General features: G+C 51.3%; 1 protein-coding gene across 4 annotated transcripts; it reads right to left on the bottom strand.

Moving 5' to 3' along the window:
- Positions 1–14,713: 14,713 nt before the first annotated feature.
- On the bottom strand, positions 14,714–49,793 carry LOC139241448 (histone H3-like centromeric protein A). 4 transcript variants are annotated; one of them, XM_070870008.1, is made up of 6 exons: positions 49,684–49,793; positions 42,607–42,629; positions 42,217–42,526; positions 35,724–35,842; positions 29,939–30,016; positions 14,714–15,903 (listed from the first exon to the last, which is right to left on the bottom strand). In XM_070870008.1, the coding sequence occupies exons 3-6, from the start codon at positions 42,512–42,514 to the stop codon at positions 15,769–15,771; spliced, it is 630 nt and encodes a 209-aa protein (XP_070726109.1). In that variant the 5' UTR covers positions 42,515–42,526; positions 42,607–42,629; positions 49,684–49,793; the 3' UTR covers positions 14,714–15,768. The 4 variants fall into 4 exon arrangements, with proteins under 4 accessions (XP_070726109.1, XP_070726107.1, XP_070726106.1 ...); XM_070870006.1 differs by lacking the exon at positions 42,607–42,629 and having other exon boundaries at positions 49,662–49,793; XM_070870005.1 differs by lacking the exon at positions 42,607–42,629.
- Positions 49,794–70,568: the final 20,775 nt, after the last annotated feature.

Raw genomic sequence — 70,568 nt, 5'->3', positions numbered from 1 at the left:
AACCTCGCCGCTCCCGACCTCATCTCCTCGCCACTCCCGACCTCCGAACCTCGCCGCTCCCGACCTCATCTCCTCGCCACTCTCGACCTCATCTCCTCGCCACTCCCGACCTCCGAACCTCGCCACTCCCGACCTCATCTCCTCGCCACTCCCGACCTCATCTCCTCGCCGCTCCCGACCTCCGAACCTCGCCGCTCCCGACCTCATCTCCTCGCCGATACCGACCTCATCTCCTCGCCACTCTCGACCTCATCTCCTCGCCGCTCCCGACCTCATCTCCTCGCCACTCCCGACCTCCAAACCTCGCCACTCTCGACCTCATCTCCTCGCCACTCCCGACCTCATCTCCTCGCCGCTCCCGACCTCATCTCCTCGCCACTCCCGACCTCATCTCCTCGCCGCTCCCGACCTCATCTCCTCGCCACTCCCGACCTCATCTCCTCGCCGCTCCCGACCTCATCTCCTCGCCACTCCCGACCTCCAAACCTCGCCGCTCCCGACCTCATCTCCTCGCCACTCCCGACCTCATCTCCTCGCCACTCCCGACCTCATCTCCTCGCCACTCTCGACCTCATCTCCTCGCCACTCCCGACCTCCGAACCTCGCCGCTCCCGACCTCATCTCCTCGCCACTCCCGACCTCATCTCCTCGCCGCTCCCGACCTCATCTCCTCGCCACTCCCGACCTCATCTCCTCGCCACTCCCGACCTCCAAACCTCACCGCTCCCGACCTCATCTCCTCGCCACTCCCGACCTCATCTCCTCGCCACTCCCGACCTCATCTCCTCGCTGATCCCGACCTCTTCTCCTCGCCGGTCCCGACCTCATCTCCTCACCGGTCCCGACCTCCGAACCTCACCGGTCCCGACCTCATCTCCTCACCGGTCCCGACCTCCGAACCTCGCTCCTCACCGCTCCCGACCTCCGAACCTCGCTCCTCACCGCTCCCGACCTCCGCTCCTCTCCTTGTTGATTCTGCTGCTGCGGTGGCTAGATTTTTTTGATTTTCCCACTGTTCCAGTTTGGAGCACCAGGTTGCACCTGTGAGCAAATCAAAAGAAAGCCCGACCGTGGGACAGTCAGAGGGTAGGACAGACTGGAGGTAGAAGATCAGGGGGTCCTATGGCCTACTCCTGCTCCTATTTCTTATTTTCTTCTGACAGCACCTCTCTGCTGGCAAATCCTAGCGCCAAGAAGGACAAGGGCTGCAACTTCGTGGGAACACCATCGCCTCCAAGTCTACACCAACATTACTTGGACGCATACCAGCGTTCCTTCATCGTCGCTGGGTCAACATTCTGGAACATCAACACAAGGACTGCACTGGTTCAAGAAGGCCCACCACCGCCTTCTGTGGGCAACTAGAGATGGGTCTTACCACCATGACCCACATAACAGAGATCAATTCTTTTACATTAAGACGTACTGTGTGCAGTTCTGGTTGCCATATTATAGAAAGGATATAGAGGCACTGGAGAGGGTACAAGAAAGATTTACAAGGATGGTACCTGAACTGTGAGGTTATACCTATCAGCATAGGATGAACAGACTGGGTCTCTTTTCTCTTTAAAAGAGAAGGCTGAGGGGTGACCTAATAGAGGTCTTCAAAATGATGAAAGGTTTTGATAAAGTGGATACAGCAAGTGTTTCCACTTGTGGGGAAGAGCATAACTAGAGGCCATCAATATAAGACAGTCACCAATAAATCCAATCGGGAATTCAGAAGAAACTTCTTTACCCAGAGAGTGGTGAGAATGTGGAACTCACTACCGCAGGCAGTGGTTCTAAATTCCCTATTGTATTTCTTGATGACTATCTTATTTTGACTGCCTCTAGTTTTGCTCTTCCCATCAAGTTGAGGCGAATGGTACAGATGCGTTTAAGGGTAGGATGGATAATCACACGAGGGAGAAGTGACTGGAGGGCCGTGCTGATCCTGTTGGATGAGGAAGGATGGGAGGAGGCTGGAGTGGAGCACCATGCCGACTTGGACTGGTTGGGCCGAATGGCCTGTTTCCCTGCCGAGTATTCTTCGCAAGCCGGATGTTCCTGCTCTTTTTTGAGTAGCGCCGTGGAATCTTTTTAACGCCCACGACAACGGGTATCGGGTTAACTTCCGGCAATGAATAGTCAGACCCGCCTGATCTTCATGCCTTGGCCATCGAAGGAGAAGGAACATAGTCATCCTTCCCTCGGCGCAGGTGGGTGGGTACAGTTCAGTCACCGGCACCCCTTTGCACCTCACCCAAGTGGCTGTCCTTGATGCCTGGATTGCATTTTCTGATGAAAGCAAGCCTATATTGACCTTGGGGGGGTCGCAGGGTAGATTCACCAGAAAGATACCGGGGCTAAGAGAGTTCAATTATGAGGACAGGTTGCACAGGCTGCTTGGATTCCCTCAAGTACAGAAGATTAAGGGATGATTCCAGTGAGGCATTTAAGACAATTAAAATTAGTTGATAGGGTAGAGAGAGAGAGAGAGAGACTATTTCCTCTGGTGGGGGGAGTTCAGAACCTTAAAATTAGAGCCAGGCTGTTTGGGGGTGCTGTCTTCTTCATACAAAGGGGAGTGGCAATCTGGAACTCTCTCTCCGCAAAAATATGTTGAGGCTGGGGGCTATTGAACATTTCACAACGAAGACTAACAGATTTTTGTTGGGTAAGGCTGTTAAAGGATACAGAACCAAGGCAGGCAGATGGAGTGAAGATACAGGTCAGCTATTTACCATCTATATTAATGACCGAGATGAAGGGACCGAGTGTAATGTATCCAAGTTTGCTGACGATACAAAGCTAGGCGGGACAGTCAGCGGTGAGGAAAACACAAAACGTCTGCAAAGAGATATAGCTCGAGTAAGTGAATGGGCAGTAAGGGGTGTGTATAATGTAGGGAAACGTGAGGTTATTCACTTTGGTAGGAAGGTAGAATATTTTTTAAATGGCGAGAAACTTTTAAATGTTGGTGTTCAGAGAGATTTGGGTGTCCTTGTGCAAGAAACACAGAAAGGGAGCATGCAGGTACAGCAAGCAATAAGGCAAATTGTTGTCCTTTATTGCAAGGGGGTTGGAGTATAAGAGTAAGGAAGTCTTGCTACAATTGTACGGGGCCTTGGTGAGACCACACCTGGAGTACTGTGCACAGTTTGGGTCTCCTTATCGAAGGAAGGATACACTTGCCTTGGAGGCGGTACAATGCATCTACAGACCGGGTAGCCTAACATCAGTGGTAGGGAAAATGCTGGAGTCTATTATGAAGGACGTGTTAACGAGGCACTTGAATAATATCAACAGGATTAGACAAAGTCAACATGGATTTATGAAAGGAAAATCATGTTTGACAAACCTACTGGAGTTTTTTGAGGATGTAACTGATAGAATAGATGAGGGAGAACCAGTGGATGTAGTGTATTTGGATTTTGAGAAGGCCTTTGATAAAGACCCACATAAGAGGTTAGTGTGCAAAATTAAAGCTAATAGGATTGGGGGTAATGTATTGGCATGGATTGAAAATTGGTTAACTGACAGGAAAGAGAGAGTAGGAATAAACTGATCTTTTTCGGGGTGGCGGGCAGTGACTAGTGGGGTACCACAGGGATCAATGCTTGGGTCCCAGCTATTCACAATATATATAAATGATTTGGATGAGGGAACCAAATGTAATATTTCCAAGTTTGCTGACGACACAAAACTAGGTGGGATTGTGAGTTGTGAGGAGGATGCAAAGATGCTGCAAGGTGATTTAGATAGGTTGAGTGAGTGGGCAAACACATGGCAGATGCAGAATAATGTGGATAAATGTGAAGTTATCCACTTTGGTGGTAGGAAAAACATAAGGAGAAAGTATTATTTAAATGGTGATGGCTTGAGAAGTGCCGATGTACTGAGGGAACTGGGTGCCCTTGTACACCAGTCATTGAAAGCAAACATGCAGGTGCAGCAAGCAGTTAGGAAGGCAAATGGTATGTTGGCCTTCATTGCAAGAGGATTTGAGTACAGGAGCAAGGATGTCTTACTACAGTTATACAGGGCCTTGGTGAGACTGCACCTGGAGTATTGTGTGCAGTTTTGGTCTCCTTACCTAAGAAAGGATATACTTGCTATAGAGGGAGTGCAGCGAAGGTTCACCAGACTGATTCCTGGGATGGCAGGACTGTCGTATGAGGAGAGATTGGGTCGACTAGGTCTGTATTCACTAGAGTTTAGAAGAATGAGAGGAGATCTCATTGAAACGTATAAAATTCTGACGGGGTTGGATAGACTGGATGCGGGGAGGATGTTACCCCTTGGCTGGGAAGTGTAGGACAAGGGGTCACAGTCTCAGGATATGGGGTAGGAAATTTAGGACCGAGATGAGGAGAAATTTCTTCACTCATAGAGGGTGGTGAACCTGTGGAATTCTCTACCACAGAAGGCATTGGGTACCAAGTCACTGAATATATTTAAGAAGAAGATAGATAGATTTCTAGACACAAAAGACATCAAGGGATATGGGGAGAAAGCGGGAATATGGGGCCCAAGTTCCACAGGATAAAAAACGGGTGCCCCTCCGAGCTGGGCGCCCATTTTTCGCGCCTAAAACAGCGCCAGAAAAAAAAACGCGCGATTCTGGAGCGCCCTGCAGCTCCTTGTCTGTTTGGCGCGGCGCCCAGGGGAGGGGAGCCTACACTCGCGCCGAGTTTGTAAGTGGGAGGGGGCGGGTACTATTTAAATTAGTTTTTTTCCTGCCAGCAACGCTGCGCGTGCGCGTTGGAGCGTTCGCGCATGCTCAGTGTGAAGGAAACATTGGCACTCGGCCATTTTTGTAGTTCTTTGTAGCTGTTTAATTTTTGAACATTTTTTAATAAAACCACATTGCCATCAGCACTAAGGCTTCCCTTCTCACTGTCTCCTTCCCCTCCCTCCCCTCCGCGTCAACAAGCCGCTGTCTCCTTCCCCTCCCTCCCCTCCCCTCCGCGTCAACAAACCGCTGTCTCCTTCCCCTCCCTCCCCTCCCCTCCGCGTCAACAAACCGCTGTCTCCTTCCCCTCCCCTCCCCTCCGCGGCAACAAGCCGCTGTCTCCTTCCCCTCCCTCCCCTCCCCTCCGCGTCAACAAGCCGCTGTCTCCTTCCCCTCCCTCCCCTGCGCGGCAACAAGCCGCTGTCTCCTTCCCCTCCCTCCCCTGCGCGGCAACAAACGGCGGTTTCCTTCGAACGATGGCTGAAGCACTTTCACACAGGTAGGAAGATGGTTTATTTAATCTTTTCTTTGCTTATAAATGTTTATTCAGGTTGGATTTATTTGTATAATATTTGTAGAAGTATAAATAAGGATTGATTGTAGAATTTAATGAGTTCCCTCCCCCCCCCCACACCTCGTTCCCGACGCCTAATTTGTAACCTGCGCCTGATTTTTTAATGTGTAGAACAGGTTTTTTCAGTTCTACAAAAATCTTCACTTGCTCCATTCTACTTTAGTTTGGAGTACGTTTTCACTGTGGAAACTTTGAAATCAGGCGTCAGTGGCCGGACGCCCCCTTTTGAAGAAAAAATTCTGTTCTAAAGTAGAACTGTTCTACCTCACTAGAACTGCAGAAAAAAAAATGTGGAGAATTGCGATTCCTAAGATAGTCCGTTCTCCACCAGTTGCTCCGAAAAATCAGGCGCAAATCATGTGGAAACTTGGGCCCATGGTGTTGAGAGGATCAGCCATGATCGTATTGAATGGTGGTGTGGGCTCGAAGGGCTGAATGGCCTACTACTGCTCCTATTTTCTATGTTTCTATGTAGACAGATTCCTGGGATGAGCGGGCTGTCTTATGATGAGAGTTTGTGTAGAATGGGCCGATACTCTCTGGAGTTTAGAAGAATGAGAGGTGATGTCATTGAAACATATAAGAATCTGAGGGGGATTGACAGGGTAGATGCTGAGAGGTTGTTTCCCCTGGCTGGAGCATCTAGGACTAGGGGGCACAGTCTCAGGAGAAGGGGTAGGTCATTTAAGACAGAGATGAGGAGGAATCTCTTCACTCAGAGGGTTGTTAATCTTTGGAATTCTCTGCCCCAGAGGGCTGTGGATGTTGAGTCTCTGAAATTATTCAAGGCTGAGATAGATTTGTGGAGTCTGGGGGAATCGAGGGATATGGAAATCAGGCAGGATAGTGGAGTTGAGGTCGATGATCAGCCATGATCTTATTGAATGGCGGAGCAGGCTCGAGGGGCTGAATGGCCGACTCCTGTTGCTAAAGGAGGAAATCCCTGGAACCAAAGACCAATTTGTAATTCTTGGTCTGTCTACACAGCGGAGGGCCCGTGCTCACTGTGTTTGAGTGTAATGTAGAAACGCTCCCTCACCCTTAGAGGAGGATGGGCAGCAAGGGGCCTGCTCCTCACTCAGGTTGTGGAGCCTGGTTTCCATCAGTGCAGGCCGTGTATCCACAGACGATGACAGGAAGGGGGGGGCAGTGTGTACAGGTGCACGTTCTGGCAGTTCCCCCCCTTGTTTAAAAGGAGACAGTAGTGTAGCGGTTACAATACTGGTAATCCAGAGATAGCGAGTTCGAATCCCACCATTGAGATTGAGAATTATAAATCAGGTTTTTTTTAATCTGTATATATAAATCTGCCGTCAGTAAAAGTGACCATGAAGCTGTCAGATTGTCGGAAAAACCCATCTGGTTCACTAATGTCATTCGGGGAAGGAATTCTGCCGTCCTTACCTGGTCTGGGCCTACATGTGACTCCAGACCCACAGCAATGTGGTTGACTCTTAACTGCCTTCGGAAATGGCCCAGCAAGCCACTCAGGGCCACTAGGGATGGACAATAATTGCGAGCTATGCCCACATCCCAAGAATAAATTCAGAAAAAGTGTTATAGAGAACCTGTCCCACCACTGAAGCAGTTAGGTTTAGTCCACTTGTAAGGGAGTGAATGAGTTGTATAAAGCCACCAGCATGCTCATCTGTCTAGCCTTGTATTCTTTGTAACATCGCCCGTCTCCGCCCCTTGCCTCAGCTCATCCGCTGCTGAAACCCTCATCCATGCCTTTGCTGCCTCTAGACTTGTCTATTCCAACGCACTCCTGGCTGGCCTCCCACACTCTACCCTCCGTAAACCAGAGATGATCCAAAACTCGGCAGCCCGTGTCCTAACTCGCACCAAGTCCCGCTCACCCATCACCCCCTGTGCTCGCCGACCTACATTGGCTCCCAGTTAAACAACGCCTCGATTTCAAAATTCTCATCCTTGTTTACAAATCCCTCCATGGCCCTCGCCCCTCCCTATCTCTGTAATCTCCTCCAGCCCCACAACCCCCCCGAGATGTCTGCACTCCTCTAATTCTGCCCTCCTGACCATCCCTGATGAGAATCGCTCCACCATCGGTGGCCGTGCCTTCAGCTGCCTGGAACTCCCTCCCTAAACCTCTCCGCCTCACTTTCCTCCTTCAACCCGCTCCTTAAAACCTCCCTCTGTGACCGAGCTTTTGGTCACCTGCTGTAATTTCTACTTATGTCAAATTTTTATCGCGTAACACGCCTGTGAAGCACCCTGGGACGTTTCACCACGTTACAGGCGCTATATAAATATAAGTTATTGTTAACAATGATAGCTCTCAGTATTATCAGCCCTTCTCCTAACTAACTCTAAACAGCGTAGGTGGTCACGGCGGAGGGGAGTTAAGGAATACCAAACTCGAACATGTCTCCCTTCCGCCCATTCCCCCGAGAATTGCCTTCTCGAGCCATGCGTTTCTTGATTCCCGTGTTTTTATGTTAAGCGATTAGGGCCAGTGCAGTCTGATCCAGGAGGGAGTTGGCTCTTCGGATGGCTGTCCCCACACAGGGACTCATTTTCAGCAAATAGCTTTAAAGAGCGCACTCAAAGACCGGCGAGATGCCTCGCTCCGACAGGTTAGGGGGCCGTGTTGTCGGTCGGGGATGGCGCAGAGAGACAGCACTTTGGCAAACTCCCCCCGGGCCACAGCTGCCTACTTGTGGTGTCTGGTTGCCATGGAGGGAAGCTGTCGCCTATCGAACCGGTACCTAGATCGCAGCAGCAGCCTGAATTAGCCCACAGGATAGGGACGGTGCTTTACCGGTGGGAATTACGAGCAACCCAAAGCAGCAATAACAAACTCGATCTGCTCGCCCCCCCATTTCTCCCTCGCCCCCCCCCCCACCCTCCTTCTCTCTCGCCCCTCCCCCCCCTTCTCCCCTCCAAACCCATTCTAAACTGTGCAAAGCCACGGCTACTTTAGCTGCAAGGGCTCTCAACTGCACGGAAAGAACGAACTTGCATTCATACAACAACAACTTGTATTTATATAGCGCCTTTAACGTATGAAATGTCCCAAGGTGCTTCGCAGGAGTATTATGAGATAACAATTTGACACTGAGCTGCACAAGTAGAAATTACGGCAGGTTGGTCACAGAGGGGGGTTTTAAGGAGCGGGTTGAAGGAGGAAAGTGAGGTGGAGAGGCGGAGAGGTTTAGGGAGGGAGTTCCAGAGCTTGGGGCCCAGGCAGCTGAAGGAACGTCCACCGATGGTGGAGCGATTATAATCAGGGATGGTCAGGAGGGCAGAGTTAGAGGAGCGCAGACATCTCGGGGGGGGGGGGGGGTTGTGGGGCTGGAGGAGATTACAGAGATAGGGAGGGGCGAGGGCCATGGAGGGATTTGTAAACAAGGGGGAGAATTTTGAAATCGAGGCGTTGTTTAACCGGGAGCCAATGTAGGTCGGCGAGCACAGGGGGTGATGGGTGAGCGGGACTTGGTGCGAGTTAGGACACGGGCTGCCGAGTTTTGGATCACCTCTGGTTTACGGAGGGTAGAATGTGGGAGGCCAGCCAGGAGTGCGTTGGAATAGACAAGTCTAGAGGCAACAAAGGCGTGGATGAGGGTTTCAGCAGCGGATGAGCTCAGGCAAGGACAGCACTCTACAGGACCTCAGGCCATCCCAAAGTGCTTTACAACCAATGAAGTACTTTGGAGTTGTGGTCAGTCTTGTAACCTCGGCAACGTAGTAGCCAATTAGCAAGGTCCCACAAACGATAATGACCGGATAATTTTTTTTTTCTGTTAAAAAAAAACAAGTGACGTTGGTTGAGGGATAAATATTGGCCAGGACACCGGGGAGAACACCCCTGATCTTCTTCAAAATAGTGCCCGTGGGATCTTTTACATCCACCTGAGAGAGCAGACTATTCCATGAGGGTGTCGGCTCCACAAATCACTGTAGCTGCTGAGGGACTAATTTTCAGCAAACAGCTTTAACGAGTGCACTCGAGATAGTGAAGTTACCTCACTGACAGATTAGGGGCATGGTGTCAGTCAGGGCCTGCATAGAAAAACAACACATCGGCACACTCAGAGTTGGCAAACTTGGTTTAACATTTCATCCAAATGACAGCATCTCCAATAGTACACTGCACTGCAATGTCAGCTTATATATACATATATTTTTTTAACAGCCACCTTACCCAATTTTCCTTTCCATTGGCTTCAAAGCTCGGGGAAGATGTACAATGGGTGGCTGATTTCACTGCCCATCCAAAGTCAAAATGAACCCTACTTCCCTACATGAGCTCGGGGTTGTTTGTCTGCTACCTTTAACCATTGCAACCACCCACCCAGTGTTGGGCCCTGGCTTGGGTGTAACGGTTCTGTGAGGATGAGCAGGGAGTTTCCCTGGTATCCCGGCCAATACACGTCCCTTAACCAACATCACCGGAGAACAAATGAGACATCCCCCAACACACACAAGACAGGCCAATGGAGTAGAATGGACCTGTACTCTCTGGGGGTTTAGAAGAACAAGAAGTGATCCAATCGAAACCAGACTGATTCCTGGGATGGGGGGGGGATTGTCCTATGAGGAGAGATTGAGTAGACTCAGTCATAAGCGGTCCCTGGTGTTGAGGGTGACTTGCTTCCACGCCAAAAAGGGATGAGTTCACAGATGTTTCAAAGAAGGACTTAATATTCCAGGCCTGAACTCCAATTGAAGGGTGGAAGATGCCTGTGTCTGGATTGTTTTAACGTGTGGTGACCGTCACACATCAGCCACCACACGGGCTTGACAGAGCTCGGCCTTTATCCAGTGGCAAGGGTTAACCAGGACGGCTGGAGACCTGCTCTGCTGCACGGACCCAGTGCGCTCACATATCGCAGTGTGGGCTGGACCCGTGCTGCCCCTGGGCCCTCTGGTCGCCAGGACTGGGTGGATGCACTGCTACTGGTCGACAAACCCAAAGTTCAATCTCTGGGAGTACTAAATTAACTGAACTCATCCAGGGCACCAAGAAAAATGCTGCAATTGCCTTCAGCGCCTCTGCTCTAGAGGAGATGGGGAACTCAGCCAGGGTTCCTCCTGGAAATTTCATGGAATTATTAGCTGGTATTGTTAGATATGCTGACCTCAACTGCCAATATTGTATTTAATTTCAGGCAACACAGTAGACTAGGCTTACATTCGCTAGAGTTTAGAAGAATGAGAGGTGATCTCATTGAAACATACAAACTTCTTCAGTGGGATTAACAAGGTCGATGCTGAGAGGCTGTTTCTCCTGGCTGGGGACTCTAGAACCAGGGGATATGGTCTCAGATTAAGGGGTCGGCCATTTAGGACTGAGATGAGGAGAAATTTCTTCACTCGGAGGGTTGTGAATCTCTGGAATTCTCTGCCCCAGAGGGCTGTGGATGCTGAGTCTCTGAATATATTCAAGGCTGAGAGAGAGAGATTTTTGGACTCGAGGGGAATCAAGGGATATGGGGATCGGGCGGGAAAGTGGAGTTGAGGTGGGTGATCAGCCATGATCTTATTGAATGGCGGAGCAGGCTCGAGGGGCCGTAAGGGCCACTCCTGCTCCTGTTTCTTATGTTATTATATTTTGAAGATGCTCTGTTGAACACAAGAACATAAGAATTAGGAGCAGGAGTGGGCCATTCGGCCCCTCGAGCCTGCTCCACCATTCAATAAGATCATGGCTGATCTTCTACCTCAACTCCACTTTCCTACTCTATCCCCATATCCCTTGATTCCCTCAATATTAAAAAAATCTATCGATCTCTGCCTTGAATATAGTCAAAGACTGAGCCTCCACAGCTGTCTGGGGCAGAGAATTCCAAAGATTCACCACCCTCAGTGAAGAAATTTCTCATCTCAGTCCTAAATGGCCTACCCCTTATTCTGAGACTGTGACCCCTGGTTCTAGACTCCCCAGCCAGAGGAAACATCCTCCCTGCATCTACCCTGTCAAGCCCTGTAAGAATTTTGTATGTTTCAACGAGATGCCCTCTCATTCTTCTAAACTCTGGAGGATATGGGACTAGTCTACTCCATCTCTCCTCATAGGGCAATCCACCCATCCCAGGAATCAGTCTGGTGAACCTTCGTTGCACTCCCTCAATGGCAAGTATATCCTTCCTTAGGACACAATACTCCAGGTGCGGTCTCACCAGGGCCGATATAATTGCAGTAAGAAATCTTGACTTGAGGAAGAGATTAGACTGGAACACAGTAGAATGATCCACATCCACCCGGAATAGACTTCCTAAAATGTGTATTTTAAAAGAAATTCATGCCCTCCCCTCCCCCCCAATTAAGTGGCTGAACCATGTGGTGGTCAGTTCCGTACATCCCTGGTTCAAACAAATCTCAAAACAGGTTTTACAAAATTGCCCCAATACTCGAACCTGAGCTGACAATCGGTGGTTTTAAATTCTTTTATTTCATTGCGTTACGCCTAGTAAGAAAATACAAGAACATTTTTTTTTGCATTTCACTCATTAACAAAGTATCACAATTTTTAATTAAACTCTATTTACAAACACAAGTCCTTGGGACGTATGCCAAAGCCGGACTGTACACTGCTGCCCCTCCGAGGCAAAGGGCTGAAGTAAGCAGGCCTTCGCTCAGCTTCACACAGCTACTGTTGCTGCAGTCCCTGACCTTTGTACAGGCACGGATAGTAACATAATGGCCTGGTCACCACCTAAACTGCACCCCCACCCTACCTGCCCTTGTCCAATGTCCCCCCCCACCCCACCTCCCACCGCCACACAGCATTTCCCAGACGATAGAGAGGGGAATCCTGCCCATTAATACAAATTGGAACCCGATAAAATAGGTCCGTTGTGTATTAGTTGCATTAATAACGATTTTTGAGTGATACGGGAGTCAAGGGTTAGGGGGAGCGGGCAGGGAAGTGGAGCTCAGTCCATGATCAGATCAGCCATGATCTTATTGAATGGCGGAGCAGGCTTGAGGGGCTAAATGGCCGACTCCTGCTCCTATTTCGTGTTGCGTATCTGCGGGTAGTGTTATAGAGCATATCAGGATTTGTGACGAGTTCTGCAAGATGGAATCAGATATATACTGGAACTGGGGACATTTGCAAGGCAATGGCAAGGCGAAAGTGCAAATGGAGTAATTGTCATTGGATGGCTCTTTCAAAGAGCCAGCAGAGGCATGATGGGCCCAATAGCCTGCGCCTGTGTTGTGCACTTCTGCTATTCTTAGGAAACCAGTTTTCCTGGATACAAAAGGTATCACCAATGTCCACGTTTCTCCAAACCTTGATGGTGGGAAGTAGAGAAAGGAAGCCAGGGTTGATCTTCCAGAGTTGTAATGATCTGGAACGCACTGCCTGAAAGGGCGGGGGAAGCAGATTCAACAGTAACTTTCAAAGGGGAATTGGATAGATAGTTGAAAGGGGAAACATTTTCCGGAGCTGTTGGGAAAGTGGGCGAGCGGGGACGGGGAGTGAGACCAATTGGACACAGCTCTTTAAAAGAGATAGCACAGGCACGATGGGCCGAATGGCCTCCTTCTGTGCAGTGAGGTTCTGTTCTATGTGTGCACACCTGTGATTTCCCCACACGCCAAATTTAAAAAGGGGGTTAAAATCACGAGGAAAGCGACCGGAGCTCACAGCAAAAATTAAAATCAATAAAAAGTAGTTTCCCGAGCACACAAAAACAAACGGAAATGCAATATTTGGAGTTAATCGAATGTCGATTAACCCTTTTGCTTGCTGGCGACTCTGCCAAGAGGACTCTGGGGCTGGGCACGAGCTGAATGTTAGTCTGATGAGCTGCGTTGCAAGACTACGAACGTAGTTTCGAAATGACCTTCTTACAAGACGGAGCAATCTCTCTCTCTCTCTCTCTCTCTCTCTTTCTCTCTTTCTCCCCCCCCACCCCCCCCCCATCCCATCCCGCCCTGCCCCCGCCCCCCCCCCCCCCACTACCCCCTCACCCTCCCAGCTTAAAACAGGCCACAAGGATCTTGATGCCAAAAACCCTTCGGAATCTTTGAGCTTCACATAATTATAGGACCGCATATACAATTGATACACAGAAGTGGGTTGGCCTGTGCCTACAGGCTCCTATTTGACAAGGCGTTGACTGCGGAGTATGGAAATCTTTAATAATGATTCTGTTTAAAACGATGTACATTAAAACAAAAACTGAACAGGTGATTATCCATGGGTCTCTACCCACGTACCGAGAGCGACAGAGACAGCACACAGCTCCTCACACCCGGGGGAAATTGGGCAGAGCCCATCAACTGAACCCCCTCCGCACCCCCCCCAAAGTGGGAGAGAGGGAAATTAAATACATCCCCCCTGCCCCCCCCACCTCATTTTTGGTGATTCTACCTGGCTGGCCAATGAACGATCTCATTGGCTTCTTTGCCGGTGCCGATATCCACCGAGCCAATCAGAAGAGTTGCCTGGACGAGGCGATCGGGCCAAATTTTAAGCAATCCAACTTCTGATTGGCTGAAAACAAAAGACAAGACTTCACAGCAGTTTTTCCAGCCAATCGAAGAAAGATTTATAAGGAGGTGGTTTAGTCAAGGCAACTGGGGGGGGGGGGAGGAGTAAATTATAGTTAAAAAGATTCACAATATACATTAAAATATACTTTAAAAGTGTTAAATCAATTAAAAACACAATTAGAAAATGTAAAAGACAGAAGAGGGATTGGCAGAGGATGGTAAAATTTTAAAACGCTTAATTTGGGATTCTTCATCTTTATTTTCGTGACTGTTTAGCGGTAAACCTATCTGAGCAGCAGTGTTGGTACAAAATGGGAAGAGGGAGGGATTGCTCTGACAGAGACTCCTTCAAAACAAAAGCCACAATAGGATTAATAGGGAAGTGGAGGATCAGCCATGATCTTATTCAATGGCGGAGCAGGCTCGAGGGGCCGAATGGCCGACTCCTGCTCCTATTTCTTCTATTTCATCGACATGACTTGGTTTTCACGTGTAGTATTCTTGATTCCCCGAGGGATGTGGTCCCGAGGGTGCTGGGGACAGCCCCGTGGGTCCTCTGGCTGAGCTCAGTACCTTGCCTGCACTTTCCAGCACGGGCGGATAAACAGTGATCCGGGGGTGGGGGTGCAGTGCAGGTCCTCATCCCTCTCTAAGGGCCGCACTAACCGCTGCTGTCTCAGCCCAGTGATATCAGCTGGGGGGGGCACACCTAGGCTGTGCCACGTCACCGGGTTTGGTGTGTGTGTGGGGGGGGGGGGGGGAGTTGGGGGGAGCCTCAGTTTATCACTCGAGCGACAAACCTTCAAGTCGCTGAGGTAGCCGGTGGAAAGAGATGTGACCGAACCGTCGAAGCCCTGGGCTTAGGGGAGAGGGAACACTTCCCTTCCCCACCCCCCACCCACCCCCTTCCCCTCCCCCCACCCCCTTCCCCTCCCCCCACCCGCAGATCACCGTTCTGGCCGTGTCCAGCAACGCTCGGCGGAAGGAGGGCGAAAGCGCAGCAAACGGCGGCTTGGGGGAACAGCTCGAAGGTTGAGTGGCTGAGGGGGCGAAGCAATGGGCTGTGTGCGGAGAATGCCCCCACCCCCACCCCCTCCCCCCCCAGTATTGACCGTTGCTCCCGCGGGGCACACAGACAAGGCACCAAACTAGTGCCGGGGGTGGGACCCACAGCTGTTGGAGGCCACTTTTCCCATTAGCATAAAAAGTTTTTTTTTAATAAAAAGGATAAAATCTACAAGGCGAGGTAACGGCTGTTAAAAGAACCTCGTGCAAAGGCCCATGGACGATGCTTCCTCAATGCAGGATGGCGGGGCTGGATTCAGGACGGCAGTCACTGGGCGGGTCCCCTCGACGTTGGATTGTTGCTGGCTGTACCCATCCTGATCCAGTGACACAGCAGTGTCAATTCACTGCGCGTTGATCCTAATCTCCGATGTCAATCGCCCAGCCCGCTCCCACTTTACAATCCAGTCGATGCGATGGGAGCAGTTTTGATGACGATGATGATGAAAACCACGTGGGTTGCTGACTCCGGGCTGGGGCCGATCAGCCCCAATCGCGCAGAGCCCGATAAATTGTGGATCAACAAACGGCGGGTCCATCCCACAAGCAGGCCTCAGGCCAGTGTCCGGGGGTGGGGCCAGGAAATCACGGTGGGTCTATATTACAGATAATACGGTACAGTGGATGCCACGCTCAAAGGCAACATGGCCGCCGAGCATCGGAACTGCGCCGTGTCGCGTTGAAAGTATAAAAGTACAAAAAGCTTAAAATTCACAAGAGAGAACGACGGCATGTCTACTCAAGTATAAAATGGCTGCGCTAGAATAATGCATTGGTGTCTAGAGTTGCAAGACAGGACGAGGGCACTGAGCAGGAAGACGTTCCGGACCACAGCGCTCGTGCCCCTCACACTGGTCTATTTTCCTGCCGATCAAACAGCACCGATGTTCAGGGGGAGGGCGAACAGATCCACGCGGAGTGGGGGGACTGGCTTCCCGCTCCGTTATCCCAGTCCATCCTGTATGCCCCGGATCTTCCGAGCCAGCTGCACGTCCTTGGGGAACAGGGTGACTCTCTTGGCGTGCAGAGTACAGAGGTAGGCATCCTCCAACAGCAGCACCAGGAACGCCTCCGCCGCCTGGGGAACAACACAACCCAGGCGTTACAATGGGATCGTCCAAAGGGAACAAAAAGGAGGAGAGGGAAATAGAGGTTTCTGGAGGGGGGGGGGGGAAGGGGAGAGCGAGAGAGCGAGAGGGCGAGGAAGGAGAGAGAGATAGAGCGCGCGAGGAAGGAGAGAGAGAGAGAGAGAGCGCGCGAGGAAGGAGAGAGAGAGAGAGCGCGCGAGGAAGGAGAGAGAGAGAGAGAGAGCGCGCGAGGAAGGGGAGAGAGAGAGAGAGCGCGCGAGGAAGGGGAGAGAGTGAGAGAGCGCGAGGAAGGGGAGAGAGAGAGAGAGCGCGCGAGGAAGGGGAGAGAGAGAGAGCGCGAGGAAGGGGAGAGAGAGAGAGCGCGAGGAAGGGGAGAGAGAGAGAGCGCGAGGAAGGGGAGAGAGAGAGAGCGCGAGGAAGGGGGGAGAGAGAGAGCGCGAGGAAGGGGGGAGAGAGAGAGCGCGAGGAAGGGGAGAGAGAGAGAGCGAGGAAGGGGAGAGAGAGAGAGCGAGGAAGGGGAGAGAGAGAGAGCGAGGAAGGGGAGAGAGAGAGAGCGAGGAAGGGGAGAGAGAGAGAGAGCGAGGAAGGGGAGAGAGAGAGAGAGCGAGGAAGGGGAGAGAGAGAGCGAGGAAGGGGAGAGAGAGAGCGAGGAAGGGGAGAGAGAGAGCGAGGAAGGGGAGAGAGAGAGCGAGGAAGGGGAGAGAGAGAGCGAGGAAGGGGAGAGAGAGAGCGAGGAAGGGGAGAGAGAGAGCGAGGAAGGGGAGAGAGAGAGCGAGGAAGGGGAGAGAGAGAGAGCGAGGAAGGGGAGAGAGAGAGCGAGGAAAGGGAGAGAGAGAGAGCGAGGAAGGGGAGAGAGAGAGAGAGAGCGAGGAAGGGGAGAGAGAGAGAGAGAGCGAGGAAGGGGAGAGAGAGAGAGAGAGCGAGGAAGGGGAGAGAGAGAGAGAGAGAGCGAGGAAGGGGAGAGAGAGAGAGAGAGAGCGAGGAAGGGGAGAGAGAGAGAGCGAGGAAGGGGAGAGAGAGAGAGCGAGGAAGGGGAGAGAGAGAGCGAGGAAGGGGAGAGAGAGAGCGAGGAAGGGGAGAGAGAGAGCGAGGAAGGGGAGAGAGAGAGCGAGGAAGGGGAGAGAGAGAGCGAGGAAGGAGAGAGAGAGAGAGAGAGAGGAAGGAGAGAGAGAGAGAGAGAGAGAGAGCGACGAAGGAGAGAGAGAGAGAGACAGCGAGGAAGGAGAGAGAGAGAGAGCGCGCGCGCGAGGAAGGGGAGAGAGCGCGCGGGAGAAAGGGGAGGGAGAGAGCGCGCGGGAGGAAGGGGAGAGCGAGAGCGCGGGGAAGGAGAGAGCGAGAGCGAGGGGAAGGAGAGAGCGAGAGCGAGGGGAAGGAGAGAGCGAGAGCGAGGGGAAGGAGAGAGCGAGAGCGAGGGGAAGGAGAGAGCGAGAGCGAGGGGAAGGAGAGAGCGAGAGCGAGGGGAAGGAGAGAGCGAGAGCGAGGGGAAGGAGAGAGCGAGAGCGAGGGGAAGGAGAGAGCGAGTGCGAGGGGAAGGAGAGAGCGAGAGCGAGGGGGAAGGAGAGAGCGAGAGCGAGGGGGAAGGAGAGAGCGAGAGCGAGGGGGAAGGAGAGAGCGAGAGCGAGGGGGAAGGAGAGAGCGAGAGCGAGGGGGAAGGAGAGAGCGAGAGCGAGGGGGAAGGAGAGAGCGAGAGCGAGGGGGAAGGAGAGAGCGAGAGCGAGGGGGAAGGAGAGAGCGAGAGCGAGGGGGAAGGAGAGAGCGAGAGCGAGGGGGAAGGAGAGAGCGAGAGCGAGGGGGAAGGAGAGAGCGAGAGCGAGGGGGAAGGAGAGAGCGAGAGCGAGGGGGAAGGAGAGAGCGAGAGCGAGGGGGAAGGAGAGAGCGAGAGCGAGGGGGAAGGAGAGAGCGAGAGCGAGGGGGAAGGAGAGAGCGAGAGCGAGGGGGAAGGAGAGAGCGAGAGCGAGGGGGAAGGAGAGAGCGAGAGCGAGGGGGAAGGAGAGAGCGAGAGCGAGGGGGAAGGAGAGAGCGAGAGCGAGGGGGAAGGAGAGAGCGAGAGCGAGGGGGAAGGAGAGAGCGAGAGCGAGGGGGAAGGAGAGAGCGAGAGCGAGGGGGAAGGAGAGAGCGAGAGCGAGGGGGAAGGAGAGAGCGAGAGCGAGGGGGAAGGAGAGAGCGAGAGGGAAGGAGAGAGCGAGAGCGAGGGGGAAGGAGAGAGCGAGAGCGAGGGGGAAGGAGAGAGCGAGAGCGAGGGGGAAGGAGAGAGCGAGAGCGAGGGGGAAGGAGAGAGCGAGAGCGAGGGGGAAGGAGAGAGCGAGAGCGAGGGGGAAGGAGAGAGCGAGAGCGAGGGGGAAGGAGAGAGCGAGAGCGAGGGGGAAGGAGAGAGCGAGAGCGAGGGGGAAGGAGAGAGCGAGAGCGAGGGGGAAGGAGAGAGCGAGAGCGAGGGGGAAGGAGAGAGCGAGAGCGAGGGGGAAGGAGAGAGCGAGAGCGAGGGGGAAGGAGAGAGCGAGAGCGAGGGGGAAGGAGAGAGCGAGAGCGAGGGGGAAGGAGAGAGCGAGAGCGAGGGGGAAGGAGAGAGCGAGAGCGAGGGGGAAGGAGAGAGCGAGAGCGAGGGGGAAGGAGAGAGCGAGAGCGAGGGGGAAGGAGAGAGCGAGAGCGAGGGGGAAGGAGAGAGCGAGAGCGAGGGGGAAGGAGAGAGCGAGAGCGAGGGGGAAGGAGAGAGCGAGGGGAAGGAGAGAGCGAGAGCGAGGGGAAGGAGAGAGAGCGAGAGCGAGGAAGGAGAGAGCGAGGAAGGAGAGAGCGAGGAAGGAGAGAGCGAGGAAGGAGAGAGCGAGGAAGGAGAGAGCGAGGAAGGAGAGAGCGAGGAAGGAGAGAGCGAGGAAGGAGAGAGCGAGGAAGGAGAGAGCGAGGAAGGAGAGAGCGAGGAAGGAGAGAGCGAGGAAGGAGAGAGCGAGGAAGGAGAGAGCGAGGAAGGAGAGAGCGAGGAAGGAGAGAGCGAGGAAGGAGAGAGCGAGGAAGGAGAGAGCGAGGAAGGAGAGAGCGAGGAAGGAGAGAGCGAGGAAGGAGAGAGCGAGGAAGGAGAGAGCGAGGAAGGAGAGAGCGAGGAAGGAGAGAGCGAGGAAGGAGAGAGCGAGGAAGGAGAGAGAGAGAGAGACAGCGAGGAAGTAGAGAGAGAGAGAGAGAGAGAGAGCGCGAGAGAGCGCGAGGCAGAAGAGAGAGAGCGAGAGAGCGAGAGAGCGCGAGGCAGAAGAGAGAGAGAGCGAGAGAGCGCGAGGCAGAAGAGAGAGCGAGAGAGCGCGAGGAAGGAGAGCGAGAGAGCGCGAGGAAGGAGAGCGAGAGAGCGCGAGGAAAGAGAGCGAGAGAGCGCGAGGAAAGAGAGCGAGAGAGATATCGCGAGGAAGGAGAGCGAGAGAGATATCGCGAGGAAGGAGAGCGAGAGAGATATCGCGAGGAAGGAGAGCGAGAGAGATATCGCGAGGAAGGAGAGCGAGAGAGCGCGAGGAAGGAGAGCGAGAGAGATATCGCGAGGAAGGAGAGCGAGAGAGATATCGCGAGGAAGGAGAGCGAGAGAGATATCGCGAGGAAGGAGAAAAAGCGAGAGCGATATCGCGAGGAAGGAGAAAAAGCGAGAGCGCGAGGAAGGAGAGAGAGAGAGAGAGAGGAAGTTGAGAGAGAGAGAGCGAGAGCGCGAGGAAGGAGAGGGAGAGACCGAGAGCGGGCGAGGGAGGCGAGGGAGAGAGAGGGCGGGCGAGGGCGAGAGCGGGCGAGGGCGAGAGCGGGCGAGGGGGAGCAAGGCGAGGGGGAGCAAGGCGAGGGGGAGCAAGGAGAGGGGGAGCAAGGAGAGGGGGAGCAAGGAGAGGGGGAGCAAGGAGAGGGGGAGCAAGGAGAGGGGGAGCAAGGAGAGGGGGAGCTAGGGGAGGGGGAGTTAGGAGAGGGGGAGTTAGGAGAGGGGGAGTTAGGAGAGGGGGAGTTAGGAGAGGGGGAGTTAGGAGAGGGGGAGTTAGGAGAGGGGGAGTTAGGAGAGGGGGAGTTAGGAGAGGGGGAGTTAGGAGAGGGGGAGTTAGGAGAGGGGGCGAGGAAGGAGAGAGGGCGAGGAAGGAGAGGGGGCGAGGAAGGAGAGGGGGCGAGGAAGGAGAGGGGGCGAGGAAGGAGAGGGGGCGAGGAAGGAGAGGGGGCGAGGAAGGAGAGGGGGCGAGGAAGGAGAGGGGGCGAGGAAGGAGAGGGGGCGAGGAAGGAGAGGGGGCGAGGAAGGAGAGGGGGCGAGGAAGGAGAGGGGGCGAGGAAGGAGAGGGGGCGAGGAAGGAGAGGGGGCGAGGAAGGAGAGGGGGCGAGGAAGGAGAGGGGGCGAGGAAGGAGAGGGGGCGAGGAAGGAGAGGGGGCGAGGAAGGAGAGGGGGCGAGGAAGGAGAGGGGGCGAGGAAGGAGAGGGGGCGCGGAAGGAGAGGGGGCGCGGAAGGAGAGGGGGCGAGGAAGGAGAGGGGGCGCGGAAGGAGAGGGGGCGCGGAAGGAGAGGGGGCGAGGAAGGAGAGGGGGCGAGGAAGGAGAGGGGGCGAGGAAGGAGAGGGGGCGAGGAAGGAGAGGGGGCGAGGAAGGAGAGGGGGCGAGGAAGGAGAGGGGGCGAGGAAGGAGAGGGGGCGAGGAAGGAGAGGGGGCGAGGAAGGAGAGGGGGCGAGGAAGGAGAGGGGGCGAGGAAGGAGAGGGGGCGAGGAAGGAGAGGGGGCGAGGAAGGAGAGGGGGCGAGGAAGGAGAGGGGGCGAGGAAGGAGAGGGGGCGAGGAAGGAGAGGGGGCGAGGAAGGAGAGGGGGCGAGGAAGGAGAGGGCGAGGAAGGAGAGGGCGAGGAAGGAGAGGGCGAGGAAGGAGAGGGCGAGGAAGGAGAGGGCGAGAGGGCGAGGAAGGAGAGGGCGAGAGGGCGAGGAAGGAGAGGGCGAGAGGGCGAGGAAGGAGAGGGGGCGAGGAAGGAGAGGGGGCGAGGAAGGAGAGAGCGAGAGGGCGAGGAAGGAGAGAGCGAGAGGGCGAGGAAGGAGAGAGCGAGAGGGCGAGGAAGGAGAGGGGGCGAGGAAGGAGAGGGGGCGAGGAAGGAGAGAGCGAGAGGGCGAGGAAGGAGAGAGCGAGAGGGCGAGGAAGGAGAGAGCGAGAGGGCGAGGAAGGAGAGAGCGAGAGGGCGAGGAAGGAGAGAGCGAGAGGGCGAGGAAGGAGAGTGCGAGAGGGCGAGGAAGGAGAGAGCGAGAGGGCGAGGAAGGAGAGAGCGAGAGGGCGAGGAAGGAGAGAGCGAGAGGGCGAGAAGGAGAGAGCGAGAGGGCGAGGAAGGAGAGAGCGATGAGGGCGAGGAAGGAGAGAGCGAGAGGGCGAGGAAGGAGAGAGCGAGAGGGCGAGGAAGGAGAGAGCGAGAGGGCGAGGAAGGAGAGAGCGAGAGGGCGAGGAAGGAGAGAGCGAGAGGGCGAGGAAGGAGAGAGCGAGAGGGCGAGGAAGGAGAGAGCGAGAGGGCGAGAGGGCGAGGAAGGAGAGAGCGAGAGGGCGAGGAAGGAGAGAGCGAGAGGGCGAGGAAGGAGAGAGCGAGAGGGCGAGGAAGGAGAGAGCGAGAGGGCGAGGAAGGAGAGAGCGAGAGGGCGAGGAAGGAGAGAGCGAGAGGGCGAGGAAGGAGAGAGCGAGAGGGCGAGGAAGGAGAGAGCGAGAGGGCAAGGAAGGAGAGAGCGAGAGAACGCGAGGAAGGAGAGAGAGAGAGCGCGAGGAAGGAGAGAGCGAGGAAGGAGAGAGGAAGGAGAGAGAGAGAGAGAGACAGCGAGGAAGGAGAGAGAGATAGAGAGAGAAATACAGCGAGGAAGGAGAGAGAGAGAGAGAGAGAAAGACAGCGAGGAAGGAGAGAGCGAGGAATGAGAGCGAGAGAGAGATCGCGAGGAAGGAGAAAAAGCGAGAGCGTGAGGAAAGAGAGAGAGAGCGCGCGAGGAAGGAGAGAGAGAGAGAGCGAGGAAGAGAGAGAGAGAGAGAGAGCGAGGAAGGAGAGAGAGAGAGAGAGCGCGAGGAAGGGGAGGGAGGGAGGGCGCGAGGAAGGGGAGGGAGGGAGGGCGCGAGGAAGGGGAGGGAGGGAGGGCGCGAGGAAGGGGAGGGAGGGAGGGCGCGAGGAAGGGGAGGGAGGGAGGGCGCGAGGAAGGGGAGGGAGGGAGGGCGCGAGGAAGGGGAGGGAGGGAGGGCGCGAGGAAGGGGAGGGAGGGAGGGCGCGAGGAAGGGGAGGGAGGGAGGGCGCGAGGAAGGGGAGGGAGGGAGGGCGCGAGGAAGGGGAGGGAGGGAGGGCGCGAGGAAGGGGAGGGAGGGAGGGCGCGAGGAAGGGGAGGGAGGGAGGGCGCGAGGAAGGGGAGGGAGGGAGGGCGCGAGGAAGGGGAGGGAGGGAGGGCGCGAGGAAGGGGAGGGAGGGAGGGCGCGAGGAAGGGGAGGGAGGGAGGGCGCGAGGAAGGGGAGGGAGGGAGGGCGCGAGGAAGGGGAGGGAGGGAGGGCGCGAGGAAGGGGAGGGAGGGAGGGCGCGAGGAAGGGGAGGGAGGGAGGGCGCGAGGAAGGGGAGGGAGGGAGGGCGCGAGGAAGGAGAGGGAGGGAGGGCGCGAGGAAGGAGAGGGAGGGAGGGCGCGAGGAAGGAGAGGGAGGGAGGGCGCGAGGAAGGAGAGGGAGGGAGGGCGCGAGGAAGGAGAGGGAGGGAGGGCGCGAGGAAGAAGAGGGAGGGAGGGCGCGAGGAAGAAGAGGGAGGGAGGGCGCGAGGAAGAGAGGGAGGGAGGGCGGAGAGGGAGAGAGGGAGGGAGGGCGGAGAGGGAGAGAGGGAGGGAGGGCGGAGAGGGAGAGAGGGAGGGAGGGCGGAGAGGGAGGGAGGCGGGCGAGGAAGGAGAGGGAGGGAGCGGGCGAGGAAGGAGAGGGAGGGAGCGGGCGAGGAAGGAGAGGGAGGGAGCGGGCGAGGAAGGAGAGGGAGGGAGCGGGCGAGGAAGGAGAGGGAGGGAGGCGGCGAGGAAGGAGAGGGAGGAAGGCGCGAGGAAGGAGAGGGAGGGAGGAAGGAGAGGGCGGGAGGAAGGAGAGGGCGGGAGGAAGGAGAGGGCGGGAGGAAGGAGAGGGCGGGAGGAAGGAGAGGGCGGGAGGAAGGAGAGGGCGGGAGGAAGGAGAGGGCGGGAGGAAGGAGAGGGCGGGAGGAAGGAGAGGGCGGGAGGAAGGAGAGGGCGGGAGGAAGGAGAGGGCGGGAGGAAGGAGAGGGCGGGAGGAAGGAGAGGGCGGGAGGAAGGAGAGGGCGGGAGGAAGGAGAGGGCGGGAGGAAGGAGAGGGCGGGAGGAAGGAGAGGGCGGGAGGAAGGAGAGGGCGGGAGGAAGGAGAGGGCGGGAGGAAGGAGAGGGCGGGAGGAAGGAGAGGGCGGGAGGAAGGAGAGGGCGGGAGGAAGGAGAGGGCGGGAGGAAGGAGAGGGCGGGAGGAAGGAGAGGGCGGGAGGAAGGAGAGGGCGGGAGGAAGGAGAGGGCGGGAGGAAGGAGAGGGCGGGAGGAAGGAGAGGGCGGGAGGAAGGAGAGGGCGGGAGGAAGGAGAGGGCGGGAGGAAGGAGAGGGCGGGAGGAAGGAGAGGGCGGGAGGAAGGAGAGGGCGGGAGGAAGGAGAGGGCGGGAGGAAGGAGAGGGCGGGAGGAAGGAGAGGGCGGGAGGAAGGAGAGGGCGGGAGGAAGGAGAGGGCGGGAGGAAGGAGAGGGCGGGAGGAAGGAGAGGGCGGGAGGAAGGAGAGGGCGGGAGGAAGGAGAGGGCGGGAGGAAGGAGAGGGCGGGAGGAAGGAGAGGGCGGGAGGAAGGAGAGGGCGGGAGGAAGGAGAGGGCGGGAGGAAGGAGAGGGCGGGAGGAAGGAGAGGGCGGGAGGAAGGAGAGGGCGGGAGGAAGGAGAGGGCGGGAGGAAGGAGAGGGCGGGAGGAAGGAGAGGGCGGGAGGAAGGAGAGGGCGGGAGGAAGGAGAGGGCGGGAGGAAGGAGAGGGCGGGAGGAAGGAGAGGGCGGGAGGAAGGAGAGGGCGGGAGGAAGGAGAGGGCGGGAGGAAGGAGAGGGCGGGAGGAAGGAGAGGGCGGGAGGAAGGAGAGGGCGGGAGGAAGGAGAGGGCGGGAGGAAGGAGAGGGCGGGAGGAAGGAGAGGGCGGGAGGAAGGAGAGGGCGGGAGGAAGGAGAGGGCGGGAGGAAGGAGCGGGCGGGAGGAAGGAGCGGGCGGGAGGAAGGAGCGGGCGGGAGGAAGGAGCGGGCGGGAGGAAGGAGCGGGCGGGAGGAAGGAGCGGGCGGGAGGAAGGAGCGGGCGGGAGGAAGGAGCGGGCGGGAGGAAGGAGCGGGCGGGAGGAAGGAGCGGGCGGGAGGAAGGAGCGGGCGGGAGGAAGGAGAGGGCGGGAGGAAGGAGAGGGCGGGAGGAAGGAGAGGGCGGGAGGAAGGAGAGGGCGCGAGGAAGGAGAGGGCGCGAGGAAGGAGAGGGCGCGAGGAAGGAGAGGGCGCGAGGAAGGAGAGGGCGCGAGGAAGGAGAGGGCGCGAGGAAGGAGAGGGCGCGAGGAAGGAGAGGGCGCGAGGAAGGAGAGGGCGCGAGGAAGGAGAGGGCGCGAGGAAGGAGAGGGCGCGAGGGGGCGAGGAAGGAGAGGGAGAGAGGGGGCGAGGAAGGAGAGGGAGAGAGGGGGCGAGGAAGGAGAGGGAGAGAGGGGGCGAGGAAGGAGAGGGAGAGAGGGGGCGAGGAAGGAGAGGGAGAGAGGGGGCGAGGAAGGAGAGGGGAGAGCGGGCGAGGAAGGAGAGGGGGAGAGCGGGCGAGGAAGGAGAGGGGGAGAGCGCGAGGAAGGAGAGGGGGAGAGCGCGAGGAAGGAGAGGGGGAGAGCGCGAGGAAGGAGAGGGGGAGAGCGCGAGGAAGGAGAGGGGGAGAGCGCGAGGAAGGAGAGGGGAGAGCGCGAGGAAGGAGAGGGGGAGAGCGCGAGGAAGGAGAGGGGAGAGCGCGAGGAAGGAGAGGGGGAGAGCGCGAGGAAGGAGAGGGGGAGAGCGCGAGGAAGGAGAGGGGGAGAGCGCGAGGAAGGAGAGGGGGAGAGCGCGAGGAAGGAGAGGGGGAGAGCGCGAGGAAGGAGAGGGGGAGAGCGCGAGGAAGGAGAGGGGGAGAGCGCGAGGAAGGAGAGGGGGAGAGCGCGAGGAAGGAGAGGGGGAGAGCGCGAGGAAGGAGAGGGGGAGAGCGCGAGGAAGGAGAGGGGGAGAGCGCGAGGAAGGAGAGGGGGAGAGCGCGAGGAAGGAGAGGGGGAGAGCGCGAGGAAGGAGAGGGGGAGAGCGCGAGGAAGGAGAGGGGGAGAGCGCGAGGAAGGAGAGGGGGAGAGCGCGAGGAAGGAGAGGGGGAGAGCGCGAGGAAGGAGAGGGGGAGAGCGCGAGGAAGGAGAGGGGGAGAGCGCGAGGAAGGAGAGGGGGAGAGCGCGAGGAAGGAGAGGGGGAGAGCGCGAGGAAGGAGAGGGGGAGAGCGCGAGGAAGGAGAGGGGGAGAACGCGAGGAAGGAGAGGGGGAGAGCGCGAGGGAGGAGAGGGGGAGAGCGCGAGGAAGGAGAGGGGGAGAGCGAGGAAGGAGAGGGGGAGAGCGAGGAAGGAGAGGGGGAGAGCGAGGAAGGAGAGGGGGAGAGCGAGGAAGGAGAGGGGGAGAGCGAGGAAGGAGAGGGGGAGAGCGAGGAAGGAGAGGGGGAGAGCGAGGAAGGAGAGGGGGAGAGAGAGAGTGCGAATAAGGAGAGAGAGAGCGAGGAAGGAGAGAGGGGGAGAGCGAGCAACAAAGAAAAGAAAAACAAAGACTTTCATTTTTCTAGCGCCTTTCACAACATCGGGACTTCCCAAAGCACATTGCAGCTACTGATGTACTTTTTGGAGTGTAGTCACTGTTGCAATGTGGGAAATGCAGCAGCCAACTTGCGCACAGCAAGCTCCCACAAATTGCAATGTGATAATGACCAGAAAATCTGTTTTTGTTATGTAGATTGAGTGATAAATATTGGCCAGGAAATTAGGGATAACTCCCCTGCTACTTCTTCAAAATAGTGCCATGGGATCTTTTACATGCACCTGGGAGAGCAGACGGGGCCTCGGTCTAACATCTCTTCCGAACGACAGCACCCTCTCAGCACTGCACTGGGATTGTCGGCCTGGATACTGAGTTACTGAGCACATAACGAAGGGCTGTACGAGGGGTGAAGTCATGCAATGAAACCTCCAGGTTATCGGCCCAACCAGAGTTGGCAGCCCCTCCTCCCTGCCGCTGTAATCCCGAGGGACAGGATCAGCATTTTTAAGGCACTAAAAGTTGATTAATTTTATGATGAATACATGCGCATGTTGTAGGAGTGACGGCAGATTGCTGTCGAAAAGTGGAGTTAAGGTCAATGATCAGCCATTCAATGATTTCATGGTGGTGCAGGCTCAAGGGTCCGAATAGCCTACTCCTGTTCCTATGACAGAACAGGCTCGAGGGGCTCGATGGCCGACTCCTGCTCCCAATTTTTGTGCTCAGCAGAGTCCTTTACTGGGCACTCTCAGTATTGCAGTCATAACACTCCACTTTCAGGTTCAACCAGTTTAAAAGACTGCCTGCCCTCCCCCCCAATCATAATGGGACGGCAACAGATGCAGCCACTACCTACCTCACCCGTCAATCCAGTTACCATGGAGATGAGCAGAACCAACAGTGGGGGGGGCGGGGGGTGGTTTGAACTACAGCAATTTCCTTCCACAATTATCCATGAGTGTTACGTGAAGCTGCTGTCCTCAAATCCGTTGAGATCTGCCGCCACAAATGCAGGGGTGGTAGGGGGACGGGACTTCCGGCTGCCGGCGTAACCAGCCATTCACCCCTTCCGTAAAAAGGCATACGGAATGCTTGCCTTTATTAGCCAAAACATCGAATACAAGAGCAGGGTATAAACCACTAGTGAGGCTGCAGCTGGAGTGCTGCAGTACAGGAAAGAAGGAGGTGGGTGGGATGGCTTGACCCATCCACCTCCACGGAGGTGTGTGGGGGACCTGACCCATCCACCTCCATGGCACGAACCTGGTATTGCAGTACTTCCAGGAACGGTGCAGTGGCTCTAGGCCTTTTGGCTAAGAGCATTGGCGCAGAGTGATCCTTGAATGGGCCCAAGGTGACCTCTGGTGTTTGTGATTTGACAAAGAATTGGAACGATTGGCTACGAATTTCAAAAAAAAAAATGATGTGATTGCACCGGAGAGGGTACAGAGGAGATTTACCAGGATGTTGCCGGGACTGGAGAATTTTAGCAATGAGGACAGATTGGATAGGCTGGGGTTGTTTTCTTTGGAACAGAGGAGGCTGAGGGGAGACCTGATTGAGGTGTATAAAATTATGAGGGGCCTGGATATAGTGAATAGGAAGGGCCTATTTCCCTTAGCAGAGGGGTCAACAACAAGGGGGCACAGATTTAAAGTAATTGGGGGGAGGTTTAGAGGGGATTTGAGGGGAAATGTCTTCACCCAGAGGGTTGTGGGGGTCTGGAAATCACTGCATGAAAGGGTGGTAGAGGCAGAAAGCCTCACCACATTTAAAACGTACTTGATGTGCACCTGAAGTGCCGTAACCTGCACTGAGGACCGAGAGCTGGAAAGTGGGATTAGGCTGGATCACTCTTGTCGGCCGGCGCAGACAAGATGGGCCGGATTGGCCTCCTTCCGTGCTGTAAATTTCTGTGGTTCATCCCAAATCCTCAGGAGTCGTGGCATTTGCATAAAAGGGGCAGGCTCCCGGGTCACTTATAGGGGCATTCCTGTGGGTGGAGCTGGGAAAATCGGACTGGGATCTTTCCACGCGGTTGGGGGAGGAATAGATAGGGGGAAGGGTTGCTCCTACCAAAGAGTTGACTTTTGTTTTAATTTTTTTTTTTATAAACGGCACCAATTCCTCTACTGCCAGTTCTACATTCCTAGAGGTGCAGGGGGCCCTTCGGGCCTGTGCTGGCTCTTTGAAAGAGCTGTCCAATCAGCTCTCCATCAGCATCGATCCCAGATGGGTCGCTGTCGGAAACCGAGCATTAGGCCGCCCCTCTTACTGTTGCCTACGAGAAAGGCAGAACTGGCAGGCCCTCTGGTGTGGGATCTGCCTGTCTGGGCGATGTCACGACAGAAAGGAGCGGGCACACGGTTTTACGTTCTCTCTCTCTCTCTCGCCCCACCGCCCTTTCTATACGGTCCTCTCATTCTCATAGTTGCAGCCCGGAGATGAGGGAGTTGACTTATGAGGAAAGGTTGAGTAGGTTGGGCCAATACTCATTGGAATTCAGAAGAATGGGAGGTGATCTTATCGAAAAAGGTAATATTATGAGGGGGCTTGACAAGGTGGATGCAGAGAGGATGTTTCCATTGATGGGGGAGACTAGAACTAGGGGGCATCATCTTAGAATAAGGGGCCCCTCCCATTTAAAACTGAGATGAGGGGGAATTTCTTCTCTCAGAGGGTTGTAAATCTGTGGAATTCGCTGCCTCAGAGAGCTGTGGAGGCTGGGTCATTGAATATATTTAAGGCAGCCAAAAAACGAGAAGCAGCCCCTTTTAAATAATGGCCTGGGTGTCCGTGAATCGACTAAAAAAAACTTATTGCACGGGACTGCACCCACGAGGCCAAGTCCCTAATAAAGGGAGGACTCCTGCATGGAGAGCCCTCCATTGGGGACCCCCGCCTCCTCCGGATGCCAAGATGGTGCGCTATGGCGTGTCTGGACAGCAGATGAGGATGGTAAAATGGAAGTCAATAGTTCTACAAACTTTTGATTATCCTCACATTAAAACCCAGAATGGCCATGCCAGAACCAGAGTCCATAAGAAATAGGAGCAGGAGTAGGCCATAGGCCCCTCGAGCCTGCTACACCATTTAATACAATCATGGCTGATCTGATCATGGACTCGGGTCCACTTCCCTGCCCGCTCCCCATAAACCCTTATTCCCTTATCGTTTAAGGGATGTCGGGGCAGTATTTTGGAGACTGCAAACAGGAGGAATTATTGCCTAAGGCAATGGATGATGCAGTTGCAAAGAAATTGTGGGATGTGAGTGAGAGAATGGTGGGACTGATCTAACCACTAGCTGACTGTAAATATTCTTCTATGCTATTACCTGAAATGCAAACATGCGGTTTATGTGAATTATTACCTGCCCTTCAGTCCCACGCTCCTGATCTTTGGGCTTCGCACATGCGGAGGGCAGCGGGCAGGTCGGTAGGCCTCCTCGTAGGACTGCTCCTGGGCCTGGCCCAGGTGGCCATCAACCAGTCCAGGCACCGGGCGGTCGAGGTGGTCGTTCAGCCCGACTGCCTGCCTCTCTTCCGCGGTTACATCCGGGCCAGGCTGTCCCTGGAGATGGAGCATGCGGTGTCCACCGGTATGCTCACGGCCTTCCGCGAGAGGTGGGCGCCGGAGGGACTGGAGTGCATCATTACCCCCGGCAAACAAATTTTAATTTGACTGGTTTAAGTTTCTCTGTTAAGTTTTATTTGTTAATTTGTGTCTTCTAGCATCCCTTTAATAAGGGGGCACTCAGCTTTAAGTTCTATTTAAAATAGTTGTAGAGCTGTTGAGTTGGGAGTGGCTTAGCCAGTCATGTGATGTTCACAAGACTCAATAAAACCCCAGCCACTTGGGTTTGGGGGATCCACGATGAGGCAGGTGGTTGTGAGCCTGGTGGATGAACTGGTAATGTGCAGTATGATTGTTAAACCTTTTGCTAATAAACCAACTAATTCTTAATAGCAATGTGTCGCTATGAATTCTTAAGCAAAGAACCCATGAAGCAAATACATTACAGGCTCCCACTCTCCCGTCCCTCATGGGATTGCTCAGTCCTGCTCGTGACGTGGTGCTTCCCAACGTGATTACAACCCCTCCCGGGATATTTCAACTCGCTCATTAACTTTCCTCATTCTTTTGGTACTTTTGTGTATTTGCAAAGAAAAATGGCCTTTTCTAATGGAGTTCGACCAAAAATAAAAGATGCCATTTCTCCCGACAGTTCGGTATAGATCAGGGCAACTGTGTTTCATAAATAGAAGTCAGCCGTTACCTCCTGCAAGGCCAACAAGGCATTGGCTTGCCACCTGAATCCTTCGCCGCCGGTGAACCGATTAGCCACTTCACGAACCTGGATAGAACGAGTTCAAAAAGACCATTAGCTCGGAGTGTCCCCAGTATCGCGTCTCAGCCCGTTCCCCTGTTGATGTCAGCAGTGGGGGCGGGAGGGGGGGAAATCTGTGCTTATATAAAATACTTGAAGCGGGAGCAAAGAATACTTGCAGGGAAAAAATTTCCAGGGCCATTGGGAAAGTGCGAAGGGACTGGGATTAATGAGATAGCTCTACCAAACAGTCAACACAGGTACGATGGACCGAGTGGCCTCCTTCTGCGCTGTATCGTTTTAAGATTCTGTGATACAATACTGCGACGGTAACGAAAGTGAAAGTGAGCAGTCATCACTTCCAAACACCCAAGAGATGTCGCTGGCAAGTCCCTACACTCGGTCCTCAGTTACTCGACTGTGGGAGAGCGGACAAGGACCTTACTGGCGGTATTCTGATTACTGGCTTTGTAGAATTGTCAGACTTTGCAGTACAACGGGAGGCCGTTCGTCCCATCGCACCTGTGCCAGCTCTCCGCCTAGACAAAATACCCTTTGAAGGTTTTTCATCTTTCAAACTACTTATCCATTTCCCTCGCTGCTTCTGTTGGCCATTCCACGTCCCAAGAACCCTCAGCATATTAAACAAAAACACACGCCCAAGCGCTCCCTTTGTTCTTTTGGCATTGGTTTTGGTTTCCGCGTGCTGGCTACTGACTCCCGGAGCATTGGAAGTAGTTTCTCCCCAGGTCATCAGCATCATCATCGCCTTATCAAAAGCTCGTGTCATTTTCGACACCTCTATCCCATCACTTTCTGTGATGGTGAAGAACCGCAGTTTCTCCTTGTGCCCAGAAGCTCTTCATCCCCGGCAGCATCATCTCATTAACCCTCAATGTGTCAGCCCGTGACTCAGTGGGCAGCACTCTCGCCTCCGAGTCAGGAGGCCGAGGGTTCAAAGCCCCACTCCAGGGACTCGAGCACAAAAGTCGAGACGGGCCTTCCAGTGCAGTGCTGAGGGAGCGATGCACTGTCAGAGGTGCTGTCTTTCGGACGAGATATTAAACCGAGGCCCCGCCTGCTCTCTCAGGTGGACGTAACAGATCCCATGGCACTATTTCGAAGAAGAGCAGGGGAGTTATCCCCGGTGTCCTGAACAATATTTATCCCTCAATCAACATCACCAAAACAGATTATCTGGTCATTATCACATTGCTGTTTGTGGGAGCTTGTTGTGCACAAATCAGCTCCTGCGTTTTCCACATTACAGCAGTGACGACACTCCAAAAGTACTTCATTGGCTGTAAAGCGCTTTGGGACATCCTGAGGCTGTGAAAGGCTAGAAATTGCTCTCCACCCCAAACGGGATTCACCCTCCATTTTTTTAAGTTTGGGTTGCAGCGGACTTTGAAGTTTTTTATGGCTCGGGCTAGAAGTACCCTTACAGTGGGTGTGCCACCCCGACCAATCATCAGCTCCGCACTGGTGATGTCATCTCGCTGACGAGTCACAACGTCTCTCCCCTTCCGTTAAAGGGGAGGGAAGCCACGAGCTCTGCATACTTTTAAGTTAGGTCCACTGGGCCACCAGGGAGGGTTTTGACCGGGCCCCAAGAGGAGGTGCCAGGCCGACAGAAAAAAATAACATGGCGGCCGCGGCAGTGCGCCCTCCCCTTTAAGGGCGGTCGCGCCGTCATTTCACACAGAGTGCACCGACACAAAAAGCTGTCGGAGGCACCGAGCGGCGGCAGGGCCGCTCCTGCGGGGCAATACCGGAAAAGGTGCCATTTCCCGAGGGGCAATTTGGCGAGGGGGACCCCCGCCAGTCGGTAAGGGGTCAGCTCCAAAACTCAGCAAGGGCAATTTACAAAATGGCGGCCCCTCCATGGAGAGCCGGCGGCCATTTTGTGCCGCCCCGTGGCCTTATTGGGAGGGGCAATTTCGGTCGCTTTCATTTTTATAGATCGCCTCTGTACCCTCTCCATGGTCTGGACATCCTTCTTAAAGTACTTCAAATAGGGCACCCAAACCGGACACAGTATTCTTCCTGCTTTCTACACAGTTAGCATTGCGTCTTTGCTTTTGTTTTCTGTCCCCATTTATAAAACATAGGATCGCGTAGCACTTGTGCTTGATCAGCTAGTCCTGACACTTTTAAAGACTTGCGCATCTGAAACATAGAAACATAGAAAATAGGTGCAGGAGTAGGCCATTTGGCCCTTCGAGCCTGCACCGCCATTCAATAAGATCATGGCTAATCATTCCCTCAGTACCCCTTTTCTGCTTTCTCTCCATACCCCTTGATCACTTTGGCCGTAAGGGCCATATCTAACTCCCTCTTGAATATATCTAATGAACTGGCATCAACAACTCTCTGCGGTAGGGAATTCCACAGGTTAATAACTCTGAGTGAAGAAATTCCTCCTCATCTCAATCCTAAATGGCCTGCCTCTTATCCTTAGACTGTGTCCCCTGGTTCTGGACTTCCCCAACATCAGGAACATTCTAAGAACATAAGAATTAGGAACAGGAGTAGGCCATCGAGCCCCTCGAGCCTGCTCCGCCATTCAATAAGATCATGGCTGATCTGGCCGTAGACTCAGCTCCACTTCCCTGCCCTCTCCCCGTAACCCTTAATTCCCTTATTGCTTAAAAATCTATCTATCTTTGACTTGAAAACATTCAATGAGCCAGCCTCAACTGCTTCCTTGGGCAGAGAATTCCACAGATTCACAACCCTCTGGGAGAAGAAATTCTTTCTCAACTCGGTTTTAAATTGGCTCCTCCGTATTTTGAGGCTGTGCCCCCTAGTTCTAGTCTCCCCCACCAATGGAAACAACCTCTCTGCCTCTATCTTGTCTATCCCTTTCATGATTTTAAATGTTTCTATAAGATCACCCCTCATCCTTCTGAACTCCAAGGAGTAAAGACCCAGTCTACTCAATCTATCATCATAAGGTAACCCCCTCATTTCTCGAATCAGCCTCATGAATCGTCTCTGTACCCCTTCCAAAGCTGGTATATCCTTCCTTAAGTAAGGTGACCAAAACTGCAAGCAGTACTCCAGGTGCGGCCTTACCAATACCTTATACAGTTGCAGCAACACCTCCCTGCTTTTGTACTCCATCCCTCTCGCAATGAAGGCCAACATTCCATTTGCCTTCCTGATTACCTGCTGCACCTGAAAACTAACCTTTTGGGAAAAGAGTTTCATGCACAAGGAGGGGGCACGGTTTAATGTTTTTTGTTTGCTCCAAAAAGAGTTCATGCACAAGGACCCCCAGGTCCCTCTGCACCGCAGCATGTTGTAATTTCTCCCCATTCAAATAATATTCCCTTTTACTGTTTTTTTTCCCAAGGTGGATGACCTCACACTTTCCGACATTGTATTCCATCTGCCAAACCTTAGCCCATTCGCTTAACCTATCCAAATCTCCTTGCAGCCTCTCTGAGTCCTCTACACAACCCGCTTTCCCACTAATCTTAGTGTCATCTGCAAATTTTGTTGCACTACACTCTGTCCCCTCTTCTAGGTCATCTTTGTATATTGTAAACAGTTGTGGTCCCAGTACTGATCCCTGTGGCACACCACTAACCACTGATTTCCAACCGGAAAAGGACCCATTTATCCCGACTCTCTGCTTTCTGTTCGCCAGCCAATTCTCTATCCATGCCAATACATTTCCGCTGACTCCGCGTACCTTTATCTTCTGCAGTAACCTTTTGTGTGGCACCTTATCGAATGCCTTTTGGAAATCTAAATACACCACATCCATCGGTACCACCTCTATCCACCATGCTCGTTATATCCTCAAAGAATTCCAGTAAGATTCTTCCCGCATCTAACCTGTCCAGTCCCATCAGAATTTTATATATGTTTCTATGAGATCCCCTCTCATCCTTCTAAACTGCAGTGAATACAGTCCCAGTCGATCCAGTCTCTCCTCATAAGTCAGTCCTGCCATCGCAGGAATCAGTCTGGTGAACCTTCTCTGCACTCCCTCAATAGCAAGAACGTCCTTCCTCAGATTAGATAACCAAAACTGAACACAATATTCCAGGTGAGGCCTCACCAAGGCCCTGTACAACTGCAGTAAGACCTCCCTGCTCCTATACCCAAATCCCCTTGCTATGAAGGCCAACATACCATTTGCCTTCTTCACCGCCTGCTGTACCTGCATGCCAACTTTCAATGAATGATGAACCATGACACCCAGGTCTCGCTGCACCTCCCCTTTTCCTAATCTGCCGCCATTTAGATAATATTCTGCCTTCGCGTTTTTTCCCCCAAAATGGATAACCTCACATGTATCCATATTATACTGCAGCTGCCATGCATTTGCCCACTCGCCTAACCTGTCCAAATCACCCTGCAGCCTCTTAGCATCCCCCTCACAGCTCACACCGCCACCCAGATTAGTGTCATCTGCAAACTTGGAGATATTACACTCAATTCCTTCATCTAAATCATTGATGTATATTGTAAATCCCCAAGTCTCCATGCTCCTCAACCCCTTATAAAGTTTTACCATTTAGTGTTGACTCAAATTTCTCCGTGTACAATGTAATCTAACATCCACCTGCCCAATCTACCAACCCGTCGTGCTCACCTTAAAATCGCTCACAATCTTCTTCACAGTTGGGCAAGCTTGAAATTTTAATATCGTGTCCCCTTACCCAAATTTGGATCGTATGTACTTTGACAGGAGCACAATCAATTCAGTCAATTAAAATAAATCTGGAACAAAAAGCTAGTGTGGGTAATGGTGACCATAAATCTACCGGATTGTGGTAAAACCCATCTGGTTCACTAATGTCCTTTAGTGAAGGAAATCTGCCGCCCTTACCCGTCTGGCCTATATGTGACTCCAGACTCACAGTACTGTGGTTGACTCTTAACTGCCCTCAGAAATAGGCCGAAAGCCTCTCGGGTGTAACAAAACCAGTACAACAAAGTCAGCACTGTGGGAGCACCTTCACCACACGGACTGCAGCGGTTCAAGGCGGCGGCTCACCACCACTTTCTCCAGGGGCAGTTAGGGATGGGCAATAAATGCCGGCCTTGCCAGCGACACCCACATCCCGTGAACGAAGAAATGAAAAAAAACGAGTGATTTGTGGCCTTTGGAAAGAAAGAACTTGCATCGACAATCAAGCGCCTCTTTGAAGCGTAGTCACTCTTTTCATGCAGGAACTGCGGCAGCCAATTTGCGCACAGCAAGCTCCCACAAACAGCAATGAGATCAATGACCAGATCGTGTATTTTTGTTGTTTTAGCGATGTTAGTTGGGGGATAAATATTGGCCCCAGGACACCGGGATGAACTTCCCCCTGCTCTTCTTCCATATAGCAGGTCGTGGTTTAACGTCTCGCCCGAGAGACGCACCTCCGACAGTGCCACACGCCCCCACGACTGGCACTGGGAGCAGCAGCCTGGATTTTGCACTCAAGTCACTGGAGCAGGGACTTAAAACCACGATCTACAGACTCAGAGGGGAGGGAGTGCCGCTCACTGAGGCAAGGCTGACATGTCACAGCGGAATGATGGGGATGGTGGGAGGGAGGAAGTGAGGGCGACAGAGCGAGGGCAGTGTAGGGAGGTTCATCACCACCTTCTCGAGAGCAAGTAGGGATGGGCAATAAGTGCTGGCCTTGCCAGCGACACCCACAGGAACGAATAATAAAAGTGCTAGAACACTTGCCATTGTTGTTAAAGGTTTGTCAATGGGACTCACCAATCTGCTGAATGGCAGTTTGCGCAGTAGCAGGTCTGTCGATTTCTGGTATTTGCGGATCTCCATCAAGGCCCTGGTGCCAGGCCGGAACCTTCGCTGACGCTGAGGTGGCTCAACCCCTGCAGACACACGCATTCTTAACTCTAAAGATACTAAGCAGCAAGACAAGGTTTGGATCACCCAGCAGAGCAATCCATTAACCTCCATGCAACACATTTCCAAGTAACAGTTGTTCAAGTGTACTAGAGTACTGCGTACAGTTTTGGTCTCCGTATTTCAGGAAGGGTATATACCTGCATTGGAGGCTGTGCGAAGAAGGTTCACGAGGTTGATTCCTGACATGAAGGGGTTAACTTATGAAGACAGGTTGAGCCTCCACTCATTGGAGTTTGAAAGAATGAATGCTCTTATTGAAACGTCCAAGATTCTGAGGGGGCTCGACAAGGTGGATGCCAAGAGGATGTTTCACCTCGTGGAGGAATGTAGAACTAGGGGGCATAGTCTCAGAATAAGGGGCCGCCCATTTAAGACGGAGATGAGGAGGAATTTCTTCTCTCAGAGGGTTGTAAATCTATGGAATTCCCTGCCCCAGAGAGCTGTGGAGGCTGGGTCATTGAATATATTTACGGTGGAGATGGACAGATTTTTGAGCGATAAGGGAATAAAGGGTTATGGGGAGCGGGCAGGGAAGTGGAGCTGAGTCCATGATCAGATCAGCCAGGATCTTATTCAATGGTGGAGCAGGCTCGAGGGGCAAATGGCCTACTCCTGCTCCTATTACTTATGTTCTTATTTAACATCCCTGTCTGGCGTAAAATTAAAACGGGGAAGGTGGCTCAACCGTGGCTAACAAGGGAAATTAGGGATAGTGTTAAATCCAAGGACGAGGCATATAAATTGGCCAGAAAAAGCAACAAACCTGAGGACTGGGAGAAATTTAGAATTCAGCAGAGGACTAAGGGTTTAATTAGGAGGGAGAAAATAGAATATGAGAGTAATCTTGCTGGGAACATAAAAACTGACTGCAAAAGCTTCTATAGATATGTGAAGAGAAAAAGATTAGTGAAGACAAACGTAGGTCCCCTGCAGTCAGAATCAGGTGAATTTATAATGGGGAACAAAGAAACGGCAGACCAATTGAACAAATACTTTGGTTCAGTCTTCACGAAGGAAGACACAAATAAGGTTCCGGAAATACTAGGAGAATCCTTATTAGTCAGGAAATTGTGTTCGGTAAATTGATGGGACTGAAGGCCGATAAATCCCCAGGGCCTGGTAATCTGCATCCCAGAGTACTTAACGAAGTGGCCCTAGAAATAGTGGATGCATTGGTGGTCATTTTCCAACACTCTGGATCAGTTCCTATGGATTGGAGGGTAGCTAATGTAACCCCACTTTTTAAAAAAGGAGGGAGAGAGAAAACAGGTAATTATAGACCAGTTGGCCTGACATCAGTAGTGGGGAAAATGTTGGAATCAATTATTAAAGATGAAATAGCAGCGCATTTGGAACGCAGCGACAGGATTGGTCCAAGTCAGCATGGATTTATGAAAGGGAAATCTTCTAGAATTTTTTGAGGATGTAACTAGTAGAGTGGACAAGAGAGAACCAATGGGTGTGATGTATTTAGACTTTCAAAAGGCTTTTGACAAGGTCCCACACAAGAGATTAGTGTGCAGAATCAAAGCGCATGGTATTGGGGGTAATGTATTGACGTGGATAGAGATCTGTTGGCAGACAGGAAGAAAAGAATAGGAATTAACGGGTCCTTTTCAGAATGGCAGGCAGTGATAGTGGGGTTCCGCAAGGTTCAGTGCTGGGACCCCAGCTATTTACAATATACATTAATGATTTGGACGAAAGAACTGAATGTAATATCACAAAGTTTGCAGATGACAATAAGCTGGGTGGCAGTGTGAGCTGTGAGGAGGATGCCAAGAGGCTGCAGGGTGACTTGGACAGGTGAGTGGGCAAATGCATGGTAGATGCAGTATAATGAGGTTATCCACTTTGGTGGCAAATCAGGGAGGTAGAATATTATCTGAATGGTGACAGATTAGGAAAAGGGGAGGTGCAACGAGACCTGGGTGTCATAGTACATCAGTCATTGAAAGTTGGCATACAGATACAGCAGGCGGTGAAGGCGGCAAATGGCATGTTGACCTTCATAGTGAGAGGATTTGAGTATAGGAGCAGGGAGGTCTTACTGCAGTTGTACAGGGCCTTTGTGAGGCCACACCTTGAATATTGTGTTCAGTTTTGGTCTCCTAACCTGAGGAAGGATATTCTTGCTATTGAGGGAGTGCAGCAAAGGTTCACCAGACTGATTCCTGGGATGGCAGGACTGACATATGAAGAAAGACTGGATTGAATAGGCTTATATTCAGTGGAATTTAGAAGAATGAGAGGGGATCCCATGGAAACATATAAAATTCTGATGGAATTGTGGACAGGTTAGATGCAGGAAGAATGTTCCCGATGTTGGGGAAGTCCAGAACCAGGGATCACAGTCTAAGGATAAGGGGTAAGCCATTTGGGACCGAGATGAGGAGAAACTTCTTCACTCAGAGAATTGTGAACCTGTGGAATTCTCTACCACAGAAAGTTGTTGAGGCCAGTTCGTTAGATATATTCAAAAGGGAGTTAGATGTGGCCCTTACGGCTAAAGGGATCAAGGGGTATGGAGAGAAAGCAGGAATGGGGTACTAAAGTTGCAAAAATGATTAGCCATGATCATATTGAATGGCGGTGCAGGCTCGAAGGGCTGAATGGCCTACTCCTGCATCTATTTTCTATGTTTCTATGTTAAGTGCACACAATAGTCCAGTCTTGCTCTTTGAGATGCCCACAACCATCAAGTGGGCTTGAAATATTGCTTATTCAAAGATGTGCTTAGACTTTTGCCAGCGTCACACATCTCACATTTATACCCATTAAATAAAAGCATCAATCCTTTTACTGTGGACCGGATCAATATGCCAAACCTACACAGGACGGCGGGGTAGCAAAGAATGTGCTATAAGAAAGAGTGCCAGGAAAGCAGGAACTTGCATTTCTACAACAAGACCTCAGAATGTCCCAAAAGCACTTTACAGGCAGTGAAGCACTTTTTGAAGTGCATTAACTGGTGTAATGTGGGAAACACGACAGCCCATTTGCACACAGCAAGCTCCCACAAACCGCAATATGATAATGACCAGATACTCTGTTTTAGTGATGTTGAATGAGGGATAAATATTGGCCCAGGACACCTGCTCTCCTTTGAAATCGTGGCAGGGAGATTTTTTTTTACGTCCAACTGAGGGAGCAGACCGGGCCTCGGTTTAACGTCTCATGCGAAAGTCGGCACGTCCGACAGTGCAATCGTGCGTGTGAAACGGGCATTCTGCCCATCCGGCACACCCCATCATTCACATCGAATTGCTTCCTCAATATTTATCCCTCAAATCAACATAACAAAAGCAGATTGTCTGCTCATTATCACAGTGCTGTTTGTGGGAGCTTGCTGTGCGCAAGTTGGCTGCCGAGTTTCCTACATTACAACAGTGACTGCACTCCAAAAGTACTTCATTGGCTGTACAGCGCTTTGAGGCGTCCAGTTGTCGTGAAAGGCGCTATATAAATGCAAGTCTTTCTTTACCTTCCCATTTACTCAATCAAAACCCCTTGTAATTTTGCACACCTCTTTCAAATCTCCCCTTGACCTGCTCTGCTCTAAGGAGAACAACCCCAGTTTCTCCAGTCTCCCCACATAACTAGTCCCATCCCAGTAAATCTCCTCTGCCCCCTCTCAGAGGCCTTGACATCCTGCCTAAAGTATGGTGCCCAGAATAGGCCACAATACTCCAGCTGAGGCCTAACCGATGATTTATTAAGATTTAGCCTAACTTCCTTGCTTTAGAATCATAGAAGTTTACAGCACGGAAGGAGGCCATTTCGGCCCATCGTGTCCGTGCCGGCCGACCAAGAGCTAATCCTAATCCCAGATTATCCCAAGACCCAGCCTAATCCCACTTTCCAGCTCTCGGTCCGTAGCCCTGTAGGTTACGGCACTTCAGGTGCACATCTAAGTACTTTTTAAATGTGGTGAGGGTTTCTGCCTCTACCACCCTTTCAGGCAGTGAGTTCCAGACCCCCACCACCCTCTGGGCGATGAAATTTCCCCTCAAATCCCCTCTAAACCTTAACAATTACTTTAAATCTATGCTCCCTGGTTGTTGACCCCTCTGCCAAGGGAAATAGGCCCTGCCTATCCACTAGTACTCTATGCTTCTATTTATTAAGCCAAGGATCCCGTGTGCTTCTTTAAACAGCCTCATCAATTTGTCCTACCATCTTCAAAGATTTGCATACGTCAACCCCCAGATCTCTCTGTTCGTGCACCCTCTTTAAAATTTGTACCATTTATGTTCATACTGCCTCCCCTCAGTTTTTTTTCCAAAATGCGTCACTAATCTGCATTAAATTGTATCTGCCATGTGTCTGCCCACTTCACCAGTCTGTCCATGACCTCCTGAAGTCTGCTACTATCCTGCTCACTACTTTCTATGTTGCCAAGTTTTGCATCATCCGCAAACTTCGCAATTTTATTCCCTATACCCACGTTCAGATCATTCACATATAACAAGTAAAACAATGGCCTTAATACTGACCCCGGGGGTGAGGGTGGCTTCTAGTTGATTTCTGAAAGCTTTGACTGTGCATCTGCTGCACTTCCTGACAGTCTGTTAATGAGGCAGCCGCTAATTTAAAGTGTGAAGTTATTCCTCAAGGTTATCCCGATTTTTGGCCTTTATTTCAAAGGGGATGGAGTATAAAAGCAGGGAAGTCTTGCTACAGTTATACAGGGTATTGGTGAGGCCACACCTGGAATACTGCGGTGCAGTTTTGGTCTCCGTATTTACGAAAGGATGTAGTTGCTTTGGAGGCAGTTCAGAGGAGGTTCACTCGGTTGATTCCAGGGGCGAGGGGGTTGACTTATGAGGAAAGGTTGAGTAGGTTGCGCCTCTACTCATTGGAGTTTAGAAGGATGAGAGGTGATCTTATCGAAACGTATAAAATTATGAGGGGTTTGACAAGGTGGATGCAAAGAGGATGTTTCCACTGATAGGGGAGACTAGAACTAGAGGGCATAATCTTAGAATAAGGGGCCGCCCATTTAAAACTGAAATGAGAAATTTCTTCTCTCAGAGGGTTGTAAATCTGTGGAATTCCCTGCCTCAGAGAGCTGTGGAAGCTGAGTCATTGAATATATTTAAGACAGAAATAAACAGTTTCTCAACCGATAAGGGAACAAGGGGTTATGGGGAGCAGGCAGGGAAGTGGAGCTGAGTCCATGATCGGATCAGCCATGATCTTATTAAATGACGGAGCAGGCTCGAGGGGCCATATGGCCTACTCCTGCTCCTATTTCTTATGTTCTCATTGTGCATGATATCACAGCATGTGCATATCATAGCTTGCTCCGTGATATTGCTCCCGTGAAATTGTCGTGTTTGACTGTGGCGATGGAGCGGTGTTTAACCTGGTCACTGTTCAGACCCCGAGCCCCCGAGCCCCCGAGGTCAATTCGAGATTGTTAAGGAAAGTGTCTGCAGATTGGTGGATGCTTGTAAATCCCGGCCTGCTACGCCGCTGCCAGTTTACCAAGGTTAAGAAAAACCTGCAGGATGGGATGGCTGACTTTTTTTTTTCCCTGGGGGGGTGGGGAATATTGTCAAATATTTTTAACTCTCCAAACCAACAACAACTTGTATTTATATAGCGCCTTTAACATAATGAAAACACGCTCCACAGGAGTATTAGGCGATAAAAATTTGACACTGAGCCTCATAAGTAGAAATTACAGCAGGAGACCAAAAGCTCGGTCACAGAGGGAGGTTTTAAGGAGCGTCTTGAAGGAGGAAAGTGAGGTGGAGAGGCGGAGAGGTTTAGGGAGGGAGTTCCAGAGCTTGGGGCCCAGGCACCTGAAGGCACGGCCACCGATGGTGGAGCGATTATAATCAGGGATGGTCAGGAGGGCAGAATTAGAGGAGTGCAGACATCTCGGGGGGGGGGGGGGGGGGGGGGGGGTTGTGGGGCTGGAGGAGATTACAGAGATAGGGAGGGGCGAGGGCCACGGAGGGATTTGTAAACAAAGGGGAGAATTTTTAAATCGATGCGTTGTTTAACCGGGAGCCAATGTAGGTCGGCGAGCACAGGGGATGATGGGTGAGCGGGACTTGGTGCGAGTTAGGGCACGTGACATCTAAAGTGCCCCGGGTGCATTCTAGATGCAAACCGTTTACGTGCACCATGTTGGCCACATCATTATCCCAAACTTTTCTTCACTACAGGCCATCCGGGAATAATCCCGCATGGGCATGTCGGATTCCGTTGCCAAATTGCATTTGGAAGTGGCATAGTTAGTCGTCTCAGTTAGTTAGGAATGGGAGGTTAAAGGAACGAGTGTGTTTGGGGTGGGGGGGACAAGAGAACTTGAAAATTGCCTTACTTTGGGGCCTACGTCTGGGACTAATCGGGGATCTCCTGTGGGGACTCGCTGCCAACCTCCTCCGGCGTGGGGACCTTACAGGCGACCTCCTGCGTTGTGGGGACCTTACAGGCGACCTCCTGCGTTGTGGGGACCTTACAGGCGACCTCCTGGCTGGTGACCTCCTGCGTTGTGGGGAGCGGACCGGTGACCTCCTGGCTGGCGATGGTGATGATGCTCTCCTCTGTGGTGACCTTGCAGGAGACACCCTCAGTGGCGATCTCCTCCTGGGTGTGGCTCCACGACGTTTCCCACTCATTATCGTCGCAGCCTGCGGTGAAACATTTAACAAACTGAGCTGACTAAGCTTGGGAAGAGGAAGTATCAAATTGCTGTTATGTAGTGCCTTACCGCCGAGGGCTTCACTTCATGACCTGCTCGGAGGAAAGGACTTAGTTAGACAAAGTCTTTCACGACCTCAGGATGCCCCAAAGCGCTTTACAACCAATCTCGCACTTTTGAAGTGTCATCACTGTTGTAATATAGGGAGCCCTACAGCCCCTCGAGCCTGCTCCGCCATTCAATAAGATCATGGCTGATCTTCGACCTCAACTCCACTTTCCCACCCAATCCCCATATCCCTCAACTCCCCCAGACTCCAAAAATCTATCGATCTCAGCCTTGAATATATTCAGACTCAGCATCCACAACCCTCTGGGGCAGAGAATTCCAAAGATTCACAACCCTCCGAGTGAAGAAATCCCTCCTCATCTCTGTCTTAACATCAGAACATAAAAATTAGGAGCAGGAGGAGGCCATTCGGCCCCACGAGCCTGCTCCATCATTCAATATCATGGCTGATCTTCTACCTCAACTCCACTTTCCTGCGCTATCCCCATATCCCTTGATTCCCTTAATATCCAAGAATCTATCGATCTCGGTCTTGAATATACTCAACGACAGAGTCTCCACAGCCCTCTGGGGCGGAGAATTCCAAAGATTCACCAAGCTCTAAGTGAACAAGTTTCTCCTCATCTCAGTCCTAATTTGTTGACCCCCTTCTCCTGAGACGGTGCCCCCTAGTTCTAGGCTCTCCAGCCAGGGGAAACAACCTCTCAGCATCTACCCTGTCAATCCCCCTCAGAAACTTGTATGTTTCAATGAGATCACCTCTCATTCTTCGAAACTCCAGAGAGTATAGGTCCATTCTACACAATCTCTCATCATAAGACAGCCCTCTCATCCCAGGAATCAATTCAGTGAACCTCTGGTACCACCTCCAAGACAAGTATATCCTTCCTTAGATAAGGAGACCAAAACTGTGCAAGTACTCCAGGTGTGGTCTCACCCACAATTGTAGCAAGGTTTCCTTACGGCGTTTTTCGGGTGAGACGTTAAACCGAGGCCCCGTCTGCTCTCAAGCGGACGTAAAAGATCCTATATCACAATTTCGAAGAGCAGGGGCATTATCCCCGGGGTCCTGGCCAATATTTATCCCTCATTCAATATAACAAAAAAAGATTATTTGGTCATTATCACATTGCTGTTTGAGGGAGCTTGCTTGTGCGCAAATTGACTGCCGCGTTTCCTACATTACAACAGTGACTACACTTCAAAAAGTACTTCATTGGCTGTAAAGTGCTTTGGGACGTCCGGTGGTCGTGAAAGGCGCTGTATAACTCTTTCATTCTTTATACTCCAACCCCCTTACAATAAAGAACAACATCCCATTTGCCTTCCTCATTGCTTGCTGTACCTGCATGCTAGCTTTGGTGATGTTGGTTGAGAGATAAATATTGACCAGGACACTGGGGAGAACCCCCCTACTCGTCTTTGAAAGAGTACCATGGGATCTTTTACACCCACCCGAGGGGGCAGACAGGGCCTCGGTTTGATGTCTCATCCGAACGACGGCACCTCAGACAGTGCAGCGCTCCCTCAGTACTGCTCTGGGAGTGTCGGCCTGGATTAGGTGATCAAGTGTCTGGAGTGAGACTTGGAACCACAGCCTTCTGGCTCAGAGCACTACCCACCGATGTAAAGCGAGGAACAGGAGGGAGTGAACAGGTTATCAACCAAAACTGCTTATTATTTTAACCTTGAACACACCTCTATTGTTTTGAAGGATTTTGAAAGGAAACACTCCAGGTTCCAATTTCAACCAACCAGACTTACTACCTCATTGAAACGTATAAAATTCTGACTGTGTTAGACAGACTGGATGCGGGGAGGATGTTTCCCCGGGGCTGGGAAGTCTAGAACAAGGGGTCACAGTCTCAGGATACGGGGTAGGAAATTTAGGACCGAGAGGAGGAGAAATGTTTTCACTCAGAGGGTGGTGAACCTGTGGAATTCTCTACCACAGAAGGCTGTGGAGGCCAAGTCACTGAATATATTTAAGAGGGAGATAAATAGATTTCGAGAAACAAAAGGCATCAAAGAGTATGGGGAGAAAGCGGGAATATGATGTTGAGATGGAGGATCAGTCATGATCGTATTGAATGGCGGTGCAGACTCGAAGGGCACCTATTTTCTATGTTTCTATCAATGCACAGAAGTTGAAACTCTCTCCTGTATGGTTGCTATCCAGCTCAATCATCGCGTTATTTCATCTGGTGCGCTATATGAAAAATACGTCCGCAATGGGCACTGGCATAAAAGCCACTCTGTTCTATCCTCCCGAGACAGAGAGAGAGAGAGAGAGCCCCTCGGACAATGGAGAGGTTACTGCACACTCCAGTCGCATCATACTTTCACTTTTCCAAACCGTAGGGCACACAGAATTCCAGATTCTGATTTCCATCCAGCCTGATCAATTTCCATGCCTCTGCTCCCTTCATTCATAGAAACATAGAAAATAGGTGCAGGAGCAGGCCATTCGAGCCTGCACCGCCATTCAATATGATCATGGCTGATCATGCAACTTCAGTACCCCATTCTTGCCTTCTCTCCATATCCCTTGATCCCTTTAACCATAAGGGCCACATCTAACTCCCTTTTGAATATATTGAACGAACTAGCCTCAACAACTTTCTGTGGTAGAGAACTCCACAGATTAACAACTCAGAGAAGAAGTTTCTCCTCATCTCGGTCCTAAATGGATTGGCTGTAAGTGGTCGCTGGATTTAGTCTCTGTATTTGTTCTCACAGTGTAAGTACTCCCAGGATTTGGTGTCTGGGTGTAAGTGGTCCCTGGATTTGATCTCACGCTGTAAGTGCTCCCTGGATTTGGTCTCCGGGTTTAAGTGGTTCCTGGATTTGATCTCAGGGTGTATGTGATCCAAGCATTTGGACGCACGGTGTAAGTGGTCCCTGGATTTGGTCACTGGGTGTAAGTGGTCCCTGGATTTGGTCTCATGCTGTAAGTGGTCCCTGGATTTGGTCACTGGGTGTAAGTGGTCTGTGGAATTAGCCTCACGCTGTAAGTGGTCCCTGGATTTGGTCTCATGCTGCAAGTGGTCCCTGGATTTGGTCTCTGGGTGTAAGTGGTCTGTGGAATTAGCCTCACGGTGTAAATGGTCACTGGATTTGGTCCCTCATTGTAAGTGGTCCCTGGATTTGGTCTCTCAGGATATGTGGTCACTGGATTAATACTGTCGGTGCAAGTGGTCTCTGAATTTGGTCTCCGGGTGTATGTGGTCCCTGGATTTGGTTCAGTTAGCTCCTGGATTTGCACTCGAAGTGCAAGTGGTCCCTGGATGTGGAGTCTCGGTGTAAGTGATCCCCAGATTTTATACCTCGGTGTAAGTAGTCTCTTGATTTGGTCTCTGGGTGTAAGTGGTCCCTGGATTTGGTTTCACGGTGTAAGTGTTCCCTGGATTTAGTCTCGGTGTATGTGGTCACTGGATTTAGTCTCTGTATCCCTCGTATCCTTAGACTGTGACCCCTGGTTCTGGACTTCCCCAATATCGGAAACATTCTTCCTGCATCTTACCTGTCCAGTCCCGTCAGAATGCCATCTCAGTTTATTCTCCTACCCCCCCACCCTTAACAATACTAGCACCCACCAGCCGCGCCCCCCCCCCCACCACTCCCTCTCCCACACCGCCCTCCATTCCTGTTGGTGTCTCGATGGAGACCTTCAACATCAAATCACCACTTTCTCAAATTTGAGCACCATTCATCATCATCATTTTCCCACATTCCAACAGTGACTACACTCCAAAAGTACTTCATTGGCTGTAAAGCGCTTTGAGACGTCCAGTGGTCGTGAAAGGCGCTATATAAATACTTTCTTTATCATCAACAGCAACTTGTATATACTGCCTTTAACGTAGGCGCTTCACAGGAGCATTACCAACCAAAATTTGGCACCAAGCCACAGAAGGAGACATTAGGACAGGTAATCAAGCGCTTGTTCAAAGAGGGAGGTTTTAAGGTGCATCTTAAAAGAGAAGAGAGGTGGAGAGGCAGAGAGATTTAGAGAGAGGGAGCTCCAGAGCTTGGGGCCCAGGCAGCTGAAGGCAAGATTGCATCATAAGAACATAAGAAATAGGAGCAGGAATCGGCCATTCGGCCCCTCGAGCCTGCTCCGCCATTCAATAATATCATGGCTGATCCGATCCTGGCCTCAGCTCCACTTCCCTGCCCGCTCCCCATAATCCTTGACTCCCTTACCCTTCAAAAATCTGTCTATCTCCACCTTAAATATATTCAATGACCCAGCCTCCACAGCTCACTGGGGCAGAGAATTCCACAGATTTACAACCCTCTGAGAGAAGAAATTCCCCCTCATCTTAGTTTTAAATGGGTGAACCCTTATTCTGAAACTATGCCCCCTAGTTCTACTTTCCCCCACGAGGGGAAACATCCTCTCTGTATCTAATCCTGTCCAGCCCCCTCAGAATCTTATACGTCGCAATAAGATCACCTCTCATTCTTCTAAACTCCAATGAGTGCAGGCCCCACCTACTCAACCTTTCCTCATAAGACAACCCCATCATCTCAGGAAGTAACCTGGTGAACCTTCTCTGAACTGCCTCCAATGCATGTCTCAGTTTATCCTCCTACCATCACCCCAGCTCACCACTCGCTCCATTCCTGTTGGTGTCTGGATAGAGACCTTCAACATCAAATCACCACTGTACCAAACTTAAGCAGCATTCATCATCCATCATCATCACCAATAGCTTATATTTATATAGCATCTTTAAAAAGGAAGAAAGACTTGCATTTATATCGCACCTTTCACGACCACTGGACATCACAACGTGTCATCCGAAAGACGGCACCTCCGATAGTGCAGCACTCGCTCAGCACTGCATTGGAGTGTCAGCCTAGATTTATGGGCTTAAGTGCCTGGAGTGAGACTTGAACCCACAACCTTCTGGCTCAGAGGCGAGAGTTCTAGTGCGAGAGTATCTTAAATTTAGTAAGTGCATTCGGGAGGGCGCTGAGCTCCTCGAGTATGGGTTCAAGTCCCACCCCAGAGACCAGAACGCAGCAATCTAGGCTAACCCTCCAGTGCAGTGCCGAGGGAGCGCTGCACTGTCAGAATTCCTTCAACTACTGTCTGTCCCACCTGTGACAGAGACGGTGGTTCTCGTATTGGACTATACAGCCACCTAAGAACTCATGCTAAGAGTGGAAGCAAGTCTTCCTCGATCCCGAGGGACTGCCTGTGATGAAAGGAGGAGAGAGAAGTAGAGAGGTGGAAAGGATTTAGGGAGGGAGTTCCAGAGCTTGGGGTCTAGTCAGCTGAAGGCAAGATTGCATCGAGACAGGCTTTGTAGAAGAATCTGAACTGCTGTTGCCTACTATTTTTAAATCTGCTTATGTACTGTGTCTGGGGTTAAAGGAACATAAACTTGACAAAAATACCTATTTTTTTTTGTTACACCAGTTAGAAATTAAACTATGATGCCTGCTGCAATGCAAACGTTTGCAATATGGACATTTTTATTTCCTTAAAGGTTCACTCTCTCCCGGGCCCCCGCTCCCCTTCAACCAGGCCCCTAAAGCCCAGCTACCCAGTTATCCCGGGCCCAGCTGCCCGTTTGACAGCTCGACACTGACAGGCCGTGTCTCAGTGGGAAGCTCCCTCGCGTCGGAGTCAGAAGGTTGTGGGTTCAAGTCCCGCCCCAGAGACCAGAACGCAGCAATCTAGGCTGACCCTCCAGTGCAGTGCCGAGGGAGCGCTGCACTGTCAGAATTGCCGACTTTCGGATGAGACGTTAAACCGAGGCCCCGTCTGCTCTCCGAGGTGTCGTAAAAGATCCCATGATCTCTATCCCGGCCAATATTTATCCCTCAATCAACATAACAAAAACAGATTACCTGGTCATTATCACATCGAGGAGGAATTTCTTCGCTCAGAAGTTGTGAATGTTTGGAATTCTCTGCCCCAGAGGGCTGTGGATACTGAGTCACTGAGTAAATTTAACAACAAGCGCCTTTAACATAGTGAACTGCTCCATAGCACAGGAGTACTATGCGATAAAGCGAGCCCCAGGTGGGCAGAGGAAACGCTTCAAGGACCCCCTCAAAGCCTCCTTGAGGAAGTGCAGCATCCCCCACCGACATCTGGTCCAAGGCCACTCAAAGCGAAGGAGAAGCATCCGGGAGGGCGCTGAGCGCCTCGTGTCTCTTCGCCGGGAGCACGCAGAAGCCAAGCGCAAACGACAAGGAGCTCACAACAACCCCGGCACCCCATCCACCCGTCCCCCTCCAACCACTGTCGCTCTCACTGGACTCATCAGTCACCTGACAACTCACTTTCCGAGTGGAAGCTCCGAGGGACTGACTCTGATGCTGAGCCCAAGATCAGACATGATCTTATTGAATGGCAGAGCAGGCTCAAGAGGCCAAATGGCCTGCTCCTGCTCTTTTGGTCTCCCTCACTTCTTCCCGTTCCCTCCATGCTGCATTCCCTCTCCATCCATCTTGCCTTGCCTTCCCTCTTTCCCTCTCCCTCCATCCTGCCTTCCCTCTCCCTCCATCCTGCATTCCCTCCTCCTCCATCCCTCTCCCTCCATCCTGCCTTCCCTCCTCCTCCCTAAGGATAAGGGGTAAGCCATTTAGGACCGAGATGAAGAGAAACTTCTTCACCCAGAGAGTGGTGAACCTGTGGAATTCTCTACCACAGAAAGTAGTTGAGGCCAATTCACTAAATATATTCAAAAAGGAGTTAGATGAAGTCCTTACTACTCGGGGGATCAAGGGGTATGGTGAGAAAGCAGGAAGGGGGTACTGAAGTTTCATGTTCAGCCATGAACTCATTGAATGGCGGTGCAGGCTCGAAGGGCTGAATGGCCTGCTCCTGCACCTATTTTCTATGTTTCCCTCTCCCTATCCCTAGATTGTTGTGCCCAAGCCCCTGGAGTGGGACTAGAACACACGTCCTCCTGACTCCCAGGCTGGAGTGCTGCCCACTGAGCCACTGTCTGACACATGCGCTGTGCCAGCTGTCGGCCGGGCCGGGCCGGGCCGCCCACCTGTGCAGCCCCTGTGCCCTGTGCCCTGCTCACCTGCCGCCGCCGCGCGCCTCACCTGCAGCCTCTCTCGCTCCCCTCGCGAGCTCCGACCGCCAGATTCAAATAATGCGGCTCGCGCGGTCGCCCGGGCAACCCAGGGGCCGACGGTTGGAAGCGCCGCGTGACGTTTCAGGAGCGGGGCGGGGGCGAAAGAGAGAGGGGCGGGGGCGAGAGAGAGAGAGGGGCGGGGCCTCCGCCGCTCCGCCAATCCCCGCCCGCGTTGCCCAGGTAACCGGAAGATTGACGTCCACGAGGGGGGCGGGAGGAGGAGGGAGCGCCTGTTCCTTCGGCGTCCGTCTGATCGACAGTGCTCGGGGGCGGAGATCTCCTGCAGAAGCCCAACCCTCCGTGCCCTTCCGATTGGTCCAGCGCCGTGCCTACGGTGAGTGACGGTCGGAATGACCAATGGAAATGCGGGAAGGGTCATTTAAATACTTATGGCTAGGGATTGACTGCAACCAGACCAGAGAGAACAATGAGGCTGGAGTGCAGAAGTGGACACAGGAAACAAAATTAGAATTTGCTAAGTTTTTAAATCCCCGTTAGTTTTATTGTAAATTGGTACTTATTGTTTATACTTATAGTTTAACCCTGTGCTCCTGTCTACATTACCCTGTGTATAACACGCACCCTGTATATAACACGCCCTTGTCACATACAACAGACATATCTGTGGACCATGTACAGCAGACATCTCCAAGCGCTGGAGAAGTACCAACGCTGCCTCCGCAAGATCCTGCAAATACCCTGGAGGACAGAAGCACCAACGTTGGCGTCCTCGACCAGGCCAACATCCCCAGCATTGAGACACTGACCGTACTCGATCAGCTCCGCTGGGCGGGCCACATTGTCCGTATGCCAGAACGCGAGACTCCCAAAGCAAATGCCCTACTCGGAACTCCGACACAGCAAGCCAGCCAAAGGTGGCCAGAGGAAATGTTACAAGGACACCCTCAAAGCCTCCTTGATAAAAATGCAACTTCCCCACCGACACCTGGGAGTCCCTGGCCATAGACCGCCCTAAGTGGAGGAAGTGCATCCGGGAGGGCGCTGAGCACCTCGAGTCTCGTCGCCGAGAGCATGCAGAAATCAACACAGACAGCGGAAAGAGCGTGCGGCAAACCAGGCTCCCCACCCACCCTTTCCTTCAACCACTGTCTGTCCCACCCGTGATAGAGACTGTAATTCCTGCATTGGACTGTTCAGTCACCTGAGAACTCACTTTTAGAGTGGAAGTAAGTAACCATATGATTATGGTTTAAGTGAATCATTTTGATGATTTAAAGAAAGACTTTTTAACAACCTCAGGATGTCCCAAAGTGCTTTACACCCAATCTTACTTCTGAAATGTAGTCACTGTTGTAATCATACTGGGATCATTCACATCCCCCTGAGAGAGCAGACGGGTCCAAAAGACAGCACCTCAGAGTGCAGCGGATTCCCTCGGCACCGCACTGGGTATGTCAGCCGACAATTTTGTGGTCGAGACTCTGCAGTGCCCCACAACCCTCCGAGATCTCTGCACTCCTTCAATTCTGGCTGTTTGAGCATCCCCGATTTTAATCGTTCCACCATTGGTGGCCGTGCTTTCAACTGCCAAGACGCCAAGCTCTGGAATTCCCTCCCTAAACTTCCCTTTCTTTCTTTAAGATGCTCCTTAAAACCTAGGCTGATATTCCAGTGCAGTGCTGAGGGAGCGCTGCACTGTCGGAGGTGCTGTCTTTTGGATGAGACGTTGAACCGAGGTCCCGTCTGCTCTCCCAGGTGGACGTAAAAGATCCCATGGCACTATATCGAAGAAGAGCAGAGGCGTTATCCCCAGTGTTCTGGCCAATATTTATCCCTTAATCAACAGAACAAAAAGTCAGATTATCTGGTTATTATCACATTGCTGTTTGTGCACGATTGCTGTGCGCAAATTGGCTGCCACGTTTCCTACATTACAACGGTGACTGCACTTCAAAAAGTACTTCATTGGCTGTAAAGAGCTTTGGGACATCTGGTGGTCGTGAAAGGCGCTATATAAATGAAAGTCTTTCTTTGTTTCTTTTAAGCTTTTGTTCATCTGTCCTGATATCTCCTTATCAGGCATTGTGTCAAATTGTGCTTTATAATGCTGCTGTGACGCTCCTTGGTAACGACATTAAAGGCACTATATAAATGCAAGTTGTTGTTTTAAAAATCAACCTCCATGACCAAGCACTGTCTTCAAATCAAGTAAGCATAATTACAATAGATTAACATATCGGGTTTTTGGCTATCAGAAAGCTGGTATTCTGTGTTCTACAGGAAAGAAGCAATTAACTGAGGTCACACTGTCTCTTGTCAAGTAAGCATAATTACAATGGCTGTTTTCATAAGTTCATTAACATGTCTGAATTCTGTGAAAATACATCAGGGAAGTTGTTTTACTGGGAAGTTTCAACGGCAGGGTTGTCAGAAAGCTGGTATTCTGTGTGTAAAGTCCTGACCCTGCAATACAGACTCACACGAGGCACATGCTGAAGTCAAGGTCACTCTGGACCTGCACCTTTATTACACAGCTCTCGAGTGCCACACTTGCCTGAGACCTGCCTTTATATACCTGTGTGGAACAGGTATGCAGTGTCTCCTGCAAGTACACCCTGGTGGTAAAGTATGCTTGTGGTTACAGGTCATATCTAGTTACAGTCACGTATAGCATGGTAAGATACAGTTATATACAGTAGTGTGAGATACATGACACTGTGTAAATATTAATCTCTTACATGACCATTGGTTTCTGTGGAAATATTAATCACCTACAACTCCCTGCTTTGAGGGTGAGATATTCTTATTGATCCCTCACAACCATTTACTTTAAGGGTAATATTTCAACAAAGGTTGAGAGGAGCACGGGTATGGCTTTATTAGTCGCAGATGTCATCTCAGTTTCTACTTTCTTGACCATAGCTTTTAAGCGACATACAATGATTATTAATGCCTTTAATACAAATACTTGCGAAACAACAAAAGTATGAGAGAGAATGCGGCTCCATGTGGAAATTTCAATATTTAATCCCATGTCCCACCAGTGTGTGGCATCCTCTACTCATGCAATGTCTTTGAGTACTCCCTCATTCTCCTGCTGTGAAGCATAATAACGATGCTGTGTAGCATTAACCCGTGCCACCAATTCCTTCACAGCCTCTGGCATCTCCAGGATGTCATAACCGAATTTTGTGACATACTCGTGTAATTCTTGTTTCAATACATCCCTAACCTGTAGGTTTGCCTTCGCGGGGGTTCTTACATTAACGAGGATTTTAGTCCCTATTATAACAGGGACAAAGCAGTACGTCCCCGGGGTAACAGCACCCCTGACCTTTCCCGTGATGGTAATAGTCCTGCAAAATGGTGAAGCAGTACTTTCCTTTCATACAAATATAGAAAATAGGTGCAGGAGTAAGCCATTCGACCCTTCAAGCCTGCACCACCATTCAATATGATCATGGCTGATCATGCAACTTCAGTACCCCATTCCTGCTTTCTCTCCATACCCCTTGATCCCTTTAGCAGTAAGGGCCACATCTAACTCCTTTTTGAATATATCTAACGAACTGATCTCAACAACTTTCTGTGGTAGAGAACTCCACAGGTTCACAATTCTCTGAGTGAAGAAAGTTTCTCCTCATCTCAGTCCTAAATGGCTTACCCCTTATCCTTAAACTGTGACCCCTGGTTCTGGACTTACCCAACATCGGGAACATTCTTCCTGTATCTAACCTGTCCAATCCCGTCAGAAATGTATATGTTTCTATGAGATCCCCTCTCATTCTTCCAAATTCCAGTGAATATAAGCCTAGTTGATCCAGTCTTTCTTCATATGTCAGTCCTGCCATCCCGGGAATCAGTCTGGTGAACCTTCGCTGCACTCCCTCAATAGCAAGAATGTCCTTCCTCAGATTAGGAGACCAAAACTGTACACAATATTCAAGGTGTGGCCTCACCAAGGCCCTGTACAACTGCAGTAAGACCTCCCTGCTCCTATACTCACATCCTCTTGCTATGAAGGCCAACATGCCATTTGCCTTCTTCACCGCCTGCTGTACCTGCATGCCAACTTTCAATGACTGATGTACTATGACACCCAGGTCTCGTTGCAACTCCCCTTTTCCTAATCTGTTACCATTCAGATAATATTCTGTCTTCCTGTTTTTGCCACCAAAGTGGATAACCTCACATTTATCTATATTATACTGCATCTGCCATGCATTTGCCCACTCCCCTAACCTGTCCAAGTCACCCTGCAGCCTCTTAGCATCCTCCTCACAGCTTACACTGCCACCCAGCTTAGTGTCATCTGCAAACTTGGAGATATTACATTCAATTCCTTTGTCCAATTCATGAATGTATATTGCAAATAGTTGGGGTCCCAGCACTAAACCTTGCGGCACTCCACTAGTCCTCCCCACTGCCATTCTGAAAAGCACCTGTTTATTCCTACTCTTGCTTCCTGTCTGCCAACCAGTTCTCTATCCACGCTATATTACCCCCAATACCATGTGATTTAATTTTGCACACTAATCTCTTGTGTGGGACCATGTCAAAAGCCTTTTGAAAGTCCAAATACACCACATCCACTGGTTCTCCCTTGTCCACTCTACTAGTTACATCCTCAAAAAATTCCAGAAGATTTGTCAAGCATGATTTCCCTTTCATAAATCCATGCTGACTTGGACCGATCCGCTCATTGCTTTCCAAATGCGCTGCAATTTCATCTTTAATAATTGATTCCAACATTTTTCCCACTACTGATGTCAGGCTAACCGGTCTATAATTACCTGTTTTCTCTCTCCCTCCTTTTTTAAAAAGTTGGGTTACATTATCTACCCTCCAATCCATAGGAACTGATCCAGAGTCGATAGACTGTTGGAAAATGACCACCAATGCATCCACTATTTCTAGGGCCACTTCCTTACGTACTCTGGGATGCAGACTATCAGGCCCTGGGATTTATCGGCCTTCAATCCCATCAATTTCCCTAACACCATTTCCTGACTAATAAGGATTTCTCTACATAAGCTATCTTTGTCCTAACATCCGAAGGGCCTGTCACTTCTATAGTACAATTCTTAACATAAGAACATAAGAAATAGGAGCAGGATTTGGCCATTTTGCCCCTCGAGCCTGCTCCACCATTTAATAAGATCATGGCTGATCTGATCATGGACTCAGCTCCACTTCCCTGCCCGCTCCCCATAACCCTTTATTCCCTTATCGCTCAAAAATCTGTCTATCTCCGCCTTAAATATATTCAATGACCCAGCCTCCACAGCTCTCTGGGCAGAGAATTCCATAGATTTACAACCCTCTGAGAGAAGAAATTCCTCCTCATCTCAGTTTTAAATGGGCGGCCCCTTATTCTAAGACTATGTCCCCTAGTTTTAGTTTCCCCTATGAGTGGAAATATCCTCTCTGCATCCACCTTGTCGAGCCCCACATTATCTTATATGTTTCGATAAGATCGTCTCTCATTCTTCTGAACTCCAATGTGTATAGGCCCAACCTACTCAACCTATCCTCATAAGTCAACTCCCTCATCTCCGGAATCAACCTAGTGAACCTTCTCTGAACAGCCTCCAATGCAAGTATATTCTTCCTTAAATATGGAGACCAAAACTGCATGCAGTACTCCAGGTCTGGCCTCCACAATACCCTGCATAACTGTAGCAAAACTTCCCTGCTTTTATACTCCATCCCCTTTGCAATAAAGGTCAAGATTCCATTGGTCTTCCTGGTCGCTTGTTGTACCTGCATACTAACTTTTGTGTTTTAATGCACAAGGACCCCCAGGTCTCTCTGTACTGCAACCATCCAACCATTTGGAGCTACACGGTTCTTGTGTTAGGGGGCTTGTCCCGGTTAGGGTTCTGTGGCCTGGGGTTCTCATTAGTCTACTTGTCATGGAGAGACCTCTGTCGTCTTATGGGGTGTTGATCGTATTGCCATTAGATACATCGGTAACATTCTAGCCCATTGAGTGGGGTGGTCTGACATAACTTTTTTAACATTGTTTTGAGGGTCCAGTTTCCCCTTTCCACCACTCCCGAAGACTGGGGTGGTGGGAGATGTGTAGTTTGTGTTAACTCCCCATAATTTCCTGTAGATTGGTAAAAAATTGTCCCGTGAAGTTGTGACCCTTGTTCGCTGTTGGCCTGTAATGGTATTCCCCATCTGAAGAACACCTCACTCAATAAAATCTTAGCGGCAATGAGCGCCGTGTTGGAGTGGTACGGTAATGCCTCTATCAATTTAGTAAACTGGTCAACCAACATCATCATCATCTGCAGGCCCTCGGAATTAATGAAGACTTGCTTCCACTCTTAAAATGAGTTCTTAGGTGGCTGAACAGTCCAATATGAGAACCACAGTCTCTGTCACAGGTGGGACAGACAGTCGTTGAGGGAAGGGGTGGGTGGGACTGGTTTGCCGCACGCTCCTTCCACTGCCTGCGCTTGATTTCTGCATGCTCTCGCCGATGAGACTCGAGGTGCTCAGCGCCCTCCCGGGTGCACTTCCTCCACTTAGGGCAGTCTTTGGCAAGGGACTCCCAGGTGTCAGTGGGGATGTTGCACTTTATCAGGGAGGTTTTGAGGGTGTCCTTGTAAAGTTTCCTCTGCCCACCTTTGGCTCGTTTGCCATGAAGGAGTTCTGAGTAGAGCGCTTGCTTTGGGAGTCTCGTGTCTGGCATGCGGACAATGTGGCCTGCCCAGCGGAGCTGATCAAGTGTGGTCAGTGCTTCAATGCTGGGGATGTTGGCCTGGTCGAGGACGCTAATGTTGGTGCATCTGCCCTCCCAGGGGATTTGTAGGATCTTGCGGAGACATCGCTGATGGTATTTCTCCAGCGACTTGAGGTGTCTGCTGTACATGGTCCTTGTCTCTGAGCCATACAGGAGGGCGGGTACAGATTGAGCATCCGAAATCCTGAAACCTCGAGACCGAGGCCATTCCGGATTCTGGGTATTTCCGGATTTTGGAACATCTTTGCGTGGGCTGAGGTAGGTGGGGTCGGGCAGCCAAGGTAAGGGGCGAGGTCGGCCCACCGAGGTAAGGTAGAGAGGGGGGAGAAGGGGGGGTGGGCCGGAGCGGGCGAAGTCACGGCAAAGTCGGGCCAGAGGTCGGGCCGCCGAGGGCCGGAGCGAGGTCGGGTCAGAGTGAGGTCAGGCCGGCGAGGGCTGGGGCGAGATTGGGCCGCCAAGGGCCGGAGCGAGGTAGGGCCGGGGCAAGGTAGGGCTGGTGCGAGATTGGGCCGCCGAGGGCCGGAGTGAGGTAGGGCCAGGGCGAGATCGGGTCGGAGTGGGTTCGGGCCACCGAGGGCTGGGGCGAAGTCGGGTCGCCGAGGCGGTGGACGGGGGGGGTGGGGGTGCGGGGTGAGTCCGGATTTCGGAACATTTTCCGGTTTCCGGACGACCCCGCCACTGATCGGTCCGGATTTTGGCACTCCGGATTTCGGAAACTCAACCTGTATTACTACAGCCCTGTAGACCATGAGCTTGGTGACAGCTTGAGGGCCTGGTCTTCAAACACTCTTTTCCTCAGGCGGCCGAAGGCTGCACTGGCGCACTGGAGGCAGTGTTGAATCTTGTCGTCAATGTCTGCTCTTGTTGATAAGAGGCTCCCGAGGTATGGGAAATGGTCCACGGTGTCCAAGGCCACGCCGTGGATCTTGCTGACTGGGGGGTAGTGCTGTGCGGCGAGGACAGGCTGGTGGAGGACCTTTGTCTTACGGATGTTTAGCGTAAGGCCCATGCTTTCGTACGCTTCAGTAAATACATCAACTATGTCCTGGAGTTCAGCCTCAGTATGTGCGAGGTTGGGGTGGTCTTGGACCTGGCCTGGAGATGATGAAGGTTGAACAGGTTCCCACTGGTTCTGTAGTTTAGTTCCACTAAAGCGGGAAGCTTGTTGACTGTGAGATGGAGCATGGCAGCGAGGAAGATTGAGAAGAGGGTAGGGGTGATGATGCAGCCCTGTTTGACCCCGGTCCGGACGTGGATTGGGTCTGTAATGGATCCGTTGGTAAGGATTACGGCCTGCATGTCATCGTGGAGCAGGCGGAGGATGGTGACGAACTTTTGTGAGCATCCGAAACGGAGGAGGATGCTCCATAGTGGTCAACCACTACCAAGCCATATGTAAAATTGACCTGTGTTTTGGGTAGTGGGCCAATGAAATCAATCTGGAGGTGGGTCCAAGGGCCCTCTGGGGGAGAGGCGCTCCTGGGGAGAGCTCGATTTATGTGTGTGGGAGGGTTGTGCTGCAGGCAGGGCAGGCACTGTGATACGTACAGATTCACTGCGTTCTCCATACCAGGCCACCAGGACGTCCGTTGCAGCTATTTTATCTGGTGTGGTAGATGCTGAATAGTGTTGGCCTACCGGGTGGGAATGGAACAGGGAGAGCAGTTCCTGGCCCACCATCGGTGGCGCACACACACTGTCAAACAGGCATCTGCCGTTCTCTGGAACATCAGTAACTGATCAGTTGTGTCGGAGCTTGGGGCCACAATGATTTGAGGCCCAAGCTGTGGGTTGAGGGAGGAGCTTGCCCTGCTCGTATCAGGCACGTACTTTGGTGTATGGCTGATACTGATCTTGTAAGGATACTCGATCGATGGAGTTCGAATGACTGGGCAGCATGGTTCAGTGTGTGGGATCTCTGGACTCCTGTGAACAGCAGCATCTTTGCCAGCCCCGTCTGTCTCGGTGTTCCCGGCAGAGTGTGGTTGCACCTGTCTTATGTGCAGCCACTTTGCCAATGAAGCAAGGTTGGGAACGTTGCTTGAGAAATGCCCAGAGCAGACGTAGCAAAGGGCCATGTGTGAGGGGTTTGCCCTCACAGTAGTTATTTTTATGAAACAAGGGTAAGGTCAGCATTGTGTTATCATCATCATCATGGGTAGTCCCTCGAAATCGAGGAAGGCTTGCTTCCACTCTAAAAGTGAGTTCTTAGGGTGGCTGTGCACTCTAATATGGGAATTACAGTCTCTGTCACAGGTGGGGCAGACAGTGGTTGGGGAAAGGGTGGGTGGGACTGGTTTGCCGCACGCTCCTTCTGCTGCCTGCGCTTGCTTCCTGCATGCTCTCGGCAGCTTTACGGGCGAGTGCGGACTGTTTTAAGACGGTGTTCTGCAGTCCCATAATGAAAGTAAAGTGATGCACAGCCCAGAACACGGCCAGTAGGTGTCGCTCACATGCCGCACAGGTTTTTTCAGCTCCTTGCAAAATTCTCCATGTGTATGTGATGGGCTGCAGGCGGCGAGCCCTCTCCTGACAGAAGACGGCGGGGAGACTCTGTTCAATTGCTCCGACCTCCAGGTGGAAGGGCTGGGTTAGATCCAGAGAGGCTAAAAACGATGCCTGTATTACAGCAGCTTTCAGCTTGTCCACAGACTGGGTGCTGGTACCTGTCCAGGCTGTGCGAATATCTTCACCCTCAATCTTCAGGAGCTCATGCAGGTGCTTTGCCACTTCTGCGAAACCTGGGATGACATTTTCTTTGGTATCCCACCAAATCCAGGAACAACCATAGGGCGGTCTTTGAAGTAGACAGGGGCAGTCTCTGAATGATTTTGACTTTGTGGTTGTCTAAACATCCACCTCCATGACCAAGCTTTCAGTACCCTCTTCCTAATCTCCCCAACCCCACAGCTTGGTGGCAATTCCTTCCTTCATCTCTTCCTGATTAACCTTCCTCCATCATGTGCCGGTCACCTTGGAACGTTTTCAATCTTATATAAATGCAACTTCATGTCATTGCCAAGCAGATGGTTGGGTAGAAACTACAGCCTTAAAGCCAGTAGTCATGCCTGGACGATGGAGTTGGGCGTCAGTAGCACAGTGGTTACGTTACTGGACAAGTAATCCAGAAACCTGGACTAATGATCGAGGGACAAGAGTTCAAATCCCACCATGGTAGCGGGGGAATTTAAATTCAGTTAATTAAGTAAGTCTGGAATAAAAAGCTAGTGCCAGTAATGGTGACCACGAAACTACCAGATTGTCGTAAAAACCCATCTGGTTCACTAATGTTGATTACCTGGTCTACCAGCGCTGCCTCCGCAAAATCCTGCAAATCCATTGGCAGCATAGGTGTACCAACATCAATATTCTCTCTTAGGCCAACATTCCTGGCATTGATCAGCTCCAATGGACGGGTCACATTATTCGCATGCCTGATACAACACTCCCGAAACAAACACTCTACTCCAAGCTCCATTATAGCAAGCGAGTCCCAGGAGGGCAGAGAAAACGCTTCAAGGTCACCCTCAAAGTCTCCTTGGAAAAAAATATAGAACATCCCCACCGACTCTTATGAATCCCTGGCTCAAGACTGCTCAAAGTGGAGAAGCATCCGGGAAGACGCCAAACACTTCGAGTCTATTTGCTGGGAGTATGTGGAAACCAAGTACAAACAGCGAAAGGGGCACACGACAAACCAAGCACCCTACCCAGTTGTCTGCCCCACCTGTGACAGAGACTGTAGTCCCACATTTCACTCATTTGAGTGTGGAAGCAAAATAAAAACAGCTGAATGCTGAAAATCTCAGCGGTTCAGGCAGCATCTGTGGAGAGAGAAACAGAGTTAACGTTTCGGGTCTTGGACACCCACATCCAGTGAATAAAGGAAAAAAAAAACACGGCAGTTCTGACAAAGGGTCATCGACCCGAAACTCTCTCTCTACAGATGCTGCCTGATCCACTGAGATTTCCAGCAGTTTCCATTTTTATTTCAGATTCCAGCATCCTAGGTATTTTGCATTTATATTAGTGTGGAAGCAAGTCATCCTCGACTCCAGGGGACTGCCTAACAAGAAGGCGGCTATGTGACTCCACCACAACAATGCCCTCTGAAATGGCCTAGCAAGTTGTCTCAAACCGCCAGGAAAAGCATCTCTAGTGGTTGATAAAAGCGGCTCACCACCAGCTGCTCGAGGGCAATTGTGGATGGGCAATAAATGCTGGCCTTGCCAGCGACGCCCACATGCAATGAATAAAGGGAAAAAACCCATGTGAACACTAACTCCATGTCATAGGGTGGAGCGACAGGATTGTAAAAGGGGAACCCAAGGCAAAGATCCTGCAGTAATCTCAGGTGACTGGTTGCAAGCAGATACCTTTCAGTGAGATGAAGTGCTTGCATTGGGAGCGATAGGAGTGGAATCAGAGGGTCGTGTCATGAAGGAGAGGCAGTAGAGAACAACAAGTATTTATATAGCGCCTTTAATGTATTAAAAGGTCCCAAAGCACTTCACAGGATTGTTATAAGAAAAAAACAAATAAATTTGACACCGAGCCACGCAAGAAAAAATTAGGACAGATGGAGGTAGGTTTTAAGGAGCGTCTTGACGGAGGAAAGAGAGGTGGAGAGGTTTAGGGAGGGAGTTCCAGAGCTTAGGCCCCAGGCAGCTGAAGGCACGGCCACCGATGGTGGAGCGATTATAATCAGGGATGGTCAAGAGAGCAGAATTTGAGGAACGCAGACATCTCGGGGAGGGGTTGTGAGGCTGGAGGAGATTACAGAAATAGGGAGGGGCAAGGCCGTGGAGGGATTTGCAAACAAGGATGAGAATTTTGAAATCGAGGCGTTGCTTAACCAGGAGTCTTTCAGATGAGACGTTAAACCGAGGCCCCGTCTGCCCTCTCAGGTGGACGTAAAAGATCCCATGGTGCTATTTTGAAGAAGAGCATGGGAGTTATCCCCGGTGTCCTGGCCAATATCTATTCGTCAATCAAAATAACAAAAAAAAACAAATTATCTGGTCATTATAACATTGCTCTTTGCGGGAGCTTGCTGTGCGTAAATTGGCTCCCGTGTTTCCTAGATTACTACAGTGACTACACTCCAAAAGTACTTCATTGGCTGTAAAGCACTTTGAGACATCCGGTGGTCATGCACAGCGCTATATAAATCCAAGTCCTTCTTTATTTAAAACCTTTGGGCTGAGGGAACGGAGGTATGTGTCTACAGGAACAGAATGCGGCCTTTAATTCAGATATTTGGAAACTCATTCTTCAAAGCTGCAAGAATGAATCCGAGATTTGGGTTCAAAGTTAAGAGGAGAATACCGAACTCATTGGAGAAATGAAATGTGGGAGGTTAAAAACAACAGGCGTAGGGGATTAAAACAGAAAATGCTGGAAATACTCAGCTAGACAGGCTGCATCTATGGAGAGAGAAATGGAGTTAATGTTTCAGGACGAGGACTTTCGTCAGAACTGGAAAAAATTAGAGATGTAACAGGTTTTAAGCAAATACAGAGGCAGCAGAAATGGGGAGGGGGTAAGGAGGAAAGAACAAAAGGGAAGGTCTGTGATAGGATGGAAGGCAGAAGAGATTAAATGACAAAAGGAATGATGATGCAAGGCAAAAGTAAATGGTAAGGGGACAAGTAAGGAAAGACTTGCATTTATATAGCGCCTTTCACCAACACTGGGCATCTCAAAGCGCTTTACAGCTAATTAAGTACTTTTGGAGTGTAGTCACTGTTGTAATGTGGGAAACACGACAGCTAATTTGTGCACAGCAAGCTCCCACAAACAGCAATGTGATAATGACCAGATCATCTGTTCTTTTGTTATATTGATTGAGGTATATTGACCAGGATAACTCCCTGGGGATAACTCCCCCCCCCGCTCTTCTTCAAAATAGTGCTGTGGGATCTTTTATGTCCACTTGAGAGGGCAGACGGGGCCTCGGTTTAACGTCTCATCTGATAAACATCACCCCCAAAAGATGGATCTAGAATAGCCAGATTACCAGCATCCGCATTTGTATGAAGGGATTTCCTGGTCTCCAGTACCTATACTTCCTTAAGTTCATAACAGGCACTATAAGTTAAACTAGTTGGAATATAGTGCAACTTTTGCATATTGTAAGCTTTTATTCCTTTGTGTAATGCAATAACAATTAGAATTAATGGGCCAATGGGCCACATATGCTTTGTGGCAGTCCTCTAATTTAAGAAGCAAAAAGAAGATTTATACTGGCTGGTGAGCTCCTGGCCGGGACTGACGGCTCCTGACTGACATTCCTGATCATCGACCTCCTCCTTGGCCGTGAACTGTTCTCGGGGAAACACCTGACTGGCATTTTCCTGGCTGCCTTCGTTGGTGGACCCCTTCCTGGCAGCCTCGTCTCGATTTTCACGAGCGGCCACCTTTGTTCCGATTTCAGGCGCGAGCTCTTCACCTGCAGCCACCGGGTGGGCAGCAGCGGCTTCACGGGCAAACGCCTCACCGGCAGCCCCCGCATTCGGAGCAGAGGCTTCAGAGGCAAGCCCCTGAGGGGCAGCCGCCACACCGGGAGCGTTAGCTTGACCTGCAGCTGCCTCAGCGACAGCCTCCTTGGTATCTTCGGCTTTAATCGTCTCATTGCTTCAGGCTGTAAAGGTAAAAAAAAATCAAAATGTTGAAATACATTGCACAAGGTAATAACAACTTGTGTTTGCATAACGCCTCATAGAGAGAAGAAAGACAGACTTGGATTTATATAGCGTCTTTCATGACCACTGGACGTATCAAAGCGCTTTTCAGCCAATTAAGCACTTTTAGAGTGTAGTCACTGTTGTAATGTAGGAAACGCACCCTCGTCCAGGCCACCATCCCCAGCATTGAAGCACTGACCACACTTGATCAGCTCTGCTGGGCAGCCCACATAGTTCACATGCCAGACATGAGACTCCCAAAGCAAGCGCTCTACTCGGAACTCGTCCATGGCAAACGAGCCAAAGGTGGGCAGAGGAAACGTTACAAGGACACCCTCAAAGCCTCCCTGATAAAGTGCAACATCCCCACTGACACCCGGGAGTCCTTGGCCAAAGACCGCCCTAAGTGGAGGAAGTGCATCCGGGAGGGCGCTGAACTCCTCGAGTATCGTCACCAAGCGCAGGCAGCGGAAAGAGCGTGCGGCAAACCAGGCTCCATGGAGCCACCTGCAGGAGAGGCGTGAGTCTGGGGCTCAGAAGAGCCGAGGGCCCAGGGGCAGCACGGGCCCAGCCCACACTGCGAAATGTGTGCGCACTGGGTCTGTGCAGCAGGGCAGGACTCCAGCCGTCCTGGTTAACCCTTGCCACTGGGTAAAGGCCGAGCTCTGTCAAGCCCGTGTGGTGGCTGATGTGCAACGGCCCCCACACGTTAAAACAATCCAGGCACAGGCATCTTCCACTCTTTAACATGTAGTTCGGGACTGGAATATCGGGCCCTTCACTGAAACACCTGTGAACTCATCCCTTTTTGGCGTGGAAGCAAGTCACCCTCGCTTCGAGGGACCGCCTATGATATGAATGTGGGAAACACGGCGACCAATTTGTGCACAAGTAAGCTCCCACAAACAGCAATGTGATAATGACCAGATAATCTATTGTTTAGCGATGTTGATTGAGGGATAAACATTGGCCAGGATACAGGGGATAACTCCCCTGCTGTTCTTCGAAATAGTGCCGCGGGATCTTTTACGTCCACCTGAGAGAGCAGACGGGGCCTCGGTTTAACGTCTCATCCGAAAGACGGCACCTCCGACAGTTCAGCGCTCCCTCAGTACATCATTGGCGTGTCAGCCTAGATTTTTGTGCTCAAATCCCTGGAGTAGGACTTTGAACCCACAACCTTCTGACTCAGAGGAGAATATATATTCCTCATTAAACAATCGACCGTGAAAGGGCCAATAGGTCAGACCTGGGCAGTAAAGAGGAAAAAGAAGCAGGGGGTGAGTCTGTAAAAGCAAGGGAAGACCACTTGAGCTTCTGTCCATTTAAGTTCATGGTGAGGTGAGGCATGCTCTACGGTAGGGATGTGGGGCGATGTGCTACTGGCTGTATAATTTTCCCATATTCTCTGAGCCCCAAGCTCAGGATCAAGGAATTCTGTCCTACAATCAGCTTCACTGGGCTGATGACACAGGAAAACATGTTGGGAGTGAGTCTGAACTGCTACAGTCCCATTGATTGGCAAAGTTGAAAGGAGGCTATTTGGCCCATCGTGCCAGCTCTTTGAACGAGCTGTCCAACAAGTCCCACAAACCCCCGCTGCCCTCTCCCCATAACCTTGCAAGTTGTTTATCCTTTTCAAGTAGTTATCCAACTCTCTTTTGAAAATCACTATTGAATCTGCTTCCACCAGCCTTTCAAGCAGCACATAGCAGATAACTTTATTTTTTATTTATTCGTTCACGGGATTTGAGTCACTGGCAAGGAGGGTATTTGTTGCCCATCCCAAATTGCCCTTGATAAGGTGGCGGTGAGCTGCCTTCTTGAACCGCTGCAGTCCACGTGGTGAAGGTGCTCCCACAGTGTTGGCTTTGTTGTAGCGGTTTGGTACAACAAAGCCTGAGTGGCTTGCTGGGTAGTTAAGAGTCACCCACATTACTGTGGGTCACATATGGGCCAGACTGGGTAAGGACGGCAGATTTCCTTCCCTAAAGGACATTAGTGAACCAGATGGGTTTTTACACCAATCCGTAGTTTCATGATCACTACTACTAGCTTTTTAATTCCAGATTTATTTAATTAACTGAATTTAAATTTCCCCCAGCTGCCGTGGTGGGATTTGAATTCACATCTACAGATTATTAGTTCAAGCCTCTGGATTACTAGTCCAGTAACATAACCACTATGCTACTGTACCCCTTGCAACTTGCAAACTCGCTACTCATCTCCCCTCTTGGAAATATATCAGCCGTTCCTTCATCGTCGTTTGGTCAAAATCCTGGAACTCCCTCCCTAACAGCACCTTCACCACACGGACTGCAGCGGTTCAAGGCGGCGGCTCACCACCATCCTCGAGGGCAATTAGGGATGGGCAATAAATGCCAGCCTTGCCAGCGACGCCTACATCCCTGGAACGAATAATAAAAATAAATAATGCCAAGACGGAGTTGGCCAAGTTAGTTGCATCTTCCAAACCCTCCTCCTCTGTGGAGCTTTGCTTGGCTTGTTGTACATGAGGGGGCAGGTAGAAGGTGCACTCGGAGTCAATACTGCCCCGTCAGTGCAGAGATGGTGAAGTGCTCCCCAGTTTCAGCGAGAACAGGTCACATCGCCACCCCAGAACTGCAGTGGGCTAACGTGGCATTCCCGAGTTACGTCGGCAAGCCCGTGATTTCGGAACTCATCTTTCGTGGTGTCGGTGGGCAGGTCTGGCTGTTAAAAATCGCATGGCTTACATATATACATACCCCTCCCCACCTACCCTGGGTGCTAGACACTAAAACTGCATCCAGGCTTCAAACAAGATTGAAGCCCTGCTAAATTTTGTACATCTTAGAAATAGATAACTGTTTAAAAGTTGTAACGTGAGCTGTGCAGGTTGAGGACTTGGTGGGGAGGGGGGGTGTTGAAAAAGAAAATAAAGTCGTGCATTTATATAGCGTCTTTCACGATTGCTGAGCATCTCAAAGCGCTTTACAGCCAATGAAGTACTTTTGAAGTGTAATTACTATTGTAATGTGGGAAACACGGCAGCCAACTTGCGCACAGCAAGCTCCCACAATCAGCAATGTGATAATGACCAGATAATCTGTCTTTTTGTTATGTTGATTAAGGGATAAATATTGGCCAGGACACCAATAGTGCCATGGGATCTTTTACGTCAACTTGAGAGAGCAGACCGGGCCTCGGTTTAACATCTCATCCGGACAAGAAAGAAGAGATTTCTGTCAGACTTGGGATGCTGTCAGAAAGACTCTAAAATCCGCGTCAAAGGTCAGTGAAACTCACCCTTAAAGAACTAGCCCAGCTCGTGCTGTCTTTATGTCGGTAGACTGCTGTGAGAATGACATCAATCAACTCGCTACGAATTGGAGGTCATTTACTGCATTTCCAATGTGATGACATCACATTCCGTCGCCGTGGTTTCAGTGATTGTTGCCGTTGTGGTGATGTCTGAACATTCTGCACTGTGACTGGTCGATGGTAAGGTTATGTCACAAATCAACATTGTCGGTATTTGTACAGCAAACTATAATACCAGTGAAACGGTTTGGCAACATTTTGTAGAGTTCGTTTTAATAGCAATTGGGCAATGCTGAAAATTCTCAGCAGGTCAGGCAGCAGTTCGGATGAAGGGTCATCGACCTGAAACGCTCTCTCTCTCCACAGATGCTGCCTGACATGCTGAGTGTTTCCAGCATTTTCTGCTTTTCTTTCAGATCACCAGTATTGTGAGTTTAGGAAGACATAGACCGACTGGTAAATTGGGCAGACACATGGTAGATGAAATTTAACGTAGCAGGCATGAAGTGGTTCAATTTGGCAGGAAGAATGAGGACAGGCAATATAATCTAAATGGTACAATTTTAAAGGGGGTGCCTGGGGAGGGGCAGGGGGTGTACACAAATCTTTGAAGGGGGCAGGACAAGTTGAGAAGGCATTAAAAAAAGCATAAGGGAAACTTGGCTTTATAAATAGAGACATGGAGTACAAGAGCAAGAACATATTTGCTTCATGAGTTCTTTGCTCAAGAATTCATAGCAACACATTGCTATTAAGAACTAGTTGGTTTATTAGCAAACGGTTTAACAATCACACTACACATTACCAGTTCATCCACCAGACTCACAACCACCTGCCTCATAGAAACATAGAAAATAGGTGCAGGAGTAGGCCATTCAGCCCTTCGAGCCTGCACCGCCATTCAATGAGTTCATGGCTGAACATGCAACTTCGATACCCCATTCCTGCTTTCTCGCCATACCCCTTGATCCCCCTAGTAGTAAGGACTACATCTAACTCCTTTTTGAATATATTTAGTGAATTGGCCTCAACAACTTTTTGTGGTAGAGAATTCCACAGGTTCACCACTCTCTGGGTGAAGAAGTTTCTCCTCATCTCGGTCCTAAATGGCTTACCCCTTATCCTTAGACTGTGACCCTTGGTTCTGGACTTCTCCAACATTGAGAACATTCTTCCTGCATCTAACCTGTTCAAACCCATCAGAATTTTAAACGTTTCTATGAGATCCCCTCTCATTCTTCTGAACTCCAGTGAATACAAGCCCAGTTGATCCAGTCTTTCTTGATGTGTCAGTCCCGCCATCCCGGGAATCAGAACCTTCGCTGCACTCCCTCAATAGCAAGAATGTCCTTCCTCAAGTTAGGAGACCAAAACTGTACACAATATTCCGGTGTGGCCTCATCAAGGCCCTGTAGTAACACCTCCCTGCCCCTGTACTCAAATCCCCTCGCTATGAAGGCCAACATGCCATTTGCTTTCTTAACCGCCTGCTGTACCTGCATGCCAACCTTCAGTGACTGATGTACCATGACACCCAGGTCTCGTTGCACCTCCCCTTTTCCTTTTCTGTCACCGTTGAGATAATAGTCTCTCTGTTTTTACAACCAAAGTGGATAACCTCACATTTATCCACATTATACTTCATCTGCCATGCATTTGCCCACTCACCTAACCTATCCAAGTCATTCTGCAGCCTCATAGCATCCTCCTCGCAGCTCACATTGCCACCCAACTTAGTGTCGTCCGCAAATTTGGAGACACTACATTTAATCTCCTCGTCTAAATCATTAATGTACAATGTAAACAGCTGGGGCCCCAGCACAGAACCTTACGGTACCCCACTAGTCACTGCCTGCCATTCTGAAAAGTACCCATTTACTCCTACTCTTTGCTTCCTGTCTGCCAACCAGATCTCAATCCATATCAGCACCCTACCCCCAATCCCATGTGCTTTAACTTTGCACATTAATCTCTTGTGTGGGCCCTTGTCGAAAGCCTTCTGAAAGTCCAAATACACCACATCAACTGGTTCCCCCTTGTCCACTCTACTGGAAACATCCTCAAAAAATTCCAGAAGATTTGTCAAGCATGATTTCCCTTTCACAAATCCATGCTGACTTTGGAAGAGGGGCTGCACCCTCACACATTGAACATAAACATGGAACACGGACTGTACAGCTCTACAACTCTTGTTGCAAAACAAAATAAACATTAACTCAAGTGCCCCCTTATTAAAGAGGGGAGACACTCCAAACACTTTTCAAGTGCCATTTTTTGATTTTTTTTTGGTTTCTTTTTGTGTTTTGTTTTTAGGGCACCGAGAGGCAAATTATACAAGTGCCTCCTGACTGGGGGGGACACTAAAACCTGTCAATTAAAACAAAGTAAACTTTAAAACATATAAAATCAAATTAAAATTTGGTTGCCGGGGGTGACAATGCACCCCAGTCCCTCCGGCGCCCACCTCTCGTGGAAGGCCGTGAGCGTACCGGTGGACACCGCGTGCTCCATCTCCAGGGACCACCTTGGCTTTGATGTAACTGCAGAAGAGAGGCAGGCAGTCGGGCTGAACGACCCCCTCGCCCGCCCGTTGCCTGGACCGGTTGATGGCCCCCTTGGCCGTGCCCAGGAGCAGTCCTACGAGGAGGCCTTCCGACCTGCCCGCTCCCCTCTGGGTGCCCAAAGATCAGGAGCGTGGGACTGAAGGGCAGCCAAAAATCGAGAGCAGCCCCTTCAAATATTGGAAGAGGGGCTGCACCCTCACACATTGAACATAAACATGGAACTCGGACTGTACAGCTCTACAACCCTGTGAGCAGACTCACAGGTGTATTACAGTAGCCAATTCTGGGCACCAGACTTTAGGAAGGATGTGAAAATCCCAGAAAGAGTGCAGAGGAGGTTTACGAGAGTGGTACCAGGGATGAGGGACTTCAGTTATGTGGAAAGATTAGAGAAACTGAGATTGTTGTCCTTAGAGCAGAGAAGGTTAGGGGGAGATTTAATAGAGGTGTTTAAAATGAAGAAGGGTTTTGTTAGAGTAAATAGGGAGAAACAGTTTCCACTGGCAGGGGGGGTCGGTAACCAGAGGACACAGATTTAAGATAATTGGCAAAAGAACCAGAGGCGACATGAGGAAACTATTTTTTAAAGCACAGCGAGTTCTGGTGATCTGGAACGCACTGTCTGAAAGGGCGGTGGAAGCAGATTCAACAGTAACTTTCAAAAGGCAATTGAATAAATAGTTGAAGGGGAAACAAATTGCAAGTTCATGGGGAAAAAGATCGGGAGATATCCCCCCCCCCCCCAATCATTGTGACGCCAGTGGGGGAGGGGGGGGGGGGGTCCTTGCTCCTCCTCTGTTGCAGGGCTGTTCGAGAGAACGGAAGAGGTGCTGTATGGGAAGGTCCATCTAGTCGCATGATATGAGCATACTGGAGTTGTTGACTAATCGTAGCCATCAAACTCTATCAACGAGTCTACATCAGATCCAGACATAAAAACATACGACCAATGACGGACAGGTAAAGACCCTCTGGGCCATCGAGCCTGTCCCACACAATTGCGATACCTTGTGTATCACAACATATACACTCCACCCCACCCGAAACCATGTGATCTCCTGGGAGAGGCAAAAAACATAAAAGTCCAGGCCAATTTGGGGGGGGTGGGGGGGGGGGGGAATCTGGGAAATTTCTCTCTGACCCATCTAGTCAATCGAAACTAGTCCAGATCATCACTCTGGCCATTAAACTCCCTGCAGTACCTAGCTTCTGTTAGAGTTAATCTCTGCCGCAGCCACAAACAAATCCGGCTTTTGTTCGAAGGAATTCAGTGAGTCTGCATCCACCACATGAGAGGGCAGCTTGTTCCAGAGGTCCACTGTTCTCTGTGTAAAGAACCACCTCCTGACATCTAACCTCGATCTAGCCTGATACAATTAGCTCGTGTTCCATCAAGCCTGGTTACCAGCGAGCTCAGTAATGCTGCAAGATAGCCGTTCCCTCTGGTGCACAATACAAAAGGCTAAGATATCAAGTGAGACACTAGTTATTTTCTAACTTGAAAACATTTAATTTGATATACAACACGATTGTTTGTACCAGAAAGCCGCAACTTTTCATACAAAACTATTTTCTTTCCGACGAG

Source organism: Pristiophorus japonicus, unplaced genomic scaffold (genome assembly GCF_044704955.1).
Source record: "Pristiophorus japonicus isolate sPriJap1 unplaced genomic scaffold, sPriJap1.hap1 HAP1_SCAFFOLD_1082, whole genome shotgun sequence".
In the NCBI taxonomy this organism is placed as follows: Eukaryota; Metazoa; Chordata; class Chondrichthyes; family Pristiophoridae; genus Pristiophorus; species Pristiophorus japonicus.
The sequence above is the reverse complement of the archived record's forward strand: the minus strand, read 5'-3'. Positions and strand labels throughout refer to the sequence as shown.

What these genes read in the sequence shown, in the direction of transcription:
- LOC139241448 (XM_070870006.1), bottom strand. Translation starts at nt 42,514, where the DNA reads ATGAGTGGGAAACGTCGTGGAGCCACACCCAGGAGGAGATCGCCACTG. An exon ending in TCCCAGACGTAGGCCCCAAA is followed by an intron (nt 35,843 to 42,216) that starts GTAAGGCAATTT and finishes GTGTGTCTGCAG; the next exon opens with GGGTTGAGCCACCTCAGCGT. An exon ending in AACTGCCATTCAGCAGATTG is followed by an intron (nt 30,017 to 35,723) that starts GTGAGTCCCATT and finishes CGTTCTATCCAG; the next exon opens with GTTCGTGAAGTGGCTAATCG.